Consider the following 72,089-nt stretch of genomic DNA (forward strand, 5'->3'; position numbering starts at 1 on the left):
AAAATTTTGTATCAGTATGTAGCTTTATGAAATTGATTTCCAATAAGCAAAATTATGAGACAATAAATGATTATGTAACTGCACATGACATCTCTGTAGATTTTGACATGCTGAAAATGACTCTGGCCATTCTCCCAATGTTGTGAGAGTTATCGCTTTGAACCATGGTTAAATATTTCCTTTTTACCAGCTTTGTTTATTCAGCAGAAGACAAAATCCTTAAGGATGTGTATGTGTATCTACTTTGGCATCTAAGCCAATGCAGGTTATATCTCACATATAAATTTTAGGACACCATTTCTGTGATATCTCTTTCATGTTGAATCACAACCATTCCTCTTTTTCCTCCTCTCATACTTCTCTATTTCATACTCCTGACTCTTTCCACTCCCTCCCTGAAATGTATGTGAATGCAGAAAGAGCACAGGGGTTGGATCCACGTAAAGCAGGCTTTAAAAGTTGGACCTGCCACATTCTGGTGACCTTCTGCAGATTTTTACTCTGAATCACAGTTCGCTTCTCTGTAAAAGATGACCACCAGAAACACGCACATGTTCTTTCTGCCTTCTAAGAAGCAGAAGATACATGTGAAAGTTCCATGGGAAGGTATTCATAATCCATCTCTAAGAAGTTCTCTGCTACATTCCTTTTCTTTCACAAGGAGAAATAAAAGAATTTTTCTTCATTTGCACTAGGAAGCACAGCTGAAGAAACAAAACAAAAAAAAAACTTCATGCTGTAGATAGCCCTGAGGTCCTTAGCTAAGGTGGTGGGCTGTCTTGTTCTATCAATTATGGCACCCAGAATATTTGTCCAAAGCTAAGAAATAGCTAGATTAAAGAGCTATAAGTACACATGAAAAAGACAGAGAAATGTTATATTTTACCTAATTTAAATGAATTACTCAGGGCCAGGAAAAAGTGTTCAGTAAATAAAGCAGCTGTGTAAATTTTGTCCAAAGAGTGGGCAGTTTAATGTACATCACATATATCCCTCAAAATAAAAAAGTAAATGCAAAGGAGCCAACAGAGTTTTTAGTACTAGCTCACTAAAAGAGGTCCAAACTTCAAATTGGCTCTGTCAGGTCCTATTTTAGAAAGTGAATTTAATCAATAATGAACGGTGAATTTTAATAAGTACTTTCTTAGCATGTATAGAGATGATCATATGATTTTCGTCCTCATCTCTATAAATAAATAAACTGTATTAGTAGATTTCCAGATGTTGAACCATCCATGCATTCAGGGACTAAACCTGACATAAGATGAGTTATAATTTTTTCTGATGCTGAATAACGTTCGCTAATATTTTATTTAAGGGTTTTGTATTGATAGTCATACATGAAGTTGGTCTGTAGTTTGCTTGTCAGATTTTGTCATAAATGTAATACTCACTTCATAAAAATAATTTGGAAGTTTTTCTTCTTTTTCTAGTCAGAACCAGTTTAAATATTACTGTGCTTTGGTAGAATTTTCCTCTAAAACTATATGAAACTTGTAATTCTTTTGGTATAACTCTGACATTTTTCTCTATGTCAACTTTAGATTTTCTATCTGTCACAGAATTAGTTTTGTTAAATTCTATTTTCCTAGAAACTGTTTCATTTTATTCAAGTTTTTCAATTCATTTGAGTAGGGTTGAACAAAGAACTTATTTTGTTTGCCTTTATTTGTGATGTTTCTATGATTATATCCCCTTATTTCTTATTTTGCGTATTTGTGCTTTTTCCATTATTCTGAGTTAGGATAGCTAGCAGCTGATTTATTTTATTGATTTCTTCAAAGAATCTGCTATTGAATTTATTTTTAACTCTATTTTTTTTCTGTTTTCTAATTAAATAATTTCTACTTTTAATCTGAATTCCTTCCCTCTATTTTTCTCTTTATTTTATTATGTTTCTTCTACCCTATCAAGTGCTCAGTTCGTTTACCTTATTATCTTAATATTCCAGGTTAAAAATTTTTTTTCTGCTTTAGATATTCATATATCCCATAAATTGCAAAATGTTGCATTTTCATGTTTTTTATAGATAATCTGCAATTTTATATTTTTCTTTGATCTATATGTTATCTTAATAGGGAGTTTTAATTTCCAGGTAATAGAGGATTTTAATTTTCTGATTAATAAAGTTTTAGCTTTATTTCACAGTTATCAGATATTGTCTGTAGTATTTCTAATATATGAAATATGAAGAGGTTTGCTTTTGCAAGTTAAAACCCAGTCAATATATATATGTACTTGCTACTTGGCCTCTTGATATGAGTGTGTATTTCCAATTTTAAGACTCAGAACTATGCACACAATAGAATTATATATAATGCAATTATACTATAATTATACTATAGGTAAATTAGATTTATTTTATGGTTATCTTATTTACATTTTTACATCCTTTCTCTCTTTCTGTAAACTTGTTTTTATCATGGACTGAAATGATAATTTAAAGTTTCCTTCTGCCAGGTTATTTCTCCTCATAGTTCCTGATGTTTTACTATTTCGTGAATAGAGAATCACAATTACTACATATTCATTGTGAATTATATCTTATAGCATTAAAAAGTCTTATCTAATATTTTGTATCCAATTTCCATTCTGTCTGATAAATAAGTTGTTTATTGGTTTACTTTTACCAGATTTATCTTTGGTTACCATTTTATTTTTACTGTTTCTCAATCACTTGGATTAAAGTATGTTTCTAGTACACAATATGGAGTGGTATTTTGCTTTATGATCCAATCTGTTTTTCTTCTTTTAACACAGAGGTTAGTATATTTACATTTATTAATAAAATATATATTTGCTCTAGTCTATCATAATACGTTACATTTTCTCACTTGATGTTTACACTATTTTCAGTCATTCACAAGGGAGTTAGCTTTCTTTTCTTTGTGTGTGTTGTTCTGATATGTAGAAAGCTTTATATTTTTGTTCTACTGCATACCTTTACACATGCCCTTAAAGTATCTTTTACTTCCCTATTTTAATCAATGGTAAATCAATGTATTTCCTCTTTCTATCCCCTCTACTCTCTCTTCTCCACCACCCAATTTTAGGCAAAAATAAATCCTTTCATTGTGTTTATTTTTCACTCTTAAATATATTTATTCTTTTATTATTTGTCAGCTTGTAGGTACTCTGGTCCCACTTCCAAGATGTGAAATTATTCGAATTAGGCACATAACTATATACCATTGTCGATTTTCAGAAAGCAGTATCAATCCCACCTCAAGTTATTTATCAATTAAGGCATGTGGTTGTACATATTAAAGGAAACAAAATAAAACTAAAGCCCTTACCATCCAATGAAGTAAAATCTTGAACTCTTCACCTATCATTCTCTAAATATTTGCTTATTAGCTCTCAATGATACCCTTGGTCCATGGCCCTATTTGAGCTGCATTTTATGTTCCCTTGGGAATTTTGTCCTTGCTACGATTTCTAGTAACCCACTCCCAGATTCAAGAGGGTACTCCAAAAAAAACAAAAAACAAAAAAACTATAGTTACTAGATGTCCCTTCGTTAAAAGTGCAAAGATCGTTATAATGTGAGAGGTTCAGCCATGTTATTCACCCATTCTACCTCCCTTATGAAATTGAACAAGTGAGGCCAAGCACAAGGAGTCGAAAGAGGATTGAGAGTAAGTTTGCCTTATTTCAGTATCAGCAGGTTAGTGATGAAGAGACACCTATCACGTTTCCATCAGGGACTAACCTGTATCTTTTGATCTTATATACAGATTAATCTATCCTCCTTTCAAAGCAGGGACCAAGTAAGAGAGCAAAATTAGGGATGACAAGCGTTCACTTCTCAACTGCTTCCTCCTGGAGCATAGAACAAAGTCCGATCCTTTGGTAATGATTATTAGTTGCCTACCCAACAGCCATTATTTTCTTCTTATTTAGTAACAAAATTCTATTTTTTCCCAGAGTGGAAATGTTCTGCAGTAAAATGCTAAGTTTCCCAGTTTCCTTGGCAGGTAGGAGTGACTAATGAAATATCAGTGGACGTTAATCTTTTGTGAAAAGCATCCTTTTTCCTTCCCCACCCCTTTTTCTTCCTTCTGCTAGGAAGTAGGAGCTCTGGCAATTATCTGGAAACCATGATGGAATCCTTGAGAATGAAGTCACTTCTAAGACAGAGAAAGGTTGAGTTCTTGATAACTCAGTGATGTCATCAGTCCTAAACTGCCTACCTCTAGATGACTTTTATGTTAGAGAAAAACAAAACCTTATGTGTTTCTAAGTCATATTTTTGTTTCTAGCAACTGAAACAATGAGTAAATGATATATTTAATTTATTAAAGTGTGAGGGGAGAGAAGGTGATATGCATTTTTCTCAATACTTAGACTGGGGGTTAGCCCTGAGTCACAGACATCCTCCTATCTGTTCCACAGAGTGTAGGAAAGCACCCGGCCTTCCTCACCCAAACTCCAGTGAAAGGTTCCCTTGGACTATCATTCCTACTGCTTGATATCAATCACTTATCCTTAGGCCCTCCCACATGTTTAGAATATGGGAGAATGTGTAGATATGAAGAACAGTTTGTCTTCCCATAGATTCCCAAACTATGTCACTACCTAATGATTGCATGTTTCTATTGGATGTCAATGTTGATAATACTTTTACGTGTCTAACTTATAATACAATTGACTGTAGATATATAATCCTAGATCAAGACTAGGGTTATGGACTTAGAACTCACCATCAAATGTGGTATTGAAGCCATGGAGTAGGAGAGATGCCTCAGAAAGAGCTAAGAAAAAAAAGTTGACCAAGGACAGAACCCTGGGGAATTCCAACTTTAAGAGGAAAAAAAAATCAATCTTGCTGCAAATCAAAATGCCATGTTGTCATGAAGTGACAATATTGTGTTAATGTGGAAAGGAATTCATTCTAGACTTCTGACACTGAGGCATCGATCAAATCATGTCTCTCAGTGACTATAAGACAGAAGCCTCCGAACCTGTTCCAATTTGTTGACCACTAAGAACCAACATTTCCTCAACACCAACCTGAAAGAAAATTGTGCAAGGTGACCTATCATTGGTTTGTGAGAGAGTTGAAGACCTTTTGTATTTATAAAAGGTTGTATTTTCTATCTGAGCCATAGATGCTGTTGCAAGATCCAGGGAAACTTCCTCTAAATTTATGTCATTTCAGATCCTCAGTCAAAAAAGGAATTATTTCCAAAAGATCCAAGCCAGAACCTCATTAAGTCAAATTTATACTTTCCCTTCCACACACCTAATACCAATATGGAAAAAATGTAGGCAAGTTATCCTAAGACGTTATTGTACTTATTCTGTAATTTACCCCTTTCCTTCAGATCTTTAGGGCCCTGATTTGTGCCTTGTTCCTATTCATTTTTTCCAGTGTTATTATATTAATTGTTTATTTTTCTATATCCTTATCAAAGTATATTTAATGTCATCCTTCCTCATTAATGATTCTTTCCTAATAGCTCAAGATCCTCATGGACCCAGACACACAAAATGCCCCAGAGGACAGGATTCAGAGGCCTACAGGGTAGACTGGCAAAGTTCAGTGGCATTAAGGCACTTCCAATAAATGAGTTAATATCTGCCCAGTAAATGTTCAGTCTCATTATTATCACAATCTAGGAATACTCTAGGCATCAGATTTTCCTAACTCCTTTAAAGGTCTCTTACCCTTACATATTTGGAGAAAATAATGTTTGTCTCCCATTTCCTCCTCTGTTATGCAGGTGCTTCTCTGTGCTGCACTCAGCTCCCCAGAGACTTCCTTGCTCCCAGTCATAACCGGAAACACATGGACCACATTTATGCTCAGGATGCTGCTCCTACCTCTGCACAAGGACCATTGGAGGGGTAAATGCAAGGAAGGCCTGACTTCCTTTTATTACCTTGTTCTCTCAGCAACACACACTGTGAAACTTTCCAGTTTGTCAGAGAAATACAAGCAAAGGAAAAAATATAGACTCATCACTTCATATCATTTTCCAATAATCAAAAAAAAAAGCACCAAACAGTCTTTGTGGAGAGTATCTGGAGGGACATGTCAAGTTTCTAGCCTTCTCAGAGAGCTCCCAGTCCTTCTAACCACACTATGACTCTCCACCCACTATCTTTCCTCATAGGATGGTGTGACCCTAGGTCCACCTTCTCTGCCCTACCCTCAAGGCAGTTTATGAGTGTGCATTCCCTGAAAGCTGAGATATTCAATACTGAATAGCAAAATCTTTAGAAAGTAGTACAGAGAAGTCTCTGGATTTTAAAATTCAGATCACTTCCAGATATCCCTGAAAGTAGGTGTAACATAATTCCTCTTTCTTTCTGATTCTCTAAAGCTTCCATGTTGCTCAAATGTGGCCACTCTCTTGGCCAAACTCAGCAAGTAAATGCATTACCTTCCCCCGCAGCACGTGACATGACTCCCAGAGATAAGGCTCCCTGGTGCCAAGGGATTACTACCAATCACTAACTGGTAATGCAACTAGAAAGAGACCTTGAATAAAAAGGCCAACTCAGAGCAGCAGAATATCTCAGCCTACATGTAGGATCATGTCTTAACAATTGTTTTTTCACCTTGAATAAAAGGGGGAAATGGAAAAGACAAATGAGTTAATATGGCTAAGAGTCTTCAAAAAAGAGTCGGGAGGCAATCAGAGGGGTTGTGCTTATGTACACCTCAGCAGGATCCCAGAGACAGCCAAAGTAGATACAACCGCAGGTACTGGTGCTCCTAAGGGCTACAGAGACACATAAGTCCTATGGTCATGGCAGATGGCTCTGGAGTTCAGTGCCATGTCAGTTAGCCCTACTTTGGATTTTGTGTTCCTGAGTTTGAAGGAGTTAGACTCAAATGTGACCTTTCTACTCATGCCTCTTCTGTCACTTATACTGAACCTGTGGTTGGCACTAGGGTTGGTGTATACTCCTATACTCAGGAGACTTGAATCTCTGGTCCATATACCACTTGGGCCCTGAGCCTCAGCAGAGTTGCAACTCCTACTCTCTGGTCAGCTAATAGGGAGGTGAAATGGTAAATCTCCACACCAGGGAACCAAGAATGCCTACAACTGCAAGCAGGAGAATTGCATCCATCATCCATGTGGGATCTAAGTCCCCTCTCAATGTAGAGTTGGAGTGGACATAACCATCCCAGGGTCCACAGGATGTAGGAATAAAATATGGATTACAGTAGACTTGCTGATATTCTACTCTAGAACTATTGTGACTAGTAATGGAAGAAATTGTAGCATTGATGTGGAGACAGTGGCCACAGTAGTTTCTGAAGGCAGGGAGAGGGAAGAAGAGTTGTGATGTGGGGGCAGTTTCAGGACATGGAGTTGTCCTAAATGATATTGCAGGGATAGATACTGGACATTATATATCCTGCAATAATGCACTGAATGTACTGGGGGAGAGTGTAAACCACAATGTAAACTATAATCCATGCAGTGCAGCAGTGTTCCAAAATGTATTCACCAAATGCAATGAATGTGCCACAAAGATGAAAGACGTTGTTGAAGTGGCAGTAGTGGGGGTGGGGTGTGGGGCATATGGGAAACACATATTTTTTAATGTGACATTTTTTGTGATCTATGTATCTTCAAAAAAATACCATTAAAAATTATGACTAGGGGTTGAGAAGAGGGATATATGGGAACCTCTTATGATTTTTAATTTAACATTTTTTTGTGTTCTATTAACTTTATAAAAAGATAATTAAAATTAAATTTAAAAAATAAGATAAAACCGTAAAAAATTAAGTTAACTGTAATATACACACATATACACAAACGCAAATTCTCAGAGACTATAAAGTCTAAATCCACTTTAAAGAATAAAAAACATTTTCCCTAAATGCCCCCTAATCTGCCTCCAGTATCTTCAGGGCAGGATAGACATGGCATTTAGCATGACATAGCTAAATGTCATGAGTATGACATAGCACTTCATGCAGCTCCGTGGAAATTCTCTTTTGTTCTTTTGTTTTCAGACTGAGTCCCCAGAGTCTAAGAAATTGGCACAATTACAAGATCACCTACTCCATGGTTACCATCCAAGGGCCTAGGAATTTTGAAACTTTTAAGTGAAATATTTTGGTCTGGGTTTACCTTTACAGTTCAGGTAATGTAAAATTCATGAGCCAGGCCTTCTCCTGTGTTATGTATATGTGCACAAAATGATCATCCTGGCCAAGCAACTCCCAAAGTGTTGGGAGACTGTATTACCTATGGCATCGAAGTATCTACCTTTGGTCGTTGGTAAGGCTGCTCCCATAATTGAAAAATAAATAAATTCACACTCCTATATCATCATACTACCACCTGTCTCAGCTCCCAGCCAGAAATGTGGTTTTGCTTGGATAAGACCATTTCAACTGCCAAGAAAGGGATGGAATTCACAAAGACTTGTATTATTCATTGCTTAAACCTACTAAAAAGTTCAGTAAACAAGAAGCACTTAATAGATGCTAAGTAACATGCACTGAACTAATTTAAGTGGTACAGAATTTTATAATCCAAGAGGAGAATATAGATAAGAGACTTCCAATTTTTAAAAGTAGAGCAAAGGCATTATTTAGGAAAAAACATTAAAATTCCTCCACCTGTAAATAAAAGATGCTTAAGTATGACACTTTCCAGGAATCAATTGCCAATCAAACAAGCAAGACCATCAGAAGAGCACTCTCTTCAGGGTTTTACATGGGGCAAGCTTAACATCCTTATTCCTCAAATTGTAGATCAAAGGATTAAGCATGGGAACCACATTTGTGCATAAGACTGAGGCAAATTTACCCTGGTCCATAGGACCAGGAAAAGAAGTGGTTAAATAGGTGAATGCTCCTGATCCAAAAAAGAGAGCAACTGCAATTATGTGGGAGCCACATGTGCTGATGATTTCGGACCTGCCCTCCGCAGGGGGAATATGGAGAATGTTGGAGAGAATCAGAGCATAAGAGATGTAGATGCTGATACTGGATTTTGTGATGACAACTTCAACAACAATAAAAACACCAGCTTGTGACATGGGTGTTGCTGCAGGAGAGCTGCAAGAGAGGGAGAACTTCACATAGATAATGGTTGACGATGTTAGAATCACAGAAAGACAGTCTCAGCATCCTTCCAGTGTGGGCCATGGCCAGCAAATTCTATCACATACGAACCAAACATCAGCAGAGAACAGATGTTAGGGGACATGGTGACCATGTACAGCAAAGGATTGCAGATGACCACATAGCGACCAACACATACCATTCAGAGTTGATAAAGAAGCAGAAAAAAAGTAGTTGAGTCATGCATCTCATGTAAGAGATGATATTTTCTGATGCAGAACCATTCAGCATTAGGGGGGTAAAGACGAGGAATAACAAGAGATCTATAAAGGACAAGTTGAAGCTGGGGTGTAAAGGCAGGAATTCAGTGCAATTAAGGACATCAAGTCCAAGTTGCCCACCACAGTGAACACATATATCCCTAAGAACAGGCGGAAAAGGGGCAGCTGGAGTTCTCCTTGTTTTGTTAATCCCATAAGAAAAAACTTAGTTACTGAAGAGTTGTTTCTTAGAGTCATTCTTTTCTGGGTTGTCTGTGGAAACATGGGAGAAAGCACATAGAGTAATTCTGGGCACAAGCTTGGCTGCTGGAAAAGATTCAGAAGATAAAACCAGTGCATTGATGCCCCACTCTTCTTTCTCTTTCTTCCCTCATCTATGCTCCTTCCACCCAAAGTACTGACAATGTGTCTGTAACAAACTTCACCTCCCCTGGACTGATCACATGTTCAAGCTAGACTCTGTGGCACGGGCAGCAGTAATTCTGTCCCTCCTTGAACGTTGAGGAGACAATATATCTGAATTGGCTATCCAAGGACTCTCAGAGAGACACCCAAAGAGCCAGGAATACAATCTGGGCCAACTGCCCAAGGAGCATCCCCAGGTTCTGAGAGAAAGGATCTCTCATGTCCCCCATTGATTTCACCCATTCTCTGCTTCCTTCCAGAAACCAGGGTCCTGCCTAAAGAAAAATCTGAGAGTATCCCCTACTTTATCTACATATCCTACCTTCACCCTTCTAGACCCTTCATTCAATCTCACCTCAAGGTCAATGGTGAGAACAGGTAACAGGTCAATATTTCCCAGAGCCCTTGGTTGTAAATGTAAACCATGGGATTCAGATATTCACCTTCCTTCTCAATGGGCTCTGCAGTTCTCAGCTTCATGCATTCTCTTTTTTCATAACCAGGAGGAGAAAATGATACTGCTAATGCTTAGAGCAGACAGCTTTGAGTGTTAACTGTTTTGGTTCCCTTGGTGCTGAGAATCAGAGCTTTAAAGACCTCAGTCCACAAGGTACTCTAGGAATAGGCCAAGAGTTCTCTTTATGGATTTTCCCAGATGGTCCAATCCAACTTCACGAGAAAAATAGCATAGCGTTTTCACAAGAACCCCAATTGGCAGATCAGAGAGAATTTATTGCTGCCTGATCATCTGAGGGACTCAATTAGACACAATTTACCCTGGGAGTTTCTCAGAGGTCCATCCTGTAGGGAAGATATTGCCCAGCCTTTGTTTACAACGAGGGTTATGATGCTTACTAGCATCTTGAGACACAGGTTTTATACTCAAGCTTTCCCTCTACTCATGGATTTCATGTCCTGTAGAGTGGAGTTTGGTGATAAATGTATCCTCTTCCTCATTAATTCTTGGAGCCAAGATTTATTTTGTGGTAGGACTGAAAATTAAGAAAAAAATAAAAAATTCAGATAGAGTTGTAAGGGCTACAATGTTTTCTCATATTATATCTGAGAGTACCTCAGCCACAAAACTTCTGGTACTATGAGCTGTTCTTCCAAGGACAGTGGAGATGCTCACGCCACTGGACTGCCACCTAACTATTTTGCTATATACGAAGAGATTAAAATATCACAACGCACATGCCAGGAAGTGCACATGCACGTGCACACACATACAGTATGAGGTTATTCTACAGAGGTTGCAGACTGAAAGTATAGTAGCAAATGCAACTGAAGGTTTTAATCCTACCATTCCCTAGATGGCAAAGCAGTTCTCTATGTGATCTGCTACATGAATATTCTAAAGAACATTCAAAACATGCAGGCATTGCCATATTCCAAAGGAGGCTGCCTAAAATAATCCCAGTTTTCATGGGACAGTCCTGATACACACCCATTAACCCTGCTTAATTATTAATAGCATGGCAGGATAGTTTATAAAAATATTTAATTTTGTACTTCATTTATGTTTTAAGTATCTGGATTTGAATAAAAACAACTATATGGTCATCATGCTGGAAAGAGCATAAATATCTATTCAGGTACTCTGGCCCCTGTTGTTTACTAGCCACACTGAGCTCCCTCTCCTTTCCTGCCTAAGGGAGTCTCTCAAAGACCTCCTTAACTGAATGTACCCTTCCTGGACAACCAACACCATCACTTCAGTAGAACTTGCATTCAGAATTGGGAAAAGCATTGACTACAAGCTGCTTCTGTGTTCTACCTAGTCAAAATCCACAAAACAAAGAAATACAAAGCTTGGCTTCCTGCCTGAAAAAATTGAAGAGAAAAACAGGAGGATAGAAATCACACTGACTTTGGAAATAAACATTAATATACTACACTTTTGTATACCATTGTATACTGATACAATGAATCATTTGTTAATATTTAACATATTTCTACATACACATACACGTTGATCCAACAATTTCACTCCTAGATATATACCTAATGGAAATAAGTATGTGTGTTCATTGAAAGACATGCCAAGAATGTTCATGGCAGGGTTATATATAATAACCCAAAACTGAAAACAACCCATATATCAATCAACTATAGACTGGATAATACATTGTAGGATGTTAATGAACTAGAATTCTACATAGCCATGAAATTTAATGATATGCACATACATGCAACATGGACAAATGTCACAAACCCGTTAAGGAGCAAAAGAATCAAGACACAAAAGGATGTATGTTTTATGATTCCATTCATAAAACATTCAAATCAAACAAGGTCAATTTATGATATTAAAAGTCAGATAGCATTTACCCTTGATCAGATGGTCAGGGCCTAGTGAATCGCAAAGGAATGAAGGCTACATCAGCATGGCTAGTAACGTCCTGTTTCTGATAGGGATGCTGGTTATGCAGATGTGCTCAATATGTCAAAATTCATCAAGCTATATACTCAGGTTATGCTGAAATTAAAATTTTACTTAAAATATAAGTGGAAGACAAAAAAATAATACTTTTATAAATCATCCTGCCAAGCTAGTTTAAGAATAAAATTACTAAACATTGAGTCATAATTCCCTTATTTGTAAAATGGGAATTTACAGACCCAACAACTTAGCATGTAAATGAAAAAATAACACTATTTTTCTTTTTCTTTTGTGTCTCAAAATAAAAAATAATTCTAAAATAAAGAGAGTAAATCAAGGGCAAAGAAAATTAATGCATATGGAACAACTGCAGAGTGCCTGGCATTATGCCGGATGATTTCTAATTTAACATGATATTTTAACAACTATAACGAAGTTATAAAAGTGTGCCTGTGTGGCAAATTTTAAGATTGTACTTTCCAAAGATGGCCATACCAACTCAACACACTCTCCTTCCCCCTCCACCCTCTTCCACCCACATCATAGACACACAGACCCCTTGCATCCCTCATGCTCTTGGTATAATATGACCAGCACTCTCATCCACATATGGGGTCTATGCTCCCTATCTAGGCAGGAACTCGGGACTTCTGCAACTGATGGAACATGACAAAAGGGATGCTATGAGACTTCTAAGGTTAGGTCATAAAGGATACAGCTTTCACCCAGCTCTCATGATTGTTCTCATACTTAGTTTCCCTTTATTATCTCCCTGCCTTTTAGAAGAGTCTTGTTGGAATCTTTTTGTCTTGTCTCAAAATGCACCACAGGACAGCAAGGTTATGGGCAGCTGCCCAGTGTTGAAGGGGTGCAGTGCCCCTCTAGGACTTCTATGATGGTTGGTGGAGACCAGGAAAAAGACTCAAGGGAAATGACCAGGAGAATCTCCAGTACCTGTCTATGTTACTTGATCCAATTCCCCCTCCTTACCCAGAAAGTTTCCTTCCAGTTCCATATTTGGATGGTGTTTTTGAAGTTCCTTTTACTAAAACAGTCATTTCATATGTATGTATAATTTCCTACCAACCAAATTTTCCACTCTTGTATAAGAATTTAGCAGATATGGAGAAATGGCTCGGGAATGAAATGTAAAGATGTATCTCTGATCATTAGAGTAGATGTCTACTTATTCTTTTATTTATTAAAGGCAGCTATTTCCCATGATATTTCAAATTTTGCATTAAAAAAAAATCTTTCCTGGTAAAGCAAAGTCAGGAATTCTGGGTAAACTATAAAAACATGCATTTATTAGTGTCTGACTAGAAGAAACTTAATGAATTCCTAAGAGAGAAAAAGAGAAATGATAAGAAAGTAAGGATCTGCACACTAGACCTTGAGTTTGCCCATGAGGAACTGGCAGATTCCTGGTTGCCCAGAGTCTGTGTTTTAATGGCAACGTATACAAGACATTAGAAATAAAAACCTGGAACTCAAGCTAGTTGGGAATTTGGAACCATGATTGAATCATAATAATGGATCTCCAAAAGGAGACATTCTCAGTGACTAAATTAGAGAAGGAAAAGTGTCCCACAGAGGAAGAGGAAAATGATCTGTGTCTGACTTGGCCATGGCTCTCAACAAGCAGAAAAAGAGACCAAATAATCCATGAGAATTTCTAACCACCTTTGCTGTTGAGGCAAAAGATTCTTATTACATATATAATGGAAAAAAATCCTCTCTGGAGAAAATAAATTCAAAGCCAGATATCCATAAGTTTTGCATATAAATATCCAAGGATCATGATTTTATTTTAAAAATCACCAAATGCAAAATGAGCCACCATGAATGAGAAACCACGAACTGTAGGCAGAACCAGACCCACAAAAACATTCGATGTGCCAAGGACAGAATACAAAATAAATGTTTTTAATGTGTTTAAACAAATAAAAGAGCAAATTGAAAGTACAATGAAGAAACGATCAAAATTGACAAGGGAGATATGTTTAAAGAATTAAATAGGGCTTTTAGAAATAAAAACATGCTAACTGAAATTAGGAACTATGTGAATATCTTAAGCACCCTATTAGACAACAGTGAAGAGAAAACAAGTGAACTGGAGGGTAGACCTGAAGAAATTATCCAGAAGTCAGTAACAGCAAGAGAAAAAGTGAGAGTGTGGTGAAGATGCAGGAAAAAAAGGTGTTAGAAAAATAATTTAGTAACTATAGAAAGAGAGAAGTTTCAACAGATACATAGAGAGACCCTACCACATTCTAGGCCCTATGATTTGCTCAAAGAATAAAGCAGCAATCAAGGCAGACATAGTCCCTACCATTACAAACTTATATATAATCTAGATAGAGAAATCTAGAACAAACAGGTGTTTGCACAAACTTAATTAGAAATATAATATGGCAGAAGGAAGTTGTGGGTTGCTATGAAAGCATTTCATGGAGGAAGGAGAGTTATGTGTTTATATTGAGTCTGGATGACCAGGAAAGGCACCTCTGAGGAAGTAAAATTCAGGTTTAAAACTAAAAAGTAAGAGGGAATAATAGATTCTTTATTGTTTGTTTGTGACTGTGTCCAACATCGGTACTAATCCCTATGTTTGAGGAAGCTGATCTCATTTAAGTTTTGACTAGAGACAGGACTCTGTCTCCCTGTGAGAAAACTCCTGAAACCCTGGGATGAGGTAGTAAGAAAAGAACTAAGTTCAGATAAACAGATAGTCCCATGAGGACTCTGAGTCAGGGGCATGTGGTAAAAGTATTTGCATTTCATTTTGGCAAAGGCAAAGAAAAATAATCCAACAAGAGATAACAAATGCCAGATATTGTTAGTGCCCGCAACAGCGAACAGCCACAGTCTAAGCTCTATGGTGTCACTGCCTGTGATTCCACCACCTGCCTTTCCCTGGATCCTGCCTGGTTCCAAAATCTGGTTTCCCAATCTGCTTTATGTTTCTGTGAACTATGCCATTTCTAGCAAATAAGGTCCTTTTTTACCAAAGTTAACCTGAATCTGTTGTTTGCATCTAAGAACTCTAATGAACATAGTAAGGCCTAGAGATTAAGGGGGTCTATGGGTAGAGAGTTGAGAGGGGGAGCACAACCCAGGCCATGGGGCAATGTTTTCAGATCCTGGGATGATGGCAGAAACACAACCACAATTAACTTATTAAAGGGGTATGACAAACCCTCCATCTGTGATTTGCTCTGTTTTGAATGATTTTCTTCTAACATGGAAATGCTTAGATGTGTTTTGGAGGATAAAATGACCAAACATTCCAGATTCCAGATATTTCTATTCTTCAAAAATTGTACAATATTTCAAAACCTTCAATTCTTCAATGACTCTTTACTGTTTAATTAACTGAATTTTGCTTCTGAGGGAAATAAATATAATAAGCCTTTTTATTGGGTAACAGAAATGAATTCAATGAATTATCTGGGCAGCTGTTTTAGTACAGTTTGGGCCATACCAAAAATAAAAGTTTATATTTAATATTTAAGAAAGTTCATGGCATAGGAATAATTTTTATTAATGATTAAATTGCTCATATATGGCTAAATTGATCAATGTATATAAAATTCTATTTTAAATGTTTTATATTTCCTTTAACATCTATTAAGATCTCTTATAAAATCAATAGATGGAATCATTTTTGCATACTTGGTAAAACTTGAAAAATTAATTTTACTCTTAAAAATCATTGCAGTCTATTATAGAAAGGACATCATTGACTTTATAACATTTTGTTTTTTGCAGAACTTTATTCAGATACCATCTGCACTCATTACATGGTTACTATGGAAATGCACAATCTGCTTTATGATATGATTTTAGAAATTCAATGCTATTAATCATGAATAATAAGTAGAAGTTTGCCAGTGGAGAATATTAGGAGGAAATTCCAAGCAAAGGAACCTCAAAAAGAAATACAAAACTCATTTAAAAAAAAAAGAAAGAAAGAAAAACACAGCAAATTTGATGAATGGTAAATAGGATTGGATCAAAGCATACCCCACAGTGAACAGTGGGAGATTGTTGAGGTCATCAATTAAAGGTGATGATTAATCATATCCCTCTTTCCCTTCTGAGAAATTAGCCACAGGAGTCAGATAGAGTTAAAAAACTATCAGCCTTTTTACAAATTAAGTTGATTCAAGGACCAGCTTGGATGTGCATCTACAATAGACCCAATAATTCCCTCACTGCATACCACAGATTAAATCTATTAATCCAGGCCCAATCTGAGCTGGACAACAGCTGGTCTGCCCTACAAGGAAAAGGAGTTTTTTGGCTTTTTAAAAAAATACATAGATCACATAAAATATTACATTAAAAAATATAAGAGATTCCCACATTCCCCACTCCTCACAACCCCCACTACTCACACATTAACAACTTCTTTCATTAGTGTGGTACATTCATTGCATTTGGTGAATACATTTTGGAGCACTGCTACACAACATGGATTGGAGTTTATGTTATAATTTATATTCTTTCTCAGCCCAGTCAATGAGTTATTGCAGGATATATAATATCCTGCATCTGTCCCTACAAAATCATCCAGGACAACTCCAAGTCCTGAAAATGCTCCCCCACACACCTCTTTTTCCCTCTCCCTGCCTTCAGCAACTCCCATGGCCACTGTCTCCACATCAATGATATAATTTCTTCCATTGCTAGAGTCACAATAATTCTATAGTAGAATACCACTAAGTCTACTCTAATCAAAGTTTTATTCCTTCCTCCATCCTGAGGACCCTGGGATGATGCTGTCCATTCCACCTCTAAATTGAGAGGGGGCTTAGATCCCACATGGCTGATGGATGAGATTCTCCTGCTTGCAGTTGTAGACTCTCTTGGTTCTTTGTTGGGGTGGTTGACCATCCTCATCTCAGGAAAAGGAGTTTTAAATGAAAGAGATAAGTGTGATTACTGAAATGGGCCTGTCCTAACAAGAAAATGAGAGAAATCATGGGTAGGTGGCTGAACCAATTAAGCCACACAACAGTTTCTCCTCCCAACTTCTCACCAGTCCTATGAGATGGTACACAGGAGAAGAAATGATCCCTTCCTTATTTACCTGCCTAGAACATAGAGGTTCTTCCCCATCTAGGTAATTTGAAGAGTGCAGCATAGATGCTAACAATTTGAGCCCATATTGGTTGGCATCACAAAGGGTTTGGACTTTACTGAAGTCAAAGGTGAGCAAAATAGGAGCATCTTGGCATCACCAGGCTGGAGACAAGGAATCCTGAACTAAGGTGGTGGGAGGGATAAGCAGACTTTCATGCCTAAGGGATGTGTCTGATGAAGAGACTCAAGCATGACAAGAGACTGAAGGAAAGAGAAAGATAAATCAAAGAGAAAGCTACTCGTAGTATTTAGAAAAAAACTTTATGATCATCCAGATGAACACATCATGGTTAAAAAGTTATTTGAAAAGAAGGAAGCAATGTTGTTTTACTGTGTAACAAAGAAATATTTTACATCATTCCACTGAGATTGCAGCTGTAAACACAACCAATGTAGCAATAAAAAAATCATGATTTTCATATTTATTTAACGAGACAAAAATGTATTACAGAATGAAAATCTCATCTTTGTGTGTCTGTATAGTTTTTTGCAAACTGGCCTAAGCCATCACAAGTATAAACAAACATAAAACATAAAAACATTCTCAAAGACTATATACCAAAAGGCTAGAGTAGTTATCTCCAGGTGGTGGGATCATGGATTTTTTAAATCTTTTGCTTATCTCTACTTTCACATATTCCACAACACTAAAGTATTACTTTTGCAAATTTAAGAAAAAATATAAAAAATTAAATAAAAACAAAACACTGCATAATTTAAATATTTTAAGGTCTCACTAGGAATTTGTTCCATACTTATTCACACCTTCTATGTCTGCCAGGCATTAAGCTCCCTGCATGTGTTAGATCACTTGGCTGAGGTTGGGAACATAATTTCAAATAAACATTTCTAAATATATTACTGTACAGTCAATATAACTAATTCAGCAGATCTCACACATGTTTATTACTGACTCTATTAATTCAAAACATTAAGACAGGAGAAAAATATTCAGTGTCTTTTCCTTGATATATTTTTCTGAAAAAATAGTATTCAAATAAGAACACAGGGACATGTGCAGCTCAGGCAGCAAGTAAAGAACTTGAACATTATACAGGACGAATTATATATTAATCCCATATGCTATTTCTTATACATCCTAACTGAACCTTCCATTAAGTAGCTAGTGTTAAAAGTATAGATTTTAGAGTTGGCCTAAATTCAATTCTTTGCTCACCACTTACTATATATACAATCTTAGGCAAGTTCCTTAACTTCTTTTGGCTTCAGTTCACTCATCTTTAAAATAGGGTTAATTACTTTATGCAGCTATAGTGATGCTCAAATAAGAACTTGTATTAAAGTCCATAGGACACAGTAAAGTCTTAACTAATTTTCTTATTTGGGTTTGACATAAAAAGGGTTTGCCAGATGAATCACTTGAATGTGAAACTCTTGCCCACTTTCATCCTCATATCACGGTAGTTTGGAAAGTAACAAAGGTCACAGTAGGATGCCACATGAGTAAAGGAAACAAATGAGACAAGCAGGCTTATCCTATAAGGAGGCCAGACAGAATGGCATTTACAATCAAAATGCAGGGACTAGAGTCTTGGGACTTTTTCCCTCTTACCCCTTGCCTTTTTCTTTCTTCCTTTCATGTAGTCACTGTTGGAAACCTAAGAAAACTGTTCTGAGAGCAGGCAGAAAATGGTGAGAAGGGGATTATGGACGGCATTTAGGTATGTTCCATTCACAAAGAGCAAGTATCATTTGCACAGACAGGTATTTATACATGGACAAACATAAAATGAGTATTTTGCAAACATAAATATTCTTCCATTAAATACTTGCTTATACAATGTGATTAAATACTTCTCTTTCCACCTTTCATGCCTATCATATTTTCAAACACCATTTGTGTCTTAACAGAACCAGTGCTGGGGCAGGGAAAGTACAGGATGACCTTGAAACATGTCATTTTGCCAGAAAGTGATAAAGCGCTGAAAATCTGATGGAGATATGTCAAAAAGACACAGGGATCAGTGTAAAGAGACTTCCACTGGCCAAATAAGAACCAGTTGAGAATTAAAATAAATGACAATACGGATTTTACAAAGCATAGAACTATAACACAATGAAGACTGTGGTGGAAGATGGGTTGTGGTTAATAGAACAAATATGAAAACATTTTCTCATGAACTACTAGTTATATAATAAGTGATAGAGGGTGTTAATAATCAGGTGAGTTGGGGGGAAAATACACCAGATATAAGATATGGACTACAGTTAGTAGTAATATTTTGACAATACTCTTCCATACTTTGAAACAAATGTTTTACACAAATGCAAGGTCTTGGTGGTGTGGTGATACACAGGATCATTGTGTATCACAACTTTACTATATACTTACTGTTCATGTATGTCTACGTATGAATGATAAGCTTCAATTAAAAAGTTTAAAAATATTTTTTAAAATGACAATAAGCAATTATAACCCATAGATAAAATCAGAATGCCTGAGTCCATAATGACATAAATAAAAGACTGAATCAAAAATTAGAATAAACATTATAAATAGAAGAAAAGCCCTTCCTGGCAGTAGAATATCCAGTAACAAAAGGAAAATAAATGGTGGAATTAGAAAAATATCCATCTTTCAGTCGTCAGAATAATAATTCAGGCAATATATACTGAAACTAGTGTGGGAAAATTTGAACAGGTACAAGGTATTTGCAAAGCCTCAAAGTATTTCCCCCAAATTTGCTTTTAATTAAGAGAAAAATAGCAATCTTCCCAATAAAATCTCTAAGAAACTCACAGTTTCAAAACTTCTGTATTATCAAATGTTTCCAGAAGCCATTCTGAAAGGATATAAAACATATTCATTTGGGAGAGTTAAAAAAAAGGGGGGGGGGGGGTTATTTGAGAAAACAGTACTGTGTCCCACAAAGACAGCATATTCATCTTTCCTGTTTTTTTTAATTCATTTTTTTATCCAGCAATATATCCTGACTCCTTCCTATTCTAATTAATTCCCATCAGTAGATATATTTTGAAGCAAATTTTCACAGAATTTGAAAATAAGGGGAAAATTGAGTGTGTGTGCTTCACACATGCATGGAAAGACTTGTACGTACAAAGACTGTCTCTGGAAAAATATACAATTAACAAGTAACAATGATTGGCCCTGGGAAGTATAACAGAAAGACCCAAAAACTAGAGTGCAGAGTAGCTTTATTTCACTGATTATTGTTTCATCATAATTTTAAATACCCTGTACATATAATACCAAGTCAATAAGCAAATACATATATATTTTAAATGGAATATGGAAATAATCTGGTAGGACATACTCACTTTTCATATAAGGAGCCCAGAAAGATGAAGTGGTTTTGCCAAGGTCACAAAATACATTAGCACAAATGCTAATACTAGGAGGAAGAGAGTGTACCTAGGATGGAAACAAAATTTACTGAGTACCTGGTATTTAATTCTCTTGATAACATTGTAAAAAAATGTTAATATGAATATTTTATCATTAAATACCTGCTTATACAATTCCATTAAATATTCATTCCACTTTGCGTACCTATCTAATTTTTACACACCATTTGCATCTAAACAGAACCAGTACTGGGGCAGGGAAAGTACAGAATGAGCCTAAAACGTGTTGTTTTGCGAAAAAGTGATAAAATGCTAAAAATCTGATGGAAATATGTCAAAAGGACTTAGGAACCACTGTTCTTACACTTTTAGCTCTGTAAAATTCTTCAAGAATTTCTCTGGTCAGTTAGCCAAGACAATCTCAGCACAATCCTATACCTCCTACCTTCTGGAAAAACTGTGATATTTTAAAGTAGTCCTTAAAAAGTTGCATGAAGTTTCTGTAGACAGATCAGGTTTTAATGTCCTAGGTCAGCACTTGGAATGAAGTTTGCCAGAGACTTAGGGAGGAAGAAGTGAGCTATCATGGAAAAAAAAACTGGCATTGAAAATCAAGAACCTGGATTCTAGTTACAGCTCGGCCCACTGAGCAGCTGAGTGAATTTTGGAAGGTACATAAGCCTGAGTTTACTGTCAGATAAATAAGGGAGCTGAATTAAATGGTCCTCAAGACTCTAAATATAAATATGGTATTATATTAGAGAATCTTCATAAATTAAAGAACACTTATTATAGGGAGGATCAACCAGTTTAAGAAAGAGTTAAAATGTCCTCCCTGTAACCACTGAAGACTGAACCACCTAGGGGAGCCCTTTCATAAATATTGCTCCTTTATCAGAAGGAGTTTTTGTTCAAGGTTTTCTTCAGAGCAATTTTGACATCCTTATTCCTCAGGCTGAAGATTAATGGGTTGAGCAAAGGTACTACAATGATATAAAACATGGAAGACACTTTCCCCTGGTTCATAGGTAAAAGAGAAGATGGTCTGAGGTACATATATGCCCCTGACCCAAAGAAAAGAGAAACTGCTATTATGTGGGAGCTGCAGGTGCTGAAGGCTTTGGACCTGCCCTCAGTGGAACTAATGTGGAGGATGCTGGAGAGGATGAGGGCATAAGAGATGAAGATGGTGACTGTGGGAATGCCAATGTCAATGCCCACAACAATAAAAACGACCAGCTCGTTGACATAGGTGCTGCTGCAGGAGTGCTCAAGAAGGGGAAGGATGTCGCACATGTAGTGGTTAACAAGGTTGTTAGGACAGAAGGTCAGTCTCACCAAGCATGCTGTGTGGGCCATGGCCCTGGCAAACCCCATCCAATAGACACCAAGGAGAAGCGGAGGTTTTGGGAGGCAAGAAGGTGGCTACGTGAGCTTGCCTGGTAATGTCTCTGCAGGGGGCGGCTGGGCAGCGTTGAAGGCTCTTTGGGACCGCGCTGTTTCGGGGATTTTTGCTGGTTGGAAGGTGTCTGGATGTCAATTCGGTGGGAAGGTAACAGAGAGGATACGTCTATAATATATAAACGGAGGTCCCAGCTGGGCCCGGGAAGTTCCCTCCTTGGATGGGCGGAGCCGCGGTAGCGGGCGCTCCTGCAGCTCTGGAGCTGCGGCGGCCAGGGTATTTTCTTTTTTTTTTTTCCTTTTTCTGAAGGCTTTGTGGTGCTGAGGAATTCGCGGATACTGTGCTGGCTGGTGGGGGATTGTTGGGACAAGACCCCTTGGCGGATTGATTTGGGGAGACAGACGGTGTTTTCTTGTGAAGCGGGGGACGTTTTGGTCGCCGGACAGGGGGGGAAGTGCTTCCGCCTTGAGCCCCATCCCCACAGGTCCGGCTGCCGATCTGCAACGGAATTGGATTTTGGGCAATAAGGGGACACAATTGGGAGACTGTTGTAGGGTGCAGTGAGGGAGGAGGACACGTCTGGAAGCTGATTGGGGCATATTTTGTGAAGTTTGGGATTTTGGGTCTTAGAGTCTGTTTTCGGGGTTTCCACCTGAAGCCCACCCCACCCGGTGGGGCTTGGGTTATTGAACTGGCCGTGGTGTAGAGGCGCCCTCAAGTGGCCGTTGCGTGGGAGCACAGGGAGCGAGCGGTCCAAAGGCTGATACCCTGAGGAGTAGGTGAATTTCAGGGATTAGACATTCAACTTAGAATTCGCGGATCTGGCTTCCCCCACGGGGCTGGCACCCAGCTACGGGGATCCCTGAGGGCTGTGTTGCACTGCGGGGCTCCTAAGCTTTCTGTGGACCAGATTTGAGGTTCCCAGGTCTGGGTCCCCTGGACTCTGGCGGCCCACACCCCAGACTCACACCTCTTGAGTCTTCAGTGTCTCAGACTTTCCACCCCTGAATCCATCATGCCCTGGGGTCTACCTGGGGTCCTTGAGAGCCCAGGACCTTAAAGTTTGCGTTTTATCTTTATTGGTTCATATTGTTTTGTTTTTACTTTCACTTTATCTTATTTTTTTACTCTTTTTGACGCCCTGATTGCTAATATTGCACAATCCCCTAGTCTTTTCTCCTAGCATGTCCCCCAAAGTCCTTTTTTTTATACAGTTATTTAGGGGTTTTTTTGGTTGTTGTTTTAGATAGTGATGCAATTGTGACACGTGTATACCTGTATCTCTCTTCCCCCTATCTTTTCCCCACCGTTTGCCCATCCTCTTTTTCTTTCTTCCTTTCTTCTTGTCTTTCTTTTCTTCTTTATTATAATTAGTTTTTTTTTTCAGATTTCTCTTTCCCTCTTGTCCCTCATTTTCCACTTATTTTATTTTAATTCAAGTATACAATAGGTGCTACAGGGAACACCTCACATTTGCTGGGTTTTCCCATCCTCCACTGCCTCATTTCTGTGTGAACTGATTTAGGCTACCTACACTATCCCCCTTCCCCTGCATCTTGATATCCACTATCATCTGCTGTCTCTCCTATATTCCACCCCCCACCTCCCGTTCTTTGATCCACAAAGTGTCTAACTCTTAATTTCTAATACCTTTGTTCTGTTTTCTATCTGTTATCCACTCTTGAAACTATTACCTTTCTTTTCTTTTCCCTCTCTCATGAAAACAATAGCTTTGTAGTTCATACCATATTCCTCCCATATTCAGTCATCTACTTCATAAAATGTACTCTACCTACAGCTATAACTCTATACAATCTACACGAATCTAACCTCCATCCTCCCAGATCTCATATTCTTGCTTTGTTAACATACATCACCAATACTACTTTACACTTTTCCCTTGCTTACACAATTGCCTTTCCCCAACACTAATACTTTCCTCTAAAGTGAACTTAACCAACAACAAGTAACTTGAATACGAAGAAAAAAGTGACAAAGAGAAGATATAACACCTATGCAAAAATAACAACTAATTAACCTCCAAGAGCAGACAAAGAAGCTAAGGAACTGATTAAATTCGTCAAAATAAAGAGATGACCAGAAAGCAACAAAAATCTACAAACCAAACCAGTAATCAGAAAACATGACTGAATCCAATCAACAAACCAATAATCACGAAGGGGAGCAAAACTTGGCACAAGCAATGAAAGATCTCAGAACATTAATCACCGACAAATTTGATGCAGTAATGAAAGAGGTTAACAACATGAAGACATCACTTGGAGGGGAAATTGCAGACATACGCAAAAACATAACAGATATGATGGGAATGAACACCATAGTTCAAGAAATCAAAAATACACTTGCAGCAAATATCAGCAGACTAGAAGAGACAGAGCAGAGAATTAGTGATGTGGAAGACAGTACATCAGAAATCAAACAGATAGTAGAAGGGGTCAATAAGAAGATAGAAAAAATCCAATTAGGATTTAGGTACCTGAATGAAAATGCAAAACGCTCAAACATATGTATTATAGGCATTCCAGAAGGTGAAGAGAAGGGAAAGGGGTCAGAAGGAGTGTTGCAGGAAATAATGGCTGAAAACTTCCCAAATCTACTGAAAGAGACAGATGTACATATCCAAGAAGCACAAAGCACTCCACAAGTCATAAACCCCAACAGGCCCACCCCAAGACATATACTTGTCAAATTATCCAATGCTCAAGGCAAAGAGAAAATCCTAAAAGCAGCAAGTGAAAAGAAAACCATCACATACAAGGGAAGCTCAATTAGATTAAGTGCTGATTTCTCTTCTGAAACCATGGAGGCAAGAAGACAGTGGTATGATATAGTCAAGGTAGTAAAGGAAAAAAATTTCCAACCAAGACTACTCTATCCAGCTAAACTAGCATTCAAACATGATGGAGAGTTCAAAATATTTGCAGACAAACAGAAACTGAAAGAGTATACCAACAAGAAACCTCCCCTTCAAGAAATTCTAAAGGGAGTTCTGCAGGAAGAAAGGAAAAAACAGGAAAGGCAGAGTTGGAGGAGAGTATAAGACCAACAACAACAACAAAAAGACAAAAAAAATATACAAACAAAATATGACAAACACAAATCCAATTAAATATGGCTAAAACAAATAAATCCTTGATAGTAATAACACTGAATGTCAACGGATTAAACTCACCTATCAAAAGATTCAGACTGGGACATTGGATAAGAAAATATGACCCATCCATATGCTGTCTACAAGAGACACATCTTAGACCCAGAGACGCATGGAGATTGAAAGTGAATGGCTGGAAAACAATCATGCAAGCTAACAATAACCAAAAAAAGGCAGGAGTAGCTATATTAATATCAGACAAAATAGACTTTAAATGTGAAACAATTGTGAGAGACAAAGAAGGATACTACATTTTAGTGAAAGGGAAAATCTGTCAAGAAGATCGAACAATCATAAATATCTATGCCCCTAACAAGGGTGCCTCTAAGTACATCAGGCAAATGCTGGAAAAACTAAGTGAAAGAATAGATACATCTACAATTATAGTGGGGGATTTTAATACAGCACTATCAACTCTGGACAGAACATCTCAAAAGAGAATCACCAAAGAAACAAAACATCTGAATAGTATATTAGAGGGGCTCGATCTAATAGACATATATAGATCGCTACACCCAAACACAGCAGGTTATACATTTTTCTCAAGCGCACATGGATCATTCTCCAAGATAGATCATATGCTAGGCCACAAAGAAAGGCTGAACAAATTCAGAAAGATTGAAATCATACAAAACATTATCTCTGACCACAGCGGAGTCAAGCTGGAGATTTGCAAGGGACAGAAGCCCAGATTTCACACCACGATTTGGAAATTAAACAGCACACTCTTAGAAAAACAGTGGGTCAAAGAGGAAATCTCAAAAGAAATCAATGACTACCTTGAAACAAATGATAATGATAACACAACATACCAAAATTTATGGGATGCAGCAAAAGCAGTACTGAGAGGGAAGTTTATAGCCATAAATTCATATATCAAAAAAGAAGAAAGAGCAAAAATTGAAGAACTAACTGCACATTTGAAGGAATTAGAAAAACAACAACAAAGTAACCCAACAGGAAGAAGAAGGAAGGAAATAACAAAGATAAGAGCAGAACTAAATGAAATAGAAAATAAGAAAGCACTTGAACAGATAAACAAGACCAAGAGCTGGTTTTTTGAGAAGATTAACAAAATTGACAAACCTTTAGCGACACTAACAAAGAAAAAAAGAGAGAAGATGCAAATACACAAAATAAGAAATCAGAAAGGCGATATCACCACTGACCCCACAGAAATAAAGACTATCATAAGAGGATATTTTGGAGATAGGAGGCTGGCAAGATGGTGGCTGTGTGAGCTTGCCTGGTAGTGTCTCTGCAGGGGGCGGCTGGGCAGCATTGAAGGCTCTTTGGGACCGCGCTGTTTCGGGGATTTTTGCTGTTTGGAAGGTGTCTGGACGTCAATTCAGTGGGAAGGTAACAGAGAGGATACGTCTATAATATATAAACGGAGATCCCAGCTGGGTGCGGGAAGTTCCCTCCTTGGGAAGGCGGAGCCGCGGTAGCGGGCGCTCTTGCAGCTCCGGAGCCACGGCGGCCAGGGTTTTTGTTTTTTTTTTCCTTTTTCTGAAGGCTTTGTGGTGCTGAGAAATTCGCGGATACTGTGCTGGCTGGTGGGGGATTGTTGGGACAAGACCCCTTGGCGGATTGATTTGGGGAGACAGACGGTGTTTTCTTGTGAAGCGGGGGACGTTTTAGTTGCCGGACAGGGGGGGAAGCGCTTCCGCCTTGAGCCCCATCCCCACAGGTCCGGCTGCTAATCTGCAACGGAATTGGATTTTGAGCAATAAGGGGACACAATTGGGAGACTGTTGTAGGGTGCAGTGAGGGAGGAGGACACGTCTGGAAGCTGATTGGGGCATATTTTGTGAAGTTTGGGATTTTGGATCTTAGAGTCTGTTTTCCGCGTTTCCAGCTGAAGCCCACCCCACCCGGTGGGGCTTGGGTTATTGAACTGGCCGTGGTGTAGAGGCGCCCTCAAGTGGCCGTTGCGTGGGAGCACAGGGAGTGAGCGGTCCAAAGGCTTATACCCTGAGGAGTAGGTGAATTTCAGGGATTAGACATTCAACTTAGAATTCGCGGATCTGGCTTCCCCCACGGGGCTGGCACCCAGCTACGGGGATCCCTGAGGGCTGTGTTGCACTGCGGGGCTCCTAAGCTTTCTGTGGACCAGATTTGAGGTTCCCAGGTCTGGGTCCCCTGGACTCTGGCGGTCCACACCCCAGACTCACACCTCTTGAGTCTTCAGTGTCTCAGACTTTCCACACCTGAATCCATCACGCTCTGGGGTCTACCTGGGATCCTTGAGTGCTTTGGACCTTAACGTTTGTGTTTTATCTATATTGGTTCATATTGTTTTGTTTTTATTTTCACATTATCTTATTTTTTACTCTTTTTGACGCCCTGATTGCTAATATTGCATTATCCCCTAGTCTTTTCTCCTAGCGTGTCCCCCAAAGTCCTTTTTTTTTTATATACAGTTATTTAGGGGTTTTTTTGGTTGTTGTTTTAGATAGTGTTGCAATTGTGACACGTGTATACCTGTATCACTCTTCCCCCTATCTGTTCCCCACCGTTTGCTTATCCTCTTTTTCTTTCTTCCTTTCTTCTTGTCTTTCTTTTTTTCTTTATTATAATTAGTTTTTTTTTTTTCGGTTTTCTCTTTCCCTCTTGTCCCTCATTTTCCACTTATTTTATTTTAATTCAAGTACACAATAGGTGCTACAGGGAACACCTCACATTTGCTGGGTTTTCCCATCCTCCACTGCCTCATTTCTGTGTGAACTGATTTAGGTTACCTACACTATCCCCCTTCCCCTGCATCTTGATATCCACTATGATCTACTGTCTCTACTATATTCCACCCCCCGCCTCCCGTTCTTTGATCCACAAAGTGTCTAACTCTTAATTTCTAATACCTTTGCTCTGTTTTCTGTCTGTTATCCACTCTTGAAACTATTACCTTTCTTTTCTTTTTCCCTCTCTCATGAAAACAATAGCTTTGTAGTTCATACCATATTCCGCCCATATTCAGTGATCTACTTCATAAAAGGTACTCTACCTACAGCTATAACTCTGTACAATCTACATGAATCTAACCTCCATCCTCCCAGATCTCATATTCTTGCTTTGTTAACATACATTACTAATACTACTTTACACTTTTCCCTTGCTGACACAATTGCCTTTCCCCAACACTAATACTTTCTTCTAAAGTAAACTTAACCAACAAGTAACTTGAATAAGAAGAAAAAAGTGACAAAGAGAATATATAACACCTATGCAAAAATAACAACTAATTAACCTCTAAAAGCAGACAATGAAGCTAAGGAACTGATTAAATTCGTCAAAATAAAGAGATGACCAGAAAGCAACAAAAATCTACAAACCAAACCAATAACCAGGAAAACGTGACTGAATCCAATCAACAAACCAATAATCACGAAGGGGAGCAAAACTTGGCACAAGCAATGAAAGAACTCAGAACATTTATCACCGACAAATTTGATGCAGTAATGAAAGAGGTTAACAACATGAAGACATCACTTGGAGGGGAAATTGCAGACATACGCAAAAACATAACAGATATGATGGGAATGAACACCACAGTTCAAGAAATCAAAAATACACTTGCAGCAAATATCAGCAGACTAGAAGAGACAGAGCAGAGAATTAGTGATGTGGAAGACAGTACATCAGAAATCAAACAGATAGTAGAAGGGGTCAATAAGAAGATAGAAAAAATCCAATTAGGATTTAGGGACCTGAATGTCACTGCAAAACGCTCAAACATATGTATTATAGGCATTCCAGAAGGTGAAGAGAAGGGAAAGGGGTCAGAAAGAGTGTTGCAGGAAATAATGGCTGAAAACTTCCCAAATCTACTGAAAGAGACAGATGTACATATCCAAGAAGCACAGCGCACTCCACAAGTCATAAACCCCAACAGGCCCACCCCAAGCCATATACTTATCAAATTATCCAAAGCTCAAGACAAAGAGAAAATCCTAAAAGCAGCAAGAGAAAGGAAAACCATCACATACAAGGGAAGCTCAATTAGATTAAGTGCTGATTTCTCTCCTGAAACCATGGAGGCAAGAAGACAGTGGTATGATATAGTCAAGGTACTAAAGGAAAAAAACTTCCAACCAAGAATACTCTATCCAGCTAAACTAGCATTCAAACATGAAGGAGAGTTCAAAATATTCACAGACAAACAGAAACTGAAAGAGTATACCAACAAGAAACCTCCCCTTCAAGAAATTCTAAAGGGAGTTCTGCAGGAAGAAAGGAAAAAACAGGAAAGGCAAAGTTGGAGGAGAGTATAAGACCAACAACAACAACAAAAAAGACAAAAAAAAATACAAACAAAATATGACAAACACAAATCCAATCAAAATATGGCTAACACAAATAATTCCTTGATAGTAATAACACTGAATGTCAACGGATTAAACTCACCTATCAAAAGATTCAGACTGGGACATTGGATAAGGAAATATGACCCATCCATATGCTGTCTACAAGAGACACATCTTAGACCCAGAGACGCATGGAGATTGAAAGTGAATGGCTGGAAAACAATCTTACAAACTAACAATAACCAAAAAAAGGCAGGAGTAGCTATATTAATATCAGACAAAATAGACTTTAAATGTGAAACAATTGTGAGAGACAAAGAAGGATACTACATTTTAGTGAAAGGGAAAATCTGTCAAGAAGATCGAACAATCATAAATATCTATGCCCCTAACAAGGGTGCCTCTAAATACGTCAGGCAAACGCTGGAAAAACTAAGTGAAAGAATAGATACATCTACAATTATAGTGGGGGATTTTAATACACCACTATCAACTCTGGACAGAACATCTCAAAAGAGAATCACCAAAGAAACAAAACATCTGAATAGTATATTAGAGGAGCTCGATCTAATAGACATATATAGATCGGTACACCCAAACACAGCAGGTTATACATTTTTCTCAAGCGCACATGGATCATTCTCCAAGATAGATCATATGCTAGGCCACAAAGAAAGGCTGAACAAATTCAGAAAGATTGAAATCATACAAAACATTATCTCTGACCACAGCGGAGTCAAGCTGGAGATTTGCAAGGGACAGAAGCCCAGATTTCACACCACGATTTGGAAATTAAACAGCACACTCTTAGAAAAACAGTGGGTCAAAGAGGAAATCTCAAAAGAAATCAATGACTACCTTGAAACAAATGATAATGATAACACAACATACCAAAATTTATGGGATGCAGCAAAAGCAGTACTGAGAGGGAAGTTTATAGCCATAAATTCATATATCAAAAAAGAAGAAAGAGCAAAAATTGAAGAACTAACTGCACATTTGAAGGAATTAGAAAAACAACAACAAAGTAGCCCAACAGGAAGAAGAAGGAAGGAATTAACAAAGATAAGAGCAGAACTAAATGAAATAGAAAATAAGAAAGCACTTGAACAGATAAACAAGACCAAGAGCTGGTTTTTTGAGAAGATTAACAAAATTGACAAACCATTAGCAACACTAACAAAGAAAAAAAGAGAGAAGATGCAAATACACAAAATAAGAAATGAGAAAGGCGATATCACCACTGACCCCACAGAAATAAAGACTATCATAAGAGGATATTTTGAAAAACTATATTCCAACAAAAATGACAATCTAGAGGAAATGGACAAATTCCTAGAAACACATAAGTAGCCCATATTGACGAAAGAAGAAATTGATGATCTGAACAAACCAATCACAAGCAGAGAGATAGAATTGGTTATCAAAAATCTCCCAACTAGGATTGCATCCAGCATCCAGGTGGAATCTGACCCTCCTCTTCACATAGAGGTGCAATGGACACAACCAATCCAATGTCCACATAGAAGAGGTGGCATTGGATTGGGAAAAGTGGACATAATGGACAAAGGGTATGGGGAAAGGCAGGAAGAGATGGGAGGTGGAGGCGTCTTCGGGACATGGAGCTGCCCTGGATGGTGCTTCAGAGGTAATCACCGGACATTGTAAATCCTCACAGGGCCCACTTGATGGAATAGAGGAGAGTATGGGCCATGATGTGAACCAATGTATATGAGGTGCAGAGGTGCCCAAAGATGTACTTACCAAATCCAATGGATGTGTCATGATGATGGGAATGAGTGTTGTTGGGGGGGGGAAAGGGGGGGGTGGGGGGGTGGGGTTGAATGGGACCTCACATATATATTTTTAATGTAATATTATTACAAAGTCAATAAAAAATAAAAAAATAAAAAAAATAAAAAAAATCTCCCAACTAAGAAGAACCCAGGGCCAGATGGCTTCACAGGTGAATTCTACAAAACGTTCCGGAAAGAAGTGACACCAATCCTGCTGAAACTATTCCAAAACATTGAAACGGAAAGAACATTACCCAATTCCTTCTATGATGCCAACATTACCCTAGTACCAAAGCCAAACAAAGACATCACAAGAAAGGAAAATTACAGACCAATTTCTCTAATGAACCTAGACGCAAAAATACTTAACAAAATACTTGCTAATCGTATTCCACAACACATTAAAGGTATTATACACCACGACCAAGTGGGATTCATCCCAGGTATGCAAGGATGGTTCAACATAAGAAAATCAATCAACGTAATACACCATATAAACAGATTGAAGGAAAAAAATCACATGATTATATCTATTGATGCAGAAAAAGCATTTGACAAAATACAGCACCCTTTCTTGATAAAAACACTCCAAAAGATTGGAATACAAGGGAATTTTTTGAACATGATAAAGAGTATATATTAAAAACCTAAAGCCAATATTGTTTACAATGGAGAAATCCTAGACTCCTTCCCTCTAAACTCAGGAACAAGACAAGGATGCCCACTGTCTCCGCTTCTATTTAATATTGTCTTAGAAGTACTTGCACGAGCACTGAGAGAAGAACCAGAAATAAAAGGCATTCAAATTGGAAAGGAAGAAGTCAAAATTTCATTATTTGCAGATGACATGATCCTATACATAGAAAACCCTGAGAGATCTACAACGAAGATTCTAGAACTCATAAATGAGTTTAGTAAAGTCGCAGGATATAAGATCAATGTGCAAAAATCAGTAGCATTTCTGTACACCAATAATGAGCAAGATCAGGAGGAAATCAAGAAACAAATACCATTCACAATAGTAAATAAAAAAAATCAAATACTTAGGAATAAATTTAACTAAAGAGGTCAAGAACTTATACAACGAGAATTATACAAGATTGTTCAAGGAAATCAAAGAAGACCTAAATAAACGTAAGACTATTCCTTGTTCATGGATAGGAAGACTGAACATTATTAAGATGTCTATCCTACCAAAACTGATCTACACATTCAATGCAATCCCAATAAAAATCAACGCAGCCTTCTTTAAGGAACTAGAAAAACTAACTATGAAATTTATTTGGAAAGGAAGGAGACCCCGAATAGCCAAAGACATACTGAAAAAGAAAAACAAAATTGGAGGAATCACACTACCTGACTTCAAAACATACTATAAAGCTACAGTGGTGAAAACAGCATGGTATTGGCATAAGGAGAGACACATAGACCAATGGAATCGAATTGAAAGCTCTGATATAGAACCTCACATATACAGCCACATAATATTCGATAAAGCCACCAAACCCTCTCTACTGGGAGAGAGTGGCCTATTCAACAAATCGTGTCTGGAGAACTGGATAGCCATATGTAGAAGAATGAAAGAGGATTACCATCTCACACCTTATACAAAGATCAACTCAAGATGGATCAAAGACCTAAATATAAGAGCCAAGACCATTAAAACCTTAGAAAGCAGTGTAGGGAAACATCTACAGGACCTTGTAATAGGAAATGGATTTATGAATATCTCACCAAAAGCACGAGCAGCAAAAGAACTAATAGATAAATGGGACTTCCTCAAAATTAAAGCCTTCTTCACCTCAAAGGAGTTTGTCAAGAAAGTAAAAAGGGAGCCCACACAGTGGGAGAAAATATTTGGCAATCATATATCTGATAAGAAACTTATAACTTGCATATATAAAGAACTCCTATATCTTGAAAATAAAAAGATAAACCACCCATTTAAAAAATGGGAAAAAAACTTAAACAGACACTTCTCCAAAGAAGAAATACAAATGGCAAGAAAGCACATGAAAAAATGTTCCAAATCTCTAGCTATCAGGGAAATGCAAATCAAAACTACAATGAGATACCATCTTACACCCATAAGATTGGCGGCTATGAAAAAAAACAGAAGAATACAAGTGCTGGAGAGGATGTGAAGGAAGGGGAACACTCATCCACTGCTGGTGGGAATGCGGAAGGATCCAACCATTCTGGAGGACAGTATGTAGGTTTCTCAAAAAACTAGCCATAGATTTGCCATATGACCCAGCAATACCACTGCTGGGTATATACCCAGCAGAAATGAAAACAAGGACACAAACCGATATATGTACACCAATGTTCATAGCAGCATTGTTCACTATTGCCAAAAGTTGGAATCAACCCAAATGCCCATCAACAGATGAGTGGATCAATAAAATGTGGTATATACACACAATGGAATACTACACGGCTGTAAGAACAAACACACTACAAACACATGTGATAACATGGATGAATCTTGAGAACCTTATGTTGAGTGAAGCAACCCAGACATTGAAGGACAAATACTACATGACCTCAATGATATGAAATAAACAAGCTGCCCTAGATAGCAAGAGACTGAACGATAGGCTTACAGGAAATCGGAGGGTGGAGGAAGGATATGAGCCGATGTCTGCAGGGGGGGAATTTAAGACGAGATGGTGGTAAGTATGAACACAAAGAAGAGATAAAATGGGTGCAAGGGGTTGACTTTGGTTGGGGCTTTACGGGTTTGAGGGTGGCTGGGGAGGGATGGTTGGGTAACGTTGCCCAGAAGTGGGGGGAGGGAGGGGGAGCATACGAACTCAGGAGAGGGTCAGGAGGTGGTGGAGAGTAAAATGCCGAGAAAATCATATCAAAATATAATAAAGAGGGCTACCTGTTTAGAATGCTCGGAGGGGAGGGTCGGATGCAGGACGGGCTCCTGGGGAATGCCTAAATACTCATTCTGCCAGAGTGGGTGACACCATGTGGTAAAATCCCAAGTAGTGAGAGTGGGGGTGGACCCACATCCTGGGGAGGACTAATGCCACCAAATAGAGGGAACTGTATCCCTCGAGAGAAAGGGTGGCTCCCAGGGCATTGGGGCAGTTGAGCAAGTTAGGCCCTGAACACTATTCCATCTATTTCTGGAAGTGGCTCCACAGGAAACGAAGGTTGGCTGTCACTATGGGCACCAAGGTGGAAGGGAAAATGGACGTTAAATGTGTGGAACCAAAGTAAAAGGGGGGCAAGAGAGTAGTTTTTTGAGAGTACACAAGGATGGATATAAAACATGTAATATTACACCATAACATATAGGAGATGACAGACTGATAATGTAAACCATAATGTAAAACATAGGATAACTAAAAATGTAAAGAACTGTGTATCCTAAAGTATGAACCATAATGTAAGCACAGATATTACCTTGTTAGAAAGCTAATATCTCAGACTCTGTACATCACCTTAAGTAAATATGATGTGAAAAGGGTGTAAGAGTATCGCTGTGGAAGGAAAAAGGTTTTGTGGTGGATGTATGGGAGTGCTGTATATTATATATATGCATTGCTGTGGTCTAGGACTCCTGTGAAGAAATGCTGAATAATTAGGGGGGGGGAAGAAAAAAAAAAAAAAAAGGATAGGATGTGGAATTTTTTTCAAGTCAACATTCTTTATCTAAGTTCTATATCTAACTTTATCCAAGTTCTTTATCCATCCTTTAAACCCATCGCTATATACCATTCCCTAGTAAGGGACCATGACATTATATTTGGCTTCAAATTTCGGGGAGTTCTGGACCACAGAGTGTTTCAACAATGGCAATGGAGGGATACTGGTATGGGATACCAATGACAGGTGATATATGGCTGACAGGGAGCTGTACGGAACATATGTCCAGGGGGCATGGTAATGATTGGATATACTCATAGTGGCAACAATTAAAAACCACAGCAGGGGGGGTACTGGGTTCCTGGCCAGTGGTGCTCTGCCGCGGTCCCTAGGGGAGCAGCGACAGTCTCCCAGGTACAGCGGCGGGGACCTGGAGGGAGTGAGGGTTCAACAGTGAGCCCCTGATGCTAATGACTATGCTTGTGAGCTGATAAACCTAAAATAAGAACAAGGCCTAGAGCAACATTGTGCCTGGGAATTTCCTCCTGTCAGCCTTCATGTTACTCAAATGTGGCCAGTCTCGAAGCCAAACTCAGCATGTAAATGCAGTGCCTTCCCTCCAGCGTGGGACATGATACCCGGGGATGAGCCTCCCTGGCAACGAGGGACCACTATCAAATACCAACTGATGATGCAACTGGAAAAGGACCTTATACGGAAGGTTCAATGCGGATCAGCAGAATATCCATGTCTACATAAAATAACATGAATTTAAAATGCTGTTTGACCTAAAGTAAGGGGGAAATGGAAAGGAGAAATGAGTTTATATGGCTACGAGTTTCTAAAAAAGAGTCTGGAGGCTGGCAGAAGGATTGCCCTCATGCACAACTGAGCAGAGTCAGAGAAATAGATAAAGCAGATACAACCCCCAGATATTGGTTCCTTTGAAGGCTAAAGAGACCCCTGAGAGTTATGGCCATGGCCGATGGGGTTAACTACCAGGGCAGATGGCCCCTCTTTGGAAATGGTGTTTATGTGTGATGAATCTGGACTCAGATGGGATCTCCCTTCATAAGACTTTCATGCTAATGTGCTGGAGGTGCAGTTAACATTGGGATTTAAGATATATTTAGGGGATTTGAATCTCTGGACTGACAATGTGATAGCCAGGTCCTGAGCCTCAACAGACTCCAGCACCTACAATCTGATTTATTGGACTTACCACACTCAGCTAAGATGGAGTTGAAGAAGGACAATCACCACACCATGGAGCCTAGAGTGATTACAACTGAAAATGGGAGGATTGCATCCAGCATCCATGTGGAATTTGAGCCTCCTCTTGACATAGAGGTGCAATGGACACAACCAATCCAATGTCCACATAGAAGAGGTGGTATTGGATTGAGAAAAGTGGACATGGTGGAAGATGGGTATGAGGAAAGGCAGGAAGAGATGAGAGGTGGAGGTGTCTTTGGGACATGGAGCTGCCCTGGATAGTGCTTCAGAGGTGCGGTCACCCCTCGGGCTGAAGTGTGGTTTGCTGGCCTGGCAGGGGAGCGGCCGCGGTAGGCCTAATTCCGCTGCCCCCATAATAGGGTGGCTGGTCGGACTCACCGCCACCCCTGAAGGAAGCTCGGCATGGGCGCAGAGTGCCCTCGGGTCTCCCCTTCTCGGCAGCCATGCTTCCGCGGCCGCCCTTCCTCCCAGATGGCGCCACCCGATGCCTGTGGGGCGGCACCCTTCTTCTTCCTTCTCCCTGCGCAGGCGCAGGGCAGAAAATTCCAGTCTGCCCTTTTCCCCTCCCCCGACAGCAGCAACAGCCAGGTGTGGGCGGAAAAATCCAGCCCGCCCTTTTCCCCTCCCCCAACAGCAGCAACAGCCAGGTGTGGGTGGAAAAATCCAGCCCACCCTTTTCCCTTCCCCCGACAGCAGCAACAGCCAGGCGTGGGCGGGAAACTCAAGTCTGCCCTCCACCCCAGCAACAGCAGCCACCAATCCCGAAACCCTGCCCCTTCCCCCAGTAACAGCGACAGCCAATCCCTAACCACCACCCCTCCCCCGTCCAGTACCGCCCACTGACCTTTCACCGGCAACCAATCAGAACAGGGCGTGGCTTCGACCAATCAGCCTTCCCCAGCCCCTATAAAACTGTTGCCTCTCCCTCAGTAAAGTGGACTTGCGTGTTTACCTTGTCTCCGCGGTAGTTCTTCTGCCGTGCGCCCTCCAGTCCTGAGAGCCCCCGACAAGGGCCTGGCCTCCCTTGTCCCCAGTTCGTCGCCTGCTTCTCCAGGCGACCCCTTCGTCGCCGGCTTCGCCGGGCGACCCCTTCGTCGCCTGCTTCTCCGGGCGACCCCTTCGTCGCCGGCTTCGCCGGGCGACCCCGTCAGCCGAACCGCGCAATCCCTTGTGAGACCGATCCCTCGTCTGCTGCCGGACCGACCCCTCGTCCCAAGTGGGACCGACCCCTCATCCCAAGCGGGACCGACCCCTCGTCCAGAGCTGGACCGACCCCTCGTCCGCAGCCAGACCCCACCTCTACCGACCGAGCAAGCCGCCGCAGCTGGCGCCCAACGTGGGGCAAAGCAACCCCACCACAGCACAACGTGGGGCAAGGCAACCCCACCACAGCCTCACTCCATAACCTGGCGGCCCCCCCCGCCTCTCTTCTCACCTTGGGACTTCTCTCGTGCAACATTGCTGCTACCTGAGCCTTGGCTACCTCATACAATCCACGGCGGTCTGGGAGAATCGCTGGATGGCTTTCTCCTTCCATGTCGGGGGCTTATACCGACCCGCTATGATTAAGAGGAGCCTTGGATTTCTCGGGAGCGTGGGCTTGCACGTCTGAAGTAATCCTACCACAGCCCTACGCCCTCCTCTCTTCTCACCTTGGGACTTCTCTCGTGCAACATTGCTGCTACCTGAGCCTTGGCTACCTCATATGATCCACGGCGGTCTGGGAGAATCGCTGGATGGCTTTCTCCTTCCATGTCGGGGGCTTATACTGACCCGCTATGATTAAGAGGAGCCTTGGATTTCTCGGGAGCACGCGCTTGCACGTCTGAAGTAACCCTACCACAGCCCTATGCCCTCCTCTCTTCTCACCCCTATCTTTTCGCTCTGCATTGCTGCTCCTGAACCTTGGTGACCTCATATGATCCACGGCGGTCTGGGAGAATCGCTGGATGGCTTTCTCCTTCCATGTCGGGGGCTTATACCGACCCGCTATGATTAAGAGGCGCCAATAACTCTCAGGAGCGCATGCCTGAGCACCTCCACCCCTGCCTTCACCTCTGCCTCCTCCCCTCCACGCTTGCTCCCCTTTGCCTTGCTCCACTGCTCGTCGTCCCACCCTCCCCTCGTCGGGGCCTTCTCTTGGCCCGTGACCACCGTCGGAGCCCCACCGGCTCCGACCCCTCGTCTCACCGCGTACCTCGGCTCCCATCGCCGCGCTCTCAAGGTAAGGGCCCCTTTTCTTATCGGCTCCAAAAGGCCATTAGCAATGGGTAACATCCTATCTGCTAAGCAAGCCCCACAAGTTCGGGCTCTCGCCGGTCTCCTAGACACTCACCGGTGTAAGATCTCTTTCAAACAGCTTCAAGTATATTGGGACCTTCTTCTCCCCTTTAATCCGTGGCTTACCACGTGTCGGCTCTGGGACCCAGACACTTATACTCGCCTTATAGATAGGGTCACTTTTGCTGTGGAGCAGGAAGGTAAAAGATTCCCTCCTGGCTTATTACAGGCAACATGAAGTCCACAAGAAATCTTGAAGGGTATAATCTATGATATGCTATATAAAAAAAGATTTAAAAGCAGCTGTACCAAGAAAGTGAGAATTATGAGTCAACTGTAAATAAATTGTGTGTTTCTGTTGATGTGTTGTGGTTGTTCTGTGTTTGTCTGTCTGTTCGTTCAATGTCAACGTGTGTTGTGATGCCTCCGGATGATAAATATAAATTACTAGAAATCTTTGAAGGAGCTCTGTTCGGGTGGCCAAAAATTGAATAAGCGCTTATATTAATACTTAAGTTTATTATATTAATACATAGGTTTAAATGTTAATAAGATATCTACAATTTTAAAAAAAATTGTAAGTCTTGATTAACAAAATTGACTGTACGTCTTCATGGAAAGTTGTTCTTGCCTAGATTAAAATGAATAACTTATTTTCCTTCACAGGATAATATAAAGAATGTAAAACTTATATGAATATTAAAAAGGTTGAAAGTTTGTAAAAATGCTAACGGAAATGTAATAAGTTTTGCAAAAAGACGTATTTTGTCCTAAAGTAGGATGGCTAATTTTTCATAAACTCTTGAAACTTAATTTGCATGCGGCAAGTGTAAAAGGTATTGTGATAACTTTACGTAAGGGAATGTGTTCTGTAAAGATAAAATTTATCTTCAATAGTCTATATGGTTATAAATAATAATAAAAGGTTTAATAAAGCATTGTTTACATTAAGGTATTAAATAGCTAATTCCAAAAGGTCATTCTTAAATATATATATATAAAACTGAATTGATGATAATAATAATAAAAGGTAATTTTATAACAGGAAAGATTAACAGCAACCAAGCTTCCCTACCAACTTGCTTGTAGGAAACGGTTTCTAATATTGCATGCTACTAAGTATTTAAAGAAAAGTTATTTTTGAGGAAACAGAAGATGATTTTGTCTTTGCAGCCATTGTCTATTTAGCAACACCCCTCGCTATCGGCCTAGCCACTGTTGCGCCGGATGATTGGAACCTTAAACAAAGACTCCTCCTCACTGTCATCTTCCTATCTATCGTTACTATATTTACTGCCCTCATTCTCCTTCGTTTATAAAGCAGTCTCCTACAAACCACAAAGCTTCTGTCTTAAACATACCATTCTCAACCCTATCCTCTAAATGATCTTCTCACTTCCCCCACAGCCTTTAATACTCTATTTCTTCCTCATAACCTTTGCTTTCTTGATAATATTTTCCACCATCTGTCTAGCCGCTACCACCCCAGAAGATTGTAACCACGGCCCCCCATGCCGCCATCGCTCTCAAGCAGCTCCAGCCCCGCGAAACGGCCCGCAACCCGCTTTCCCCGGCCCGCGGCCTGCTTTCTAGCATCTAATAACGTTTCTGCTTTTAACAGCTCCCCATACTTCTGCGGAGCTTCCTCCTGTCTCGACCTCACTCCTCTTCTCAGCCATCCAAAGCGTCCTTTCTCGTCCCCCGCCCCCCTCCTTTTTTCGCTTGAACCCCTACTGCGTTGCAGATTGGGCCGCCCCATGTCAGCCCGCCCCATTAACATCAGCCTCTCTCGCGCCCGTGAAGACTTTGGCCTTCTTATTGTCCTCGCCTACGTCTCCACCACTCCCGATGCTGCCGCCACCACCGTCGCTGGTGCCCTGACGCGACTTGTCCTCACCGCTGTGATCCTCCAGACCATCACACAGTCTGCCTCTATCGCTCTTCGCCGCCAAGAAGAGATCAACTACCTGTAACACGCTGTCACCCTGGACTTTTAACAACAGATGGATCTTATAGCCGCCGAGATCAACGAGAATTGGACATTGGCCACCCTTGCCTGCAACGGCAAGATACCGCCCCCCAAATTGTACATTTATATCCCCGGCATACTCACCTCCCTCTTAAGCCCTGCTTCCCTCATTGCTTACTGCCTCTTGGGCCTCAGCTACTTGTTGCTGCTGCCATCCTGGCCCTTATTTGAAAAGAAGGGGGAAATGCGGTCACCCCTCGGGCTGAAGTGTGGTTTGCTGGCCTGGCAGGGGAGCGGCCGCGGTAGGCCTAATTCCGCTGCCCCCATAATAGGGTGGCTGGTCGGACTCACCGCCACCCCTGAAGGAAGCTCGGCATGGGCGCAGAGTGCCCTCGGGTCTCCCCTTCTCGGCAGCCATGCTTCCGCGGCCGCCCCTCCTCCCAGATGGCGCCACCCGATGCCTGTGGGGCGGCACCCTTCTTCTTCCTTCTCCCTGCGCAGGCGCAGGGCAGAAAATTCCAGTCTGCCCTTTTCCCCTCCCCCGACAGCAGCAACAGCCAGGTGTGGGCGGAAAAATCCAGCCCGCCCTTTTCCCCTCCCCCAACAGCAGCAACAGCCAGGTGTGGGTGGAAAAATCCAGCCCGCCCTTTTCCCTTCCCCCGACAGCAGCAACAGCCAGGCGTGGGCGGGAAACTCAAGTCTGCCCTCCACCCCAGCAACAGCAGCCACCAATCCTGAAACCCTGCCCCTTCCCCCAGCAACAGCGACAGCCAATCCCTAACCACCACCCCTCCCCCGTCCAGTACCGCCCACTGACCTTTCACCGGCAACCAATCAGAACAGGGCGTGGCTTCGACCAATCAGCCTTCCCCAGCCCCTATAAAACTGTTGCCTCTCCCTCAGTAAAGTGGACTTGCGTGTTTACCTTGTCTCCGCGGTAGTTCTTCTGCCGTGCGCCCTCCAGTCCTGAGAGCCCCCGACAAGGGCCTGGCCTCCCTTGTCCCCAGTTCGTCGCCTGCTTCTCCAGGCGACCCCTTCGTCGCCGGCTTCGCCGGGCGACCCCTTCGTCGCCTGCTTCTCCGGGCGACCCCTTCGTCGCCGGCTTCGCCGGGCGACCCCGTCAGCCGAACCGCGCAATCCCTTGTGAGACCGATCCCTCGTCTGCTGCCGGACCGACCCCTCGTCCCAAGTGGGACCGACCCCTTGTCCCAAGCGGGACCGACCCCTCGTCCAGAGCTGGACCGACCCCTCGTCCGCAGCCAGACCCCACCTCTACCGACCGAGCAAGCCGCCGCAAGAGGCAATCACCGGACATTGTAAATCCTCACAGGGCCCACTGGATGGAATGGAGGAGAGTATGGGCCATGATGTGGACCATTGACTATGAGGTGCAGAGGTGCCCAAAGATGTACTTACCAAATCCAATGGATGTGTCATGATGATGGGAACGAGTGTTGCTGGGGGGGGGGGGGAGAGGTGGGGTGGGGGGGTGGGGTTGAATGGGACCTCACATATATATTTTTGATGTAATATTATTACAAAGTCAATAAAAAAAGGAAAAAAATATAAATTATAATTAAGTACCAAAAAAAAAAAAAAAGAGGATATTTTGAAAAACTATATTCCAACAAAAATGACAATCTAGAGGAAATGGACAAATTCCTAGAAACACATAAGCAGCCCATATTGACAAAAGAAGAAATTGATGATCTTAACAAACCAATCACAAGCAGAGAGATAGAATCAGTTATTAAAAATCTCCCAACTAAGAAGAGCCCAGGGCCAGATGGCTTCACAGGTGAATTCTACAAAACATTCCGGAAAGAACTGACACCAATCCTGCTGAAACTATTCCAAAACATTGAAACAGAAAGAACATTACCCAGCTCCTTCTATGATGCCAACATTATCCTAGTACCAAAGCCAAACAAAGACATCACAAGAAAGGAAAATTACAGACCAATTTCTCTAATGAACCTAGACGCAAAAATACTTAACAAAATACTTGCTAATCGTATTCAACAACACATTAATTGTATTATACACCACGACCAAGTGGGATTCATCCCAGGTATGCAAGGATGGTTCAACATAAGAAAATCAATCAACGTAATACACCGTATAAACAGATTGAAGGAAAAAAATCACATAATTATATCTATTGATGCAGAAAAAGCATTTGACAAAATACAGCACCCTTTCTTTTTTTTTTTTTCTAGTTATAATTTTTTTTCTTTTTTTTTTCAGTTTTTTTTTATTAACTTTGTAATAATATTACATTAAAAATATATATGTGAGGTCCCATTCAACCCCACCCCCCCACCCCCCCTCTCCCCCCCCAACAACACTCGTTCCCATCATCATGACACATCCATTGGATTTGGTAAGTACATCTTTGGGCACCTCTGCACCACATAGACAATGGTCCACATCATGGCCCATACTCTCCTCCATTCCATCCAGTGGGCCCTGTGAGGATCCACGATGTCCGGTGATCACCCCCGAAACACTCCAAAAGATTGGAATACAAGGGAATTTTTTGAACATGATAAAGAGTATATATGAAAAACCTAAAGCCAATATTGTCTACAATGGAGAAATCCTAGACACCTTACCTCTAAACTCAGGAACAAGACAAGGATGCCCACTGTCTCCACTCCTATTTAACATTGACTTAGAAGTACTTGCTCGAGCACTGAGGCAAGAACCAGAAATAAAAGGCATTCAAATTGGAAAGGAAGAAGTCAAAATTTCATTATTTGCAGATGACATGATCCTACACATAGAAAACCCTGAGAGATCTACAACGAAGATTCTAGAACTCATAAATGAGTTTAGTAAAGTCACAGGTTATAAGATCAATGCGCAAAAATCAGTAGCATTTCTGTACACCAATAATGAGCAAGATCAGGAGGAAATCAAGAAACAAATACCATTCACAATAGTAAATAAAAAAAATCAAATACTTAGGAATAAATTTAACTAAAGAGGTAAAGAACTTATACACCGAGAACTATACAAGATTGTTCAAGGAAATCAAAGAAGACCTAAATAAACGTAAGACTATTCCTTGTTCATGGATAGGAAGACTGAACATTGTTAAGATGTCTATCCTACCAAAACTGATCTTCACATTCAATGAAATCCCAATAAAAATCAACACAGCCTTCTTTAAGGAACTAGAAAAACTAACTATGAAATTTATTTGGAAAGGAAAGAGACCCCGAATAGCCAAAGACATACTGAAAAAGAAAAACAAAATTGGAGGAATCACACTACCTGACTTCAAAACATACTATAAAGCTACGGTGGTGAAAACAGCATGGTATTGGCATAAGGAGAGACACATAGACCAATGGAATCGAATTGAAAGCTCTGATATAGAACCTCACATATACAGCCACATAATATTCGATAAAGCCACCAAACCCTCTCTACTGGGAGAGAGTGGCCTATTCAACAAATGGTGTCTGGAGAACTGGATAGCCATATGTAGAAGAATGAAAGAGGATTACCATCTCACACCTTATACAAAGATCAACTCAAGATGGATCAAAGACCTAAATATAAGAGCCAAGACCATAAAAACCTTAGAAAGCAGTGTAGGGAAACATCTACAGGACCTTGTAATAGGAAATGGATTTATGAATATCTCACCAAAAGCACGAGCAGCAAAAGAACTAATAGATAAATGGGACTTCCTCAAAATTAAAGCCTTCTTCACCTCAAAGGAGTTTGTCAAGAAAGTAAAAAGGGAGCCCACACAGTGGGAGAAAATATTTGGCAATCATATATCTGATAAGAAACTTATAACTTGCATATATAAAGAACTCCTATATCTTGAAAATAAAAAGATAAACAACCCAATTTAAAATGGGAAAAAGACTTAAACAGACACTTCTCCGAAGAAGAAATACAAATGGCAAGAAAGCATGAAAAAATGTTCCAAATCTCTAGCTATCAGGGAAATGCAAATCAAAACTACAATGAGATACCATCTTACACCCATAAGATTGGCAGCTATGAAAAAAAACAGAAGAATACAAGTGCTGGAGAGGATGTGAAGGAAGGGGAACACTCATCCACTGCTGGTGGGAATGCAGAAGGATCCAACCATTCTGGAGGACAGTATGGAGGTTTCTCAAAAAACTAGCCATAGATTTGCCATATGACCCAGCAATACCACTGCTGGGTATATACCCAGCAGAAATGAAAACAAGGACACAAACCGATATATGTACACCAATGTTCATAGCAGCATTGTTCACTATTGCCAAAAGTTGGAATCAACCCAAATGCCCATCAACAGATGAGTGGATCAATAAAATGTGGTATATACACACAATGGAATACTACTCAGCTGTAAGAACAAACACACTACAAACACATATGATAACATGGATGAATCTTGAGAACCTTATGTTGAGTGAAGCAACCCAGACATTGAAGGACAAATACTACATGACCTCAATGATATGAAATAAACAAGCTGCCCTAGATAGCAAGAGACTGAACGATAGGCTTACAGGAAATCGGAGGGTGGAGGAAGGATATGAGCCGATGTCTGCAGGGGTGGAATTTAAGATGAGATTGTGGTAAGTATGAACACAAAGAAGAGATAAAAGGTGGGCAAGGGGTTGCCTTTGGTTGGGGCTTTGCGGGTTTGAGGGTGACTGGGGAGGGACGGATGGGTAACGTTGCCCAGAAGTGGGGGGAGGGACGGGGAGCATACGAACACAGGAGAAGGTCAGGTGTTGGTGGAGAGTAAAATGCCGAGAAAATCATATCAAAATATAATAAAGAGGGTTACCTGTTTAGAATGCTCGGAGGGGAGGGTCGGATGCAGGACGGGCTCCTGGGGAATGTCTAAATGCTCATTCTGCCAGAGTGGGTGACACCATGGGGTAGAAACCCAAGTAGTGAGAGTGGGGGTGGACCCACATCCTGGGGAGGACTAATGCCATCAAATAGAGGGAACTGTATCCCTCGAGAGAAAGGGTGGCTCCCAGGGCATTGGGCAGTTGAGCAAGTTAGACCCTGAACACTATTCCATCTATATCTGGAAGCGGCTCCTTGGGAAACGGAGGCTGGCTGTCACTGTGGGCACCAAGGTGGAAGGGAAAATGGATGTTAAATGTGTGTAACCAAGGTAAATGGGGGGTAAGAGAGGAGTTTCATGAGAGTACACAAGGATGAATAAAAAACATGTAATATTACAGCATAACATATAGGAGATGACAGACTGATAATGTAAACCATAATGTAAAACATAGGATAACTAAAAATGTAAAGAACTGTGTATCCTAAAGTATGCACCATAATGTAAGCACAGATGCCACCTTGTTAGAAAGCTAATGTCTCAGACTCTGTACATCACTTTAAGTAAATATGATATGAATAGGGTGTAAGAGTATCACTGTGGAAGGGAAAAGGTTTTCTGGTGGATGTGTGGGAGTGCTGTATATTATATATATGCATTGCTGTGGTCTAGGACTCCTGTGAAGAAAAGCTGAATAATTAGGGGGGGGGGAAGAAAAAAAAAAAGAAAAAGATAGGATGTGGAATTTTTTCAAGTCAACATTCTTTATCTAAGTTCTTTATCTAACTTTATCCAAGTTCTTTATATATCCTTTAAACCCATCGCTATATGCCATTCCCTAGTAAGGGACCATGACATTATATTGGGCTTCAAATTTCGGGGAGTTCTGGATCACAGAGTGTTTCAACAATGGCAATGGAGGGATACTGGTATGGGATACCAATGACAGGTGATATATGGCTGACAGGGAGCTGTACAGAACATATGTCCAGGGGGCATGGTAATGTTTGGATATACTCATAGTGGCAACAATTAAAAATCACAGCAGGGGGGGTACTGGGTTCCTGGCCAGTGGTGCTCTGTCGTGGTCCCTAGGGGAGCAGTGACAGTCTCCCAGGTATAGCGGCGGAGACCGGGAGGGAGTGAGGGTTCAACAGTGAGCCCCTGATGCTAATGACTATGCTTGTGAGCTGATAAACCTAAAATAAGAACAAGGCCTAGAGCAACATTGTGCCTGGGAATTTCCTCCTGTCAGCCTTCATGTTACTCAAATGTGGCCAGTCTCGAAGCCAAACTCAGCATGTAAATGCAATGCCTTCCCCCCAGTGTGGGACATGACACCCGGGGATGAGCCTCCCTGGCAACGAGGGACCACTATCAACTACCAACTGATGATGCAACTGGAAAATGACCTTATACGGAAGGTTCAATGCGGATCAGCAGAATATCCATGTCTACATAAAATAACATGACTTTAAAATGCTGTTTGACCTAAAGTAAGGGGGAAATGGAAAGGAGAAATGAGTTTATATGGCTACGAGTTTCTAAAAAAGAGTCTGGAGGCTGGCAGAAGGATTGCCCTCATGCACAACTGAGCAGAGTCAGAGAGACAGATAAAGCAGATACAACCCCCAGATATTGGTTCCTGTGAGGGCTAAAGAGACCCATGGGAGTTATGGTCATGGCTTATGGGGTTAACTACCAGGGCAGATGGCCCCTCTTTGGAAATGGTGTTTATGTGTGATGAATCTGGACTCAGATGGGATCTCCCTTCATAAGACTTTCATGCTAATGTGCTGGAGGTGCAGTTAACGTTGGGATTTAAGATATATTTAGGGGATTTGAATCTCTGGACTGACAATGTGATAGCCAGGTCCTGAGCCTCAACAGACTCCAGCACCTACAATCTGATTTATTGGACTTACCACACTCAGCTAAGATGGAGTTGAAGAAGGACAACCACCACACCATGGAGCCTAGAGTGATTACAACTGAAAATGGGAGGATTGCATCCAGCATCCATGTGGAATCTGAGCCTCCTCTTGACATAGAGGTGCAATGGACACAACCAATCCAATGTCCACATAGAAGAGGTGGCATTGGATTGGGAAAAGTGGACATGGTGGACGATGGGTATGAGGAAAGGCAAGAAGAGATGAGAGGTGGAGGCGTCTTTGGGACATGGAGCTTCCCTGAATGGTGCTTCAGAGGTAATCACCGGACATTTTAAATCCTCACAGGGCCCACTGGATGGAATGGAGGAGAGTATGGGCCATGATGTGGACCATTGACTATGAGGTGCAGAGGTACCCAAAGATGTACTTACCAAATCCAATGGATGTGTCAGGATGATGGGAACGAGTGTTGTTGGGGGGGGGGGGGAAGGGGGGGGGCGGTGGGGCTGAATGGGACCTCACATATATATTTTTAATGTAATATTATTACAAAGTCAATAAAAAAAAATAAAAAATAAAAATAAATAAATAAATAAATAATAACTGTGCCATAATAGGAATAGCAGCTATGTACACCAGGGGAAACAGAGATTGAGAGGTGAAGAATTTTCTTGTTTGTTTTTCCATTTTTTGTTTATTATTATTATTGTGATTGTAATAATGAAAATGCTCTAATAATGACTGAAGTAATGAATGCAGAACTATGTGATTATGCCAATTACTATTAATTGTACACTTTGGATGAATTGTATGGTTTAATAATATGTATCAATAAAATTGACTTGTTAAAAAAAAAAAAAAAGCAGAAGGAGTGAGCACACCTGAGGAGACATGGAGACCAAGTACACCAGAGGGTTACAGATGGTGACATACAGATGGCGATGGTCATACACCATTGCCGACAGGATGAAGGACTCAGAAACAACAAAGAAAAGGAAGAAGAAAAGCTGAGTCATACACCCTGAGTAGGAGATGATGTTCTTCTCTGGGACAAAACTCATAAGCATTTTGGGGTTGATAACAGTGGAATAACAGAAATCTATGAAAACAACAAGAACGACAACAAAACCACAGAAATCTATGATGGACAAGTTACACAGGAAAAAGTACATGGGAGTATGCAGGTGAGAATTAAACCCAATTAAGTTTATCAAGCCCAGTTTCCCCATATGTTCTGCTTAGTATACTAAACCTGGGAACCATGTCTGGGAGAATCCGCTCAGAGATTGAAGCCAGCCCACCTCTGCCTGGAAGGTCAGTTCAAAGTCAACCCTGACAGAGCAGAGAGTTAAGGCAGTCTCTCAGAGCCCTTAGGTCCTAAGTCTGGGACTTGGGAAATTTCAGCCCTAATTCAGCCAGTCACCATCCTTTATCTTGGAGCCTCAGGGCTACACCCATTGATCCAATTTTGTCCTCATTTTTTTTCAAGCAGAGAAATGGCGCTGGTGGAAGCACAGATGAAGAAACTAAGCATTGATCCCTTTTTACCTTGTCCTATTTGGAGAAGAGCCCAGGCTGCCTTGGAATTCTTTCTGAGCTAAAGAGTATGATATCTGATCGAGGCTTGGACCAGAGGCTTTTCTCCAGCTTGAAGAAGGGATGCGGCATCCTGCCTGTCATCAGTGCCAGCCAGTGAGAGAAGACTGAGCAGTTTCATTCTGGGTTTAGAGATCTGGGGACATGATTAGAGGTAGAAAGCCAGAGGTCCCCTCAGGATCACAGCTCTAGAAATTAACGTTATGAAGAAAGAGTTTTTGCTTATACCCTTGATAATATTTGAATGGGCTTTTGGAAACTTTATTTATTTGTTCAATTAACATCTCAGTAATATGCAAAGCATTGTGCAAAAAATAAAAGCATAGCCATTTATTGGTTGAGCACCTACTGTGTATGCAACACTCTACCTGTCCTAGCGTGGATACACTGCCCCTAGTGTATGAGAATCCATTACCATTTTACATTTAATACTTCATTTCAATTTCCCTTCAAATTTTATGGGTGGTATTTTATTATTCCCACTTTAGAGATAAGTAATTGTCCAGATGTAAAGTTTAAAAATCTCTATTCAAACATAAGTCCATTTAATTACAAATGTGGTCTGCTTAAAAACTGTTTAACATCTCTCTGCAGGAAAAAATGAAATGTATAAAGCAGGACCCTTGCCTTCAAGACTCTGACAATCATTTGGAAATGATAAGATTGTATGTAACTAACTAAATAGGAGAAAGAATGTGATAAGATGCAGAAAAGACTTTAAAAAATTAAATGTTGTACATATTCAGAGGAAGACATTCAACGCACCACTTCCATTCCAGTTTTTCACAGGAACTGCATAATATCTAGTGCAGAAGAGAAAGAAATCTTCCCTGTCTTCTCTTGGAATTTGAGCTTGAAGGTGAAGAGCAATCTCCATTAGTAAAGAACAATTTTTCCCAAAAACTGGCACCTGTCCTCCATCCTCACTCCTGCCAGTTTTATTCTCAGCCATCTTCCTGCATCCTGGGGTCCTCATACTGATGGCCTGGTAGTTTGAGCCTCTCACCCTACTGGACCAACTATAGTGGTGTCCCATTTTGCTGCTTTGGTCTTTTCCTAACTGTGCCTTTCTTATGATAAAAGTTACCCTGTCTGTGTCTCTCAGAAACTTGCTTAAGCTGAGGGATAGCTAATTTAAACTCTGATAGTGTCATAGATTTGAAGTAATATTAAAATTCATTTAATTCTGTATTTAACTAACCTAGATGTACCATTGAATTAGATAAATATGTTTATTAAGATGCATATTTTGCTGTCCCTATCCAGACATTCTAAACTAGAATCAACAAGGGTGGCACCTTTTAATCTAAATCTTACCTTGGGGATGTGGATATTAAGCCAGGTTTGGGATTCACTGATCTACTCCTCCCCCTACATTTTCCAGACAGGACATGTGAGGTTCTACCACAGACCTGGCTGGTGGTAGAAGGAAGAGTCTGAAATAAAACTTGGATCTCCAGCCTCTCCAAATACTCTGACCTTCAGTTTGTTAGAAATGCAAAGTACAAGGGTATAGTTGGAAAGCAGTCTGAAATAGCACCTGAGGGTCATACTGGGGAGAGACTTGAATGCCAGGTCAGGAGAAATATATGCAGTGTGCTTGGTAATGGGGAGCCATGGTACTTTGAACAAGGACATGATGGATCAGAGCCTTGCTGGGAAAGAGCAATTAGTCTGCTGTGCCTTGGGGTGTCAACGGCTTGATGTAACACTGCTGCAGATTGTGGGGTTTTTTGTCTTGTAATTCAGATGCCTGGCAAATTCAAAGCACTAGCAATAAGGGATGAAATTTTAGACCAAGTAAGTTACAAGAAAATGAAGCAAAAAGCCTTTTTAAACTTCTTAGTGCATCACAAATCACATAATTTTGGCCTCTGCCTTATGGCTGTGGTGTCCTCTACCCTCAACGTGCTGAAGAATTTTACAATGCCCTGAGCTCAGGTGCCACCACCAAGACATCTTTGATGCTTCATTTCATATTATTTGGCCCATCATTTCAACTCCTACTGTTTGTGTGACAGACAGCTGCACCCAATTGCAGCCAAATTATGCCTTTTCCTTGGAAAGAACACTTGGCCCTGCTTCGTGCCCTAGAACCTCTCTGCCAAAATTTGGCAGGAAAGTTTGTGGGAATCCACTCAACCATTCTGGGTATGTACAAATCTGGAAGTAAACCAAAGTTAACACTCCCTGGGGACCAGTGGATGAATGCTCCCTGTTCTTTGCCTCTAGTTGGTCATTCTTCATAGTAACTCAAAGGGGTTCCAGAAGGATTGATCCTAAGTTTCTCATTAAGGTAACCAGGTCAATAACATACCCTTGGACTAACTTTTCATCCTTCCCTGTTTCACCTTCCTCTTACCTTGACTCCTGTTCCCTGGAGCCATTTCTAAAAATAAACTACTTCCATCACATGCCTTTCTTGCAATTGACATTTACATCCCTGGACTACCCCTTTCTGTCACAATCCCATTTATAAACCAGCCATGTAGGTTATACTCACTATAATGAGTTACCATCAACTCTGTCTGTTTCCACACTTTTACAGTCAAGCTAATTGAAAAATCTATATACATTAAGCATCAGTACCTCTTCTCAGTCCTCATCCCTGATCATGTTCTTTCATAATCTATAACAAATGTTCCACAACAATGTAAGGTGTTGGTGGAAGGGTGATGTATATGAATTCTGTACATTGTGCATGATTGTTTTGTAAGCTCCCAGCTTCTCTAATAAAAATAAATAATAAATATAAATACAAGTAAATATAAATATACCACCTCCACATAAGTCCTGGTTTCCAGCACAGCCTTTTGTGGAAATCCAAGCTAAAACACTCCTAACAGTATTTTAAAATGTCTGCCCAAAATGCTGCTTGCTCCACCTGGTGGGAGGAGTTGCCTCATCTGAAGCTGTTTGGTTCCAAGTCAGGACACTAAAGATGAACCATTAATTCATAAGGTACCTGAAATTCCACAGTTCAATGAATTTTTGTGTCTTAAGTACACTCTGTCAAAATGTCACAAGAAGTAGAATCTCAAGGCATTATCAACTATTACCCTAAAGGGTTTCAGACAGGAAATCCTAGGGTATTTTGTCTTTAGATCTGGTGTAGCTATACTTACAACATACTTAGTGAGCATCCACAGCCTTCCAGCAATGTGCTGGATGTAAACTAAGTGTATGTACATTTGTGTCTTTAAAACAGAATGTAAAACCCAGCTTGCAGAAGCTTGAAAAAATGGTTATTAATTTCCCTGGTTCTCAATCTCTTCATCCTCAAAAGGGAGATAATCAAAAGAATTCATAAAGTTGGTATGAGGATTAAATTGTGAAAATGGGAGAAGCTAGCAGAGAGGCTGACATATGGAAGAGTCTTGATAAAGGTTATAGGTCATAGGCATAGCAAATATAAAAATACATAATGGAAAGCAGAAGTAAGAGAAAGTAAAAGCTTTGCAGAAAACTACCTGAGCCTAAAAGAGGCAACAGAGGAGCCAATATAGGAAGAAAGAGGAGAGCTGACAGGTGATGTGGTTTCTGAAACAATATTTTTTTTCTTCAAAACTTTATCTAAGGATTCTGGTCAACTAAGATGATGACATAAGACAATTCAGAATCTTTGAGCAAGAAGCAAAAACTGGCAGAGTCAACTTCCTCAAAACTCCAGGGAAGAGTTAAAGGGTTGAAGTAACTGGGAAAGTACCAAATCAAGACAATTCACATTTAAAGAGTCAGAGAAACTTATGGTGCCCTTGCTGGCCTCCCCCAACCCCTCCCTGCTGTGGCGTGGAGCCAGCCTGCACACCCATTGTAGACCCTTAACTCTGTTACAGAGGGAGATGGGGAATCTGTATGAACATATTGGGGTACATATTGGTGCCAACCAATCAGGTGACAGCCTAAAAAACGGAACTGGGAAACTCATCTCTGGCTACCTCCCAGTATTTTCCTGCCGGCAAAACCAGCTTGCTGACAGCCAAAGCAGTGAAAGAAACAGTTAAGTGAAAGTGGCCTGGAACAAAGAACTACTTGCCGGAAGACATACAATTTAGCACACAAGAGGAGAAGAAAGTCTATTTCATAGGCAACAGATATGACATTTGATTTCCTGTGTGGAAAATAGAAAAAAAAAAATTCCTAAGACCACCAGCAAGCACTCACCCAGGTTCAGAAAAGATAGAGAAGACCCTCAACCTCACATTCACCTCAGGTTGATTTTTTAATAGGATAGCTAAAAATTGAAGGAGAGCACCAGCAAGTGCAGAGCAAATTGCAAAGACTGTAAGAGGTACTTTTTATACTGTTTTGTTTGTTTTTGGTAGCACCTGGCACTCAGGAAAATCTCTGTTATATCACCAGCTGGATATAAACTGCAGGAACAAATAGTTCAGGCCCTAAATCCCAGAGATAACACTTTAAAATGTTAAAATATCCAATGTACAACAAAAGACTACAAGACAAATAAAGAAGCAGGAAATGATGGCCCATTCAAAAAAAAAAGGATAAAAATCCAGAAACTATGAATGAAGAAGACCATATATGGGTCATATGGGTCATAACAGACAAAGACTTTTAAATTAAAAAATTGATGCTCAGTAAGACCAAAGAGATAAAAGAAAACACATAAATGTCTAAAGGGAGACAGTGAAATATCAATATGAGAATCTCCATAAAGAGAGAGAATTTTAAAAAGGAACCAAACAGAAATGCTAGAGGAGTTGAAGAACAAATTAACTAAAATGAAAAATTCTCTATAGGGTTTCAACAACACATTGGTGCTGACAGGAGAATCAGTGAACTAAAAGACAAGACAATAGAAATGATTCAGGCTAAAGATCAGAAACAAAAAATAATTTAAAAAAAGCAAACAGAGAATAGAAGAATCATTAACCTTTGTTATTAACCATAACAATAAAAGAATTCTGTGAGTCCAGATGAAGAAGAAAGTAATAAAGAGGCAGGAGAAATATTCAAAGAAATAATGGCAGAAAACTTTCCTAATTTAAGCAAAGACATGAATACACATTCAAGAAGCTCCCATTAGAATAAACTCAAAGAGAAACATGCTACACACATACTAGTCAAACTGTAGAATGACAAGAACAAGGAGAGGAAAACAATGTGTTATATACAAGGGAGTCCCAATAACATATTGTTTTCTCACCTGAAACCATGGAGGGAAGAAGACAATGGTATGAAATATTTAAAGTACTGAAAGAATGTGACAAGAGCTTCCCCAGCTAGGGAACTCAGCACCCCCTCAGTTGTGTGTAACTCTATCTACTATGCCAAAACCCAACGAATATCTGAACATATCTATATACCCTATATGCATGCCCGGGAGAACTCCCACCCATGCATCCCCCATCAATGGCACCCCACACCAGTGCTCTCCTCCTGCTATAGTCAAAGCCCTCTGTGATCCAAAAGTTCTTCAAAACTTTAGCCTAATATATTGCCAAATTCAACCAGCAGGAAAATGAAATAGTAATGACAGGTTTAAAAATTAGAAATACAATACATAATAATTTAGGAAAACTAAAATAAAGTAAACAATAAATTGGGGTATTTAAAAAATGAAAAATATCATAAAACTTTTTTTTTTATGTTTTGCCTTTCATCACTGTAATAGGTGTTGCCCTGTGTGTACAGTGGCAAGGCAATCTCTTCCATTCATTCCTCAGTGTTTACATCTTTTTTTTTAAATTTTTAATTCTGTCTCCAAAAGTTTTTAGAACACATTGAAGTCACATATAAAATATAGGAGACTCACACATACACAACATCAAACCCTTTTCCCCCTTCCTGAGCAATGATCCTTTTACATGTGGATGTTACATTTCTACAGCTCCTGCACAGATAGCAAAATACAGCCACCAACCATGGTTCCAACCACAGGTTGCAGCCGTGGTTGGTGTGTGTTCAGGAGGGTTGGGTCTCTGGACTGCCCATGTGCCTGCTGGGTCCTGAACTTCATCAGAGTTGTAACACCTACTCTCTGGTTTTTTGGACATACCCAGGTCAGCCAAAAGGGAGGTGAGGATGGTCAACCACCATACCAGGGAACTGAGAGAGTTTACACAACTGCAAGCAGGAGAATCGTATCCATCAGCCATGTGGGATCTAAGCCCCCTTTTGATTTAGAAGTGCAGTGGACATCGCCATCCCGGGGTCCACAGGTTGGAGGAATAGAGTATGCATTAGAATGGACTTGCTGGTATTCTACTATAAAACTATTGTGACTCTATCACTGATGTGGAGATGGTGGCCATGGGGGTTGCTGAAGGAAGGGAGAGGGAGGAAGAGGTGTGATATGGGGGCATTTTCTGGACTTGGGGTTGTCCTGAGTAGAATTGCAGGGACAAATGCAGGACAATGTATGGCCATCTGGATGGACAGGGGGAGAGTGTAGACTACAGTGTAAACTGTAATCAATGTGGTGTACCAGTGTTCCAAAAGGTATTCACTAAATGCAATGAATGTGCCAAGCTGATGAAAGAGGATGTTGATGTGGGAGGAATGGGGGGTGTGGGGAGTGGGGTATATGGGAACCTCTTATTTTTTTAATGTAATATTTTGTGTGATATATGTATCTTTTATTTTTAAAAAAAAGGGCAATAAAATTTGCTTAAAAAAAGGAAAGGGAGAAATAAATAAAGTGCTGAAAGAAAACAATGGTTTACCAATTATTTTATGTAAGACTGCCTTTCAAAAATGAGGAAGAGATTAAGACATTTCCAGGGAAACAAAAACTGACAGAGTTCATCACTAGACCTACTCTACAAGCAATGCTAAATGGAGTTCTTCAGATAGAAAGGAAAGGACAGTAGACAGGATTGAAGTTGCATAAAAAAATAAAAATCTCTGATTAAGGTAATCATATGGGATATTATAAATGCCAATATAATTATATTGCATTTTTGGTATGTAACTCCACTTTGTACTTCTTATAAGTTCTAAAATGCAAATGCATAAAAATTAATGATAAATCAATGGTTTGGAATATACAATGTATAAAAATATAATTTGTATCAATTCCAAGAAAAAGGTGAGAGTACAGAAGGGTATAGGAATTGTGTATGTATATGTTATTGAAGTTAACTTGGTATCAAATCAAAACATATTGTTAAAGTTTTAGGATGTTAAATTTTAGCTCTCAGGTGATCTCAAAAATACAGATATAAGATCATATACAGGGAAGTGGATGTGGCTCAAGTGATGGAGCTTCTGCTACCATAATGGAGAACCCAGGTTCATTCTCTGGGTCCTCCTGGTGATAGGAAGAGAACGCATCCCTGTGCAGTGAGCCAGTGCCTGCACAAAATGCCTGCATCAAGAGCCAGTGCCTGTGCAAGTGAGTCATGCAGCAGGATGATGACACATCAAAGGAGAGACAAGGGAGAGTCAAGATGAAATGCAACAGAAACCAAGAACTGAGGTGGCACTATTGACAAGTAACCTCTCTCCACATCAGGAGTCTCCTGGATCAAATCCTGGTGAATCCTATAGAAGAGAAAATGAGAAGAGAAGACAACACAGATAGTAAAAAACAGCAGGGCAGGAGGAGGGGAAGGGGGAAAAATAAAATAAATAAATAAATCTCTGAAAAATCATATACAGAAAGAAATGAGTGATAACGAACTCAATATATCAAATAAATATGAAAGTAGGCATTAACAGAAGAATGGAGTGAAAGAATGTATTAAACTAACTACAAAGAGCATCTGGTAAAATGGTGGAAGAAATGTAAATGGATTAAATTCTAAACTCAAAAGGCAGATATCGGCAAATTGGATAAAAATGTGTGACCCAACTATATGCTATTTACAAGAGATTTAAATTAAATTGAAGGACACAAGTAGGGTGAAAGTGAAAGAATGGGAAAAATATACCATGCAAACCAAAAGAGAGAGGCCAAAAGAAAGCTAGACTAGCTATACAAATATCAGATAAAATAGACCTTAAGTCAAAAAATATTACTAGGAACAAAAAAGGCCACTATACACTGATAAAGGAATCAATTCCACAAGAAGACAACAAACATAAGTATAACATCAGAGCCCCAAAATATATGAAGCAAATACTGACAGATTTGAAGGGAGATATGGATAGTTTTACACTAATAGTAGGAGACTTCATTACACCACTTGAAATAATGGATAGAACTTCTACATAGAAGATCAATAAGGAAACAGAAGACTTTAATGATCTATAAATCAACTAGACATAACAGCAAGACACTTCACCAGCAGTAGAAGACACATTCTTCTTTGTTGCACATGGATCATTCTCCAAGATAGACCATATGTTAGGTCAACAAATCAAGTCTGAGGTGGCAGGGCAAGATGCTATCTGAGTGAGTGCATCCCATAATCTTTCCTGCAAAGAAGTGGCTGAGTAGGGTTGAAATCTTGCTGGAGTGGGCTGTTTTGGAGGCTTGCAAGGCAGGAGGTGTATGAGTGTTGATTTGGAGAGACTGTGACATAAGTAGTGCTTGCTAAAGGTAGAATTGCAGGTTTCCAGAACAGAAGTCAGAAGTTGTGGGGAGGCGGGACCCTTCCCCTAGGGCTGGCAACCACAGTGTTCCCAGAAAATTGTTGGTTGTGCAGTGGCATTCCCAAGCCCTGTGTTTCCCAGATGCATGATCCCCAGGTCCATGTCCCTTAAGCCCCTGTAGCCCACAATCCACAGACCCACATACCTTGAGTCCACAATATCCTGGACTTCTCTTTCCTAAATCCAGTGCTCCCTGAGGTCCGGGACTATTCTAGCCCTCTGGTTTTGGACTGACTCTGTGAGTGGAAGGGATTTGGTGGGAGGTGCAGAGGGGCCAAACATGTGTGGGTTCCATTTTCTTGTCCTCCCCCCTTTTTTCTTTTTTTGAACTTGGAGGAACATACTGGCAGGCGTGGAGAGAGCCAGGGAAGAAATGAGAGATGAATCCGCTGAGAAAACTCAATTTACCTAAACACCCTGGGATAGGAAACTTGGTCTGGGAGAAGGTGGAGTAAACACCCTGGGATAGGAAACTTGGTCTGGGAGAAGGTGGAGTCAGAAAATTAACTAGCCAAGCTTCCAATAGCATATTTGGGGTTCCTAGTGAGGTGTGGGTACTCTCTCTCTGGAAATTAAGAGTCATTGTTTACTATGCTGAGCTGGTTCACCAAGGACACACTTGAATCTCCTACTGGACCCCTCATGCAGCTTTCCTGCTGCCCTGGGAGAGAGGAAGTGAGGAAGGGAGAAAGGGGATTACTTCAGATTCCTAAGCATTTTATTTAACTGCAAAGAAGATTCCTAGAGTGGAACTTTCTATGATCTTTTTTGATGGTTTGTCTTTCGTGTTTTTCCTTACTCTTTATCCCCCCAAGGCCCTTTTTTCTTTTCTTTTCTTTCTTCTTTTTTTCCTTGCTCTCTTCCCCCCTTTTGTCCCTTTTTTCTTCTTCTTTCTTTCTCTTCTTTTTTATTTTTTAAATATTAGGCACTGCAGGGAGCACTTCACATATGCTGTTTCCTCATTCTCCATTTCCTCTTTTCTGTGTGTATTGATTTTGGCCACCAACACTATCCCCTTTCCTCTACATCTTTCTATCCTCTGTCATTTGTTGTTCCTCTTATATTCCACCTCACTTTGTTTGGCCCCCAATTTTTCTGATTTTTATTTCTAATACCTTTGTTCTGTTTTCTGTCTTTTATTCACTCTTTATATTATTGTCCTTTCTCTTCTCTTTCCCTCCTTCCTGAACACACTGGACTTTTAATTCATACTATATTCCTCCCCACATTCAGTTTACAGTCTCATTATAAGTACTCTGCTTTTCTTACTGTTATAACTCTATAGAGTTTACATGAGTCTAATATACATTCTCCTAGATCTCACAATGTTCTTCTGTTAACATTTACTATCAATACTATTATTATACATTTTCTTTTCTGACTCGTTTGCTTTCTCTGGCCCTAATATTTTCCTTCAAGTGAACTTAGCCAACAACAAGGAAATAGAATAAGAAGAAAAATGTGGCAAACAGAAGACTTAACATGCATGCAAAAACAATAACTAATTAGAAGAAATTGTAGCATTTCTGTGGAGAAAGTGGCCATGGTAGCTGCTGAGTGTAAGGAAAGGGAAGAAGAGATATGATGTGGGGACATTTTCGGGACTTGGAGTTGTCCTGGATAGTACTGCAGGGACAGATGCTGGACATGTAGGTTCTGCCATGGTCCACTGGGTGGGCTGGGGGACAGTGTAAACTACAGTGTAAACTATTATCTATGTGGTACAGCAGTGCTCCAAAATGTATTCACCAAATACAATGAATGTCCCACGATGATGAAAGAAGTTGTTGATGTGGGAGGAGTGGGGTTGATGTGGGTTATGGATGGGAGGCTCTTTGTCCCTTTAGAGATGACCTAAGCTGTCTGACTTATGGGTGTAAGACAGTAAGAGGCTGCAGTCCTGCCCTTGGTGACCATAGCAATGACTCCAGTCCCAGGAAACAGTTTAACAATGCAAAGTCTATAAACTTTAAGTATTCAGGGGAAATGCAAACCAAATATGCTAAAAGCTTATCTAGAATGTATAAAGTCCATGCTAAAAGCTTACCTAAGATGTGGAAGATATATATGCTAATTCAAGCCTATTAAGAACTGAAACAAAGGGACATTTAACCTTTCCTTTCTGTATAAAAGAAACTTGAAAGTTTTGTTTGGGGCTCGGTATTGAAACAGAAAGCTCCCAAGTCTGGCTGGCCATCAATAAACCATTTTTCCTTCTCAAAATCATTCCTGAGTCCTGGCCTCTCTATACACAAATAATTGAACCTCTCTCAAATTCTACAACAGGGTGAGGTGGGTGGGGGTTATATGGGGACCTCGTATAGTTTGAATGTAACATTTTAAAAAAATAAAGAGAGAAAAAAAAATCAAATCTGAGTAAATTAAAAAATACTGAAATCATATGCTGTATGTTTTCTGGCCACATTGGCTTGAAGCTAGTAATCAACAACAGAGGAAGAACTGGAAAATGCACAAATTCATGGAAATTAAACAACACACTCTTATACAACCAATGAGTCAAAGAAGAAATCATAAGGGAAATTAGGATGTGTATTGAACAAATGAAAATGAAAATACAACATACCAAACCTTATAGGATGCAATGAAGACAGTGCTGAGAGGGAAATTTTTTGCTCTAAGTGCTTACATTAAAATGAAGAAAGATGTCAGATCAGAGACCTAATCTCAAAACTGTAAGAACTAGAAAAAGAAGAGCAAATTAAACCCAAAGAAAGCAGAAGGAAAGAAATAATAAATATTCCAGCAAACATAATGAAATAGAGAATAAAGAAATGGAGAGAAACAGCAAAACCAAAAGTTGATTCTTTGAAAAGATTTTTTAAAAATGACAAACTTATAGCTGGCCTGACAAAAAAGATATATAAATGGCCAAAAACATATGAAAAGATGCCCACCAAAATTAGTCATTAGGGAAATGCAAATTCAAACAAAATTGAGATACCATTCATACCCACTAGAATAGCTGCTGTTGAAAAATCAAGAAATAGTATTGGAGAGGATGTGAAGAAAGAGGAACACTATTTCATTGTTGGTACAGCCACTGTGGAAAACATTTTGGCAGTCCCTCAGAAAGTTTAGCATAGATTTATCATACCAAATGACCTGGCAATCTCACTTCTGGGTATATATCTAAAAGAATTGAAAGCAGGGACTTAAATAGATATTTGCACACCACTGTTTATAGCAGTATTACCATGATAGCCAAAAAAAGGAAACACCCATGTGTCCATCAATGATGAATATATAAACAAAGTATGGTAAATAAATAATAATTGAATGAATGTAATTCTGATACATTCAACAACATAAATGAACCTTGAAGACATCATGTTGAGAGAAATATGACAGAAACAAAAGGACAAATATGATCTCACAGATATGAAATAATTATAATAAATGAATTAATAGAATTAGAAACTAAAATACAGGTTATCTGGGGCTGGGGTGGGGGATAGGGAATGAGGAATTAATGTTTAATTAATATAGAATTTCCATTTAGGGTGATAGAAGTAATGGTAGCACATTATGAATGTAATAAAATCCCTAAATTATATATTTAAATGTGGTTAAAAGGGGAAATTTTAAGGTGTATATATGCTACTAGAATAAATTTTTTTAAAAAAGACATAGTACTATACAAGCAGTGAACCCTAATGAAAGCTATGGACATAGTTAATAGTACAAGCATAATAATATTCTTCCATCAATTGTAATAAAACTACCACACTAATGCAAAGTATTAATGAAGAGGTGGGGAGTATATGGGAACTCTATATTTTGTACATGATTTTTCTATAAACCTACAACTTCTTTAATTTAAAAAAAATAAGAAAAGAGAGGGGAGAGAAGAACTTTATCTAAGGTCTATCTTTCCAACATAATTTAATCCATTCAGAAAGTCTCAAGGCCCTTGAGCATTTCATCTTGTCCAATGTACTATAAGGGTCAAACTGGGAAGTCAAGTGAGATTTACAGACTCCAGTCTTCTTTTCTGTACCTATATCGAGTCTCAGTAGAAATTCCTATATCCCAAGCACCCATAGTCTTAATGCTTGCTGTGGTTTCAACTGCCAAAACCAAATCTGAGGAAGGATCTACAAACCCATCAATACAGAGTCTACTAAAGCTTTTTAGAGATCATCCACATTCCATACCCTCTTCCAGGCATTTTTATTGTTATGAAGACAAAATCTTTAACTAAAAATACATCTCTAATTATTAATTTCTCACAGCACTGAAATGATGAGCATAGTCATCATGTAGTAGGTTTATGATGAGAACCACACTGGCAGCTGCCTTTCCTCCACTTGGCAAGCTAATTACAACCCCCATGTCGGTCGTGTGTGTGTGAATGATATTTGCACATTCAACAGTGCTTGCTATTCCTCCACATGTAGGATATATTTTAGTCACTGCTCAGTAACAAGAGGCCTCAAATGTAAATCTTAATTAGTAATTTGCCACTGCTATGGTTATTATGATAAATCCCTATTCCCATTCCCATTTCCCCTGTAGTCAACTCACAATTAGAGAAAACAAATCATTATTACAAACCTGAAATGAGTCCCACAGGAAAGTCTCTCCTTGGGGCATGGAAAGCAAAGAAAGCCCAAGCTTCATTAAAAGTTGACTTTTCTCTAAGTGCCTTAGAGAATTCTTGTTTGGATGATAGATCAACCAAGAATTTATGTTGTCTAAGAGTCTGTTACCATGGGAACTATGTTTCAAAATCTTCTCAGCTGGAGCATCACTAAAGTCATGTTCCTTGACGAGCAGATGAAGCCCAAACAGGAAGCAGTGTGGGAAGAACAACTCTTGATTGTTCTTTTGATGCAAAACTGCCCTCTTTCCAAAACTTGAATCTCTGTATAATGCTTCCTTGTTTTACTTCCACTTTTTCTTTATTTTTTCATTATATTCTATTTGTGTCATTCTGTGTAGGATACATAAAAATGCAATAAAATGTCTCTAATGTACATGCATTAACCTCCGGACTTTTAGTAGATCATTGAGTGGCACAAGATTAGCTCCAAGGGTGCTGACCATCATTACACACCAATGAAGCCAAGCACAAGTCACAGTTTCATAAGAAAAGTAGCAGAAACTGGCAATAAAGAAAAGATGAAATAGCCTTAGTTAGTTCCTGAGCAAGTACACAAAATTAAGCTCAGCAGTCAGTAGTTTTACAGTTCTGCATTATATCTAATCTCAGTTTACTTTTAAGTATTTCAACTCCTTAATATACAAATCCATACATTAGTGATATATGCATTCAATAGAATTAGAAGGGACATGTATTGAACATCTGCTATATATCAAGCACTACTATGCATCAAGAACATAATATACATTATCTCATTTATAGAAAATGAGTAGTTTATATAAGGTGCAGATTTGGCATGCTTAAAAAAGTCAACCAAGGTATTTAAGAATACTAATACCAGTATTATATTTTATTTATTAAATGACTCTTTTTTTTGTCAAGAACTGTGTTAACTGCTTTATACATATTAATTCAGTTAATTTTCCAAAATCCCCATGCAGTAGATACTATTATGATCCCACTTTGCACAAGAACATTTCCTTGAATCAGATAATCAAGCTTGTTTATCTCATAGTTTCTATAGCTTGATCTCTTCAAGGCCTCCCGAGATGTGTAGAAAAAGGAGGTAGGAACTGGGCAGAAAATTCATAGCAACCAAAGGGACCAAGATTACAATTCAGGTGGCCTGAGTTCTAGTCCCCATGCTGTCCACTACCCAGTTGCATGACCGTGGACTGGACACATCACTTCACTACCTTCGCCTGTTAGGTAGTTTCCTTGTCTGTAAAGAATAGAGTTTACTCAGAAGTTTTCCAGGGCTCTTTCAGGCTATGACTGAAACTCCATGTTAGGCCTGAATTATGCCTTAATATATTACCTTGTAGTTGTTAGAAAATAGATATTTATTGAATAGATAGCCAAGGAGGACTTGTCAGTTGCAAGAAGAAAGGAAATGACTATCAAAAGCAATGCCTATTCTGAACCTTCTACAGTACCATCTTTCCAGGTCAATAAGGTTAGCAAAGCAGTGACTGAGCAGTCTGTACCATACTATCTTCAGACAGGGTAGCATAAACTAACAGTTGCTGCTAAATATCTTCTTTCTTAATATCACTCCAGATTTATTCTAAGTGGCTCCCTTGCATCCAGAAGAGGCCATCTGATTTATTTCTGAATAATGTGATCTAAGTCAACATGTTATAAGGGATTTCCAGGAAGTCTCCTCGAAGGAATCTGACCGACCTTGAAGGAAGTTTGCTTTTTGCATTCTCTAATTCTTCCTGTTATCTGGAATTTGCATTACTGGATGGACTTTGCATCCATCTTGGATCATGAAGTGATTTTGAGGATAGAATTCATGCTCTCAGATTGTCACAAACAAGAGAGAGAAGCCCAGGGTATTTGAAGATTTTAGGAAGCCACCCTACCAGCTCTTGTCCCTGGACTACTTCTGGGCTCATTGTCTAGGAAAGAATAACCTTTTCTGGGTTTGAACACTATTATTGTTCTAATTGTTCATTTATTGAAAGCAGCCAAACTATGCTAACTAATAGTACTAGCTAAAACTTATTTGGTACTTATTTCATGCAAGGAACTATTTAATGAACTTCACCTACCTTAAGTCATTTAACATGCAAGTGATAAATAATATATGACATCTTCATGTTTAAGGGAGTGACCAGGTAATAAGGGTATCCCTTAAACTATTCATTCAACAAATATGTATTATATCCTATTGGGGCCTCATTTTCTAACAGATGTGGGGAATACAAAAAGCATTGTCCATGTACTCATGGTCTACAGAGGAAACTTCTGTGCAGACTCACTTTCCTTTAATGGTGGCATTGGCATAGATTTGATGATCAGCCTTCTGTTTTTATTTATCGTAAGATTTTCAGGCTTATCCATTCTTAGGATTTCAACATCATTTCTATTTGGATAATTAAAAATCTCTAATTCTATCTATCCTGTGTATCTAGTCTGTTTGGGCTTGGCACATCCAGTATACTATTCTTTTGGTCACCCCAAACTTGACATTTTACTTCTGCTATTATCACCGGGGAAAGAAAAGAATTATGGGCATAACTTTGAAGTTAGACAGACCTCAGTTCAAATCCTCCATTCGCACTGACTAGCTGTGTGACTTTTTGAAGTTGTTTCATTTCTCTCTTAGCTTTCAATACTTCATTTTAAAAAGAGAGTAGTACACAGACCTCAAAGTATTACTGTGATAACTAAATGGTGAGGTGTCATTTTGGTAGTCACAAATGATATTTTTTTTTCCCAAAAAATAATTATTTAAAATTATCTCCCTGATCAGGAGTTACTTTAAGAAGTCTAAACTGGCAGTGGTATGCAGGATGGATTGTAATGGGGGAAGCCGGAAGCATGAAAAACTGTTCCAAAGTTTTTCAAAGGCTGTAACGATAGAAAACAATAAAGTTGTAAGAGACCTGGTAATGGAGGAATTAGCAGGAATTACTAGCTTAGTGGTTATGAGAGAAAGGGTAGAGATGTCTCAGAACACCTAACTGCAGGATCATGGAGACTGCTATTTTTAAAATTCTGTACTAGTCAGGAAAGCTATAAAAACTATCTATAAAATTTTCCCATGTTTTTCAAAGTTTTCTCTAGAGAACTTTTTTCTGAAGACTATTTTAATCAAGAGGCAATGTGATGTGACTGAAGGAGTCAAGGTTTAAGTTTATCAAGGTCTAGTTGTTCAGACTGGGACTTCCTGTTCTGTAAAGCAAGAATATTAAATAATTCACCATGTTATATACATCACACTCAGGGGCTCTTAAGCAGAGTCTGTGAGCTTGAATTGATATTCAAAAAAATAACCAATATTCTTGTGGGGACATTTTGATGCAGGTGTGATATATTTATTAAATAATACACAGTATAGGGTACATTTAGTAAGGGGCCCACGGTTTTCACATGACTGGCAAAGGGGTCCATGGAACAAAAAAGTTAAGAACCCCTGCATCAGATGTCTTCTTCCCTGCCTATTATTAAATGTTGAAGATCCTCAGATATCCTACTTCACTTCTCTTATCTTATCGCAAATGATTTCCTTGAGTGAGTCCATCTCTTCCTATGCCCTGAATATCATCTATTGATGTGCTAATTCTGTGTTAATTGCCTTAAATATGTACTTCCTGAAGGGATTCAGAAGACATAAACCCTTTATACTTACCAGTCAGTTTTATTACAAAGGATGCAGTGCAGCAGCAGAAGGGTCCAGAGATTTCAGGCATAGAGCCCCTACCACTGGATTATTACAAGATAAACTTTGTTGCCTGGTCTTGAATCATCACCAACATATTTGGAAAGACTCTTAGTGTTGTAGAATTTGAAAGAGGTTCAATCATTTGCGTATAGAAAGGCCAAGACTCAGGAATGATTTTGAGAAGGAAAAATGATTTATTGACGGCCAGCCGGACTCGGGAGCTTTCTGTTTCAAACCTGAGCCCCGAACAAGATTTTTGAGTCCCTTTTATACAAAGAGGAAAGGCCAAATCGTCCTTTTGTTTCAGTTCTCAATAGGCTTGAATTAGCATATATCTTCCACATTCTAGGTAGGCTTTTAGCATGGACTTCAAACATTCCAGATAAGCTTTTAACACTTTTGGTTTGCATTTTCCTGGAATATTTAAAGTTTATAGACTTTGCATTGTTAAACTGTTTCCTGGGACTGGAGTCATTGCCATGGTTACCAAGGGCAGGACTGCAGCCTCTTACCATTCCACACCCACAAGTCAGGACAGACAGTTTAGGTTAAGGTTATCTCTGAAGACAAAGAGCTTCCCACCCATAGCCTACATCATTAGTACCTAGATGTCTAAAGTTTGCCTGTGATGGGGAACTCAAAATGAGCTGGTCTTGCAGGCGCATTCCATCTATGTAATTGGACTTAACAGCTGAAACTCCTCAGGCTCCACTGAAACCAAGTGCACTTATTATTACCATTGAATTATTATAATCCAATTATTATTATTACTAGATAATGCTAACAGACTATTACTTCCTGCCCTAAAACAGCTTTTGGATCCATAGTTGTAGAATATCATTCATTTATCTTTAGTAAAAACATTCCATGGCATTGGCCAACAGAAAATCCCATGCTCCCGGCAGCATGAAATCATTCTATTATGGCTAAGAGTGACTCATTTACACATCTGATAATTGCCAAGTCTATATCTATAGCTCAGACTTCTATCCTATACTCCCAACAGCCTATCAGACATGCCCACTTGAAAAATTCACACACACCTAAAACTCCACCACGCAAAATGAATTTATTATCTTCTCCCTAAAATGTTCTCCTTCTATGTTCTTTACCTAATGGTTACATCACCTTCTCAGTTACTCAACTTCAAATATGGATGCCATCCTGTATGGGAGGACCTAATCAGTCACCAGGTCTTCTGTAAGTCCAGTTTATCAGCTGTCAATTCAACTTGCCAAATGACTGAATTATCAAAGTTACTTATTTCTTTTGATTATTTGGAATAAATCCCTTTTGATGATGACTTATGGTTCTTGATGAGAAAAGTGATTAATAATCTCCACAGTGAAGCCTGTAACAGAAGATAGAAGCAAAGGTGGTGATGTGGGCTATGGGTGGCAGGCTCTTTGTCTCTTCAGAGATAAACTAAACTATCTGTGACTTGTGGGTGTGGGATGATGAAAGGTTGCAGTCCTGCCCTTGGTGAGCAGGAGACAGTTTAACAATGCAAGGTCTATAAACTTTAAGTATTCAGGGGAAATGCAAAGCAAATATGCTAAAAGCTTATCAATGCCTGAGGTCCATGCTAAAAGCTTACTAAGATGTGGAAATATATGCTAATTCAAGCCTATTGAGAACCGAAACAAAAGGACTATTTGGCCTTTCCTCTCTGTATAAAAGGGACTAAAAAATCTTGTTCGGGGCTCAGGATTGAACAGAAAGTTCCCGAGTCCAGCCGTCCATCAATAAACCATTTTTCCTTCTCAAAATCATTCCTGAGTCCTGGCCTCTCTATACTCAAGTAATTGAACTTCTCTCAAATTCTACAACATTTTTGGCGACCACGAAGGGACAACAAACGAAGGCCAGAGATGGCAGCATTTTGCTGCCCCTTCCAAATCCCCGAGGAAGCTGGGAGGACTCGAGTGAACCCCAAATCTGGGCGCCCCTGGATTAAATTTAATCCAGAAAAGATGCAGGCTCCACCAGAATCTTCCCGACAAAAATCGAGGGCAATGGAAGGTCTGAAGAGAAAGACTCTGGGAACAAAAAAGAACTCCAAACATGGAAGAAGGTAAGACTCCCTGGGTGAGCACAGTCTGGAAGGCCCTAGCTTTAATTGCTAGGAAGGGGAGGCTGATCACCTCCTGAGAGAACGCTAGTAGCCCCAGAAAATTGGGGGGAAGCCATTCTCTGTAGGTTTGGGAAAAGGAGAAAACCGGGGGAAAGCCCTGGTGTTTTGGGTTTGTCTAACTGCATGTTAGAATCTGGTACTAGTCTTATATCCACTAAAGGAGTGGAGTCTTGATTTTAATAGGAAGGGCTGTTTATAGGTTCGAGTCCTAATGTCCTGGAGGAAAACCGGGAAAAAGCCCTGGTGTTTTCGGTTTGTCTAACTGCATGTTAGAATCTGGTACTAGTCTTATATCCACTAAAGGAGTGAAGTCTTGATTTTAGTAAAAAGGGCTATTTATAGGTTCAAGTCCTAATGTCCTGGAAATTGGTCTAGATTGATAAAAACAAAACTTGGTTACAGGAAAATGGATCGGCTTTTCTGGTGGAGCTTGGTCTGGGTGTAAAGTTTAAACAATGGAAAAAGTCTAGCTGAAATCTTTTCTTATGGTGCTAAATTGTGAATGAATTCACTTTATACCAAATGTTAAGTGTTCTGAGGTTTGTGATGGCTGTGGGGGCAGCCATGGTGAAAATATATATAAACTTGTGGGTCAGATTAGTAACCTTTGTGCTTCTGTCTGTGTCAGCTCAATGCTAGTGTTGGAGTTGTGTCCTTATGTAAAGTAGAATTACAGCTGAGCTGGAGCCCTCCCTTGCCATTGGCAAGGGGGTGAAATGATTATGGGGCAAAACTGAGGAGTCTGGATGTTTGCGGAGTCTAGATGTTTGTGCATGCTCTGCTGTCTTGTCTCTGGGCTGGCCCTTTGCCGGGGCTTGGAGGCCATCTGTGTCAGCGCCATGCACCCAAGTTTGTTGGGGCTGCCCCAGTCAGGGTGGATGGGTCCCCTGGAGAGTTGCTAAATTTGAGTAGGTTCTGTCTGCCCATTTTGGCCTGAAAGCTAGAAAGGGGGGAGCGGCTTGCCCCTTTCCAGTGAGTCCACACCTTCTATTCATAAGCTGCATTCCCGTTTGATTGTTCTGCACCTGACTGCCGTGAAGGGGGTAAAAAGCAGAATCAGAATAAAGGCAGTAAAGTTCCCTCCTTAGGGTGTCAAAGCCAAAATACCTTTGCATTCTGCCCAGGTTCTTAGAAGGTATTGTAGTAACTTTAAGTAAGAGAATGTGTTCTGTGAAGGTAAAATTTGTCTTAAGGGTATAAATAATTATAAAAGTTTTACAAAGCATTGTTTAAATTAAGGTATTTAAATGGCTAATTGCAGAAAGTCATTATTTAACAAAATCTGAATTGATAATAATAATAATAAAAGGCAATTTTATAACAAGCTTGTTCGGCAGCCAGTCTCCCCTGCCAACTTGCTTCCAAAAAACTGTTTCTGGTATTACATGCTACTAAGTATGTAAAGTGAAGAAAAGTTCATTATTTTAACAAGCTTGTTTAGTATTAATGGCAATTATATGTTGTAAGAAGTTTGCCTGGTAACTTAGTATGTGGGATATATGGAGTGTGTTTTTATTGTTAAGGAAACAGAAGATGATTTTGTCCTAAGATAAAATGATTGGTTATTGGAAAGAGTAGAGTGTGGGAGAAACCCTGAATGAATACTGAAAGTGTAGAAGGTTTGTGGAAGGAAAAATTTTATGATTAAAATTGAGGGAAACGGACTTTGGCCCAGTGGTTAGGGAGTCCGTCTACCATATGGGAGGTCCGCGGTTCAAACCCCGGGCCTCCTTGACCCGTGTGGAGCTGGCCATGCGCAGCGCTGATGCGCGCAAGGAGTGCCGTGCCACGCAAGGGTGTCCCCTGCGTGGGGGAGCCCCACGCGCAAGGAGTGCGCCCGTGAGGAAAGCCGCCCAGCGTGAAAAAGAAAGAGCAGCCTGCCCAGGAATGGCGCCGCCCACACTTCCCGTGCTGCTGACGACAACAGAAGCGGACAAAGAAACAAGACGCAGCAAATAGACACCAAGAACAGACAACCAGGGGAGGGGGGGAAATTAAATAAATAAATAAATCTTTAAAAAAAAAAAAAAAAATTGAGTAAGATCAATATACAAAGAAAATCTTTTATCAAAATAGCTTCTTGTGCTTTAACCTCATTTCCTCAGTGTTTGAAGAAGAGTCTTACCTCTTTTAAAAGAACATTTATGTTCTAGAAATCAAATCCTGAAAAGTAGCTTTTTATTTCAAACTAACTGCAAGAGATTTATTCTTTTACTTTAAAGGAAAAATTAAAGTAATGGTTAAGTTCATTTAATATGTTATAAGTCGAATGAAAGGTATTTAAAGGTGTTATAAAATTAATAGGTTTTTTAAAAAAATTAATAAAAACTGTAACTAAGACTTAAAATCATTTATAAATGCATTTATATTATAAAAACAGTGGAAAGACAATAACTGAAATTATAGCTGGGTGAATTTAGCATGAAACTATTATTTAAGTGTAAATTCTAAACTAACGTCTCCTTTGTTTATGGTTACTTCAAGCCTAACCTCACCCTTTGCCTTTGCCTATGGTTATTTCATAATTGAGAAGAGCTGGGGCATCACTGTCTCCTCTCCTGGTATTAGTAACCCTTTCTCTCATGAATTCAAGTGTAAACTAAATAAATTGCTGCCTGATGGAATAAGGTTAAATGACCACTGGAGTTTTATTATCTCCAAAATAAAAAAGGGGGGTGGAAGGGGATAAGTCTCCTGCCTTGACGGTCAGTGTTCCTAAGAGTGGCAATTCATGAGAGAAAGCAGTCTGTCTCCCTGAGGCTTCAAAAAGCCTCAGTAAATATATATAAAATTAATCTTGTTGCTTATCCAAAATTCTGCTAAATTCAAAGTAAAGTATAAAGTTCTGAAACAAAAAAAAATAGTGCTAAAGCATTGAGAACATTTTGGTTACAATCCATTAAGAAAGAAAATTCTTGTGTAAAACTGCATAGTCATAGTATAAAACTGCACAGTCATAGTGCAAATTAAGAAGAGTTTCAAGAGTCTTTGAAATGTTTTGCAGTCACACTTGTTTTGTAAGAATTAGAAGTTTAAAGTAACTAAAGTTATGTTGTTGTGTCAAACTATTCATGTCTGCCTATTTGCTCAAATTGTTGAGGTTAAATATGCAGTTATAAGTAATGTATATTTCAGGACCCCAAATTAAGCTAAACAGTATATAAAATAATACAAATTATAAATAATATCAATGAGTTTTGTTTCGTGTCTAACTCTTTGTGTCTGCCCATTTGCTCAGTGTATGTCTTCATACATCAGGATAATAATATCAAATTAACAAATGAAAATTCTTAAAAGAGCTCTATTCAAACTGTTAATTAAATATACAGTTATATATGTAAATAAATATTCTTAAAGCCCAAATTAAACTAAGCAGGATGAAAAAGTCATACAAATCTGATTATAGAAACAATTGGGAAAGGGCCTCCTCTTTGCAAGAGCTTTAAAGGCAAGACTAGGTGTAGCAGATTAAACCTATCTACTAGGCTAGGGAATTAAGAATCAGTTTGCCTGGTAATTTCCCAGTTTAAACCTTTTGTCAGCCATAAAATGTAAAAAAACAAAGATTAGGTTAATTTTCACATAAGAAAAATGTTGATGTAACCTGGTGGCCTGCTGCCTCAGTCTCCCACTCCCGGGTTGGACAGCAGTGGAGGAGACCAGTTTAGGCCAGTCCTATGGGCAGTGGAAGGATGCCCAAGAAGGAGCTAAGTCAGTGCCATTTCAGCACTAAATTCTATTCCTTATTTGACAAAGGGGAGCAGGTAAAAACTAAAATGGTTGGAATGTGATAGAGGAAGCAGTTAAATCACAAACTTTTGCGTGGGAAAGTTAAATCTCAGATAAGATGTAACTTCTGAAGTATCCAATCTATGGAAAAACAGAGGAAGAGCTTGTGTGCTAGGCTTAGGGGTATAAATTGTGTCATTTTTCTTTGTTCGGGGCACCAGCCATATCTGGCTCTGTGCCCCTTCTTGCAAGATTGAGAATAAAATCTTTTCTTCTCCACAATCTGGTGAGCCTTATTTTCTTTCAGAAGATTTCTTTCCAACAAAATAAAGGTAATTAGTGGCTCTATTAACAAATTTCAGTAAGTAAAGGAAAGTCCATAAAAACTATGGAGAGATCTTTCCTGGGTTATGATTTAAAAAATTAAGTAATTGTGTAATGTGTTTTAAAACCTGGTAGTCAGTATGCTTTAAATTATTAATTTTCATAACTTAAAGAAAAGAAGTTTTTAGCTTCCTGTAAGGGAAAAAGAGAACATTCCTTGCATAAAGAATTATGGTTTCAATTTTATTTAACTTGAGTGTAATCTCCCATAGTTAATTTATAAACTAAATTAACATTATATATACAAAATCTTTAGAGTAATGAAAATTGTAAGTTCACATTGGTAAAATTAGGCTAAAGGAAAAATATTGTAGATATGCTCTCTTA

At 39.6% G+C, this 72,089-nt stretch overlaps 1 protein-coding gene across 1 annotated transcript; it reads right to left on the reverse strand.

Moving 5' to 3' along the window:
• Window positions 1-21,481: 21,481 nt before the first annotated feature.
• On the reverse strand, window positions 21,482-48,292 carry LOC101432650 (olfactory receptor 8B8-like). Its single transcript, XM_004469287.2, has 2 exons — window positions 47,934-48,292; window positions 21,482-21,986 (listed from the first exon to the last, which is right to left on the reverse strand). The coding sequence occupies exons 1-2, from the start codon at window positions 48,290-48,292 to the stop codon at window positions 21,482-21,484; spliced, it is 864 nt and encodes a 287-aa protein (XP_004469344.2).
• Between the last annotated feature and the right edge of the window lie 23,797 nt (window positions 48,293-72,089).

The sequence above is a fragment of the Dasypus novemcinctus genome, chromosome 27 (assembly GCF_030445035.2).
Source record: "Dasypus novemcinctus isolate mDasNov1 chromosome 27, mDasNov1.1.hap2, whole genome shotgun sequence".
In the NCBI taxonomy this organism is placed as follows: domain Eukaryota; kingdom Metazoa; phylum Chordata; class Mammalia; order Cingulata; family Dasypodidae; genus Dasypus; species Dasypus novemcinctus.

Bases quoted from the DNA above. Each gene is read 5' to 3' on its own strand.
- LOC101432650 (XM_004469287.2), bottom strand. From the start codon at position 48,292: ATGGGGAAACTGGGCTTGATAAACTTAATTGGGTTTAATTCTCACCTG. The intron at 21,987-47,933 runs CCTTCTGCTTTT...CCCAAAACCTCC, and splicing joins TCTCCTCAGGTGTGCTCACT to GCTTCTCCTTGGTGTCTATT.